The following is a 72,089-nucleotide window of genomic DNA, read 5'->3' on the forward strand; positions in this document are numbered from 1 at the left end:
TGTACCTTGTTTATTGTGTTTATGTATTTTGTTTTGTATTGTTCCCTTATCTTATGGACTTTCCTTGTCTGTATCAGTGCAAGTTCTACTGCCACCGGGTGAACACCAAATTGCAGTAAAATAATAATAATTCTTTTCTGCGTTAAATAAAAATTCCGTCGTGTACTCAATTACAAACAAATTTATAATAAAATAAAATAGAATATACACAAAGCCCGCAACAGGGACACACAGAAACTACAACAGCCGCAACAGGGTGCAATGACAGGTCATGAGAATGAACTAAACATTGCCGTGCATGAAAGGAGCACGGTTAACAAGTGCAGTGGTCCACCCAAAATGAAAATAACCTGATGATGGCCCATATAAGGCCGAAACATGTTGTAAAAAAGCCGAAAAAGACATGTAAAACTACAGACGTTTAAGAAATTCTGATAATCACTTTTAATGCATAAAATATACTTTTGATGTCCTATTGACATTTTAATGGTTTAACATCATAAAGTATCAAAATACAATTCTTAGTGGATGACATATTGTTGACGTCTTTTATATTGTTGCATTATTGACGTGTACTCTAATAATAAGGATAATGCCTCAATGCAACGGGATGGTGAAATATAATAATTAAAATAAGAGGTTTTGGGGAAACCCAATTCTCCATTCTGCATTGTGAAGGTACCACACACAAAAAATTACAAAATAAAGACTACACGGTTTAATGACTCATTCTGCGTATTATTTCAGCCAGTATACACATGCACGTAGTCTAATTTTGTCCAATGGGCCTATCACCTCGAAGAGACTGACACTGCTTCCACGTTCGTACATAATTCTTGACATACAAATCATATTTCATGAAGAATTTGCAAGTTTATACGGATTTCGCGCGGTAGACATATTTGTTTTACACTTGACGTAAAAGGTAAAGTAATGGTAAAGTTTTTCCTGTGCTTAACTAATTAAGCACTAAGCCATGAAGGTGTGTGGGGGAGTGGATGTATAGATCCACGTTAGAGACAAGCGGTCAGCTTCAAGCACCGGCCGCTTTACCCCCGGGGATAGAGCCCCCGTATACCCATTGGATAAGATGTTGGGTGGGCCCCAGAGCCGGTCTGGACGACGTGGAGAAAAGATTCTTGGCCCCACAGGGGCTTATGCAGCCCGTAGCAAGTCTCTATAACGACTACGCTACCCCCGCTCTTGACGTGATTAATCTTAAAGCAATTTACATCTTTTTGGAAGATACTGTAGCACAGACGATTAAGAACATGTCATCACAGAATATATTAAGCCATATTCACGAGCTTGTTCATTTAAATTCAAACTCTGTGCGATTAACAATAGGCTGACCATCTTCAACAAGTAACATCTTGCAACAATGACCAGACTGAGTTCACACTCTCTACGTAACTTGTTTACAGGTTCCTAAGCAAATAAGTTGTCTAAACTTTACGATACTAGACGCGTCCTCACAATCCAGACATGTTTAAACAGTCTTACTATAAAAGGCAATATTACACAAATATACAACACAGGTTTCGAGATCTTTCCACCGATAATGGACACCTTTCAAGAAAATGACAACAGATGACAGACACACAGACTACTGTTGGCAGGCCTACTTACCGGGAGACCGCCTCTGTGGTCTAGTAGTCAGAGTTCCTGGCTACAATTCCACAGGTCCGGGTTCGATTCCCGGCGCTACCACATATTTTCTGAGAAGTAGTGGGTCTAGAACGGGGTCCACTCTATCCGCTTTGGTTGGCACTAACTTCGCCGACAGGCCGCGCCATAGCTCAAGCGGTTAGTGGCTGGCTTCCCAACGCGGCAGCCCGGGTTCGATCCCGGGTCTGGTCAAGTGGAATTTGTGGTGGACAAAGTGGGCGCTGGGGCAGGTTTTCTCCGAGTACTTCGGTTTCACCTGCCAATCTTCACTCCAACAATTGCTCCACAATCACCCTCACCTATCATCTGGGGCTGGTACAATAGGCCAGAAGTGGCCGCAATACAAGGGGCTTAGTCCCAACCCACTAGCAATAAAAAAAATCCTGGAAATTCCGTAAAAAAACTGAGGCAAACCACAAAAAAAAAACTGTAAAGTTTGACTGGCCGTCAACCTAGATTCCAACCGATCACTTCCCGAATACGTGTCTAGAGCCATACCGCTATGCCAGGCCGCCGCGTGGTCCCCATTACAGAGGTTCTAGAGGCGGTGACGAAGACTCGAGCCTGAATCAAACTCCCGATCGTTTGGTTGCCCGGCCAGTAGCCTTAGACCCACACTTGTCTATTTTAATAATATACACGACACACAGATCATACATACAAACATGGAGTCGTGACAGACGCCCCAACAAAAATACGTGAATAAACGCGGGGGCTTAATTATTAGTCTCGAATCTACTTGTAGAAAGTAGAACTGACTGCAAAAGTAGATCGGGCCAGTGACTGGACATTGAGGATACGTTCATACCAGTTCCAGGCACGAGGACTGCCAGGATTTCTCTTCTGAGAAGGGGCAAACCTGTTTTCCGTGAGGTGGGGGGTCCAGAAAATTCTACGGAGACACTCTGCAGACACTTGCCAGTCCCCACCCCTTTCTGTAGCGTTTTTCTTAAACAACACAAACTTAAGGTTAGGTTAGGCTTCGGGTCGCGTTTGTTTTAAATTAACTTTTAGTTTCGGTTGCCGGGGCAGACCCTGTTTTCTTAGTATCTCCGCAAAATATAATTTCACCAAAATTTTCTTACAAAATTTACGTTTTGAGACTATTTTTTACCGATTGCCCTATTGTATTCCAGGTAGACTTACTTACTCATGGAGCTCAACCCTTCTGGAAGAGCCGTCAATTCTGCACCTAGTGAAGAATTTCAAGCATTTTATGGAACCCGAAGGTTCATTACTGTGTTCACAAGAGCCCTCTACGGGTCCCTATCCTGAGCCAGATCAACCCAATCCATATCGTCCAATCCTATCTCTCTAAGATCCATATGCCCTTCCCACCTCATAGTCCTTGACTTGATCACTCTAATTACACTTGGAGAAGAGTACAAGTTATGAAGCTCCTCATTATGCAGTTCTCTCCAACCTCCTGTCACTTCATCTCTCTTTCCTTTCACAAATACGTCTGTTAATATCAGTATCACGTGTATTTCCCTCTTTCGGCCAATTTGTAATCCCTCCCCCACCCCAAAAAAATCCTTGGGTAGAGATATATCTACCTTGCTTCCCCCCGTCTGCAGGCGCCTATCGTCATAAAACTTGTGAATGAGAGGGCTGTGTGCACGCACGAGGCAGGTAGCCCTAGCGACGTCCATTAACACTGGGCGTGGTTCACAATTGTCGAGTACCAGGTCTTCGAAAGGCTTTATTTAGTAATACATTACGGTAATAAAACACGATGCCACTTATCTTTATCCTTCGCAAGGGTTCCATTTCACATTATCCAGACACTAACAGCAACCCATTCAAAAACTTGGTCTTAAAGACTGCAGCACACACGAACACTCACATACCTGAACCAGATGAAAATCAGTCGTGTTTCAGTCAGTGAAGACAGCGACCGGCTTCCAGCCACGAGGATCCGTGGATATATCCGCCTAGGTCCGGGAATGTTGATGTTGCTTCCACAGCTCTGGAGCGTTATTGATTACGTAGCAGCGTCGGCGTCGGTAGCATCACGGCTATCTCACTCCAACAACCCGCCCCATACATGTCACTCGATTACTCTCAAGTAATGTAACGGCAGCGCCCGAATAAGAACCATGATACAGGCACAACGCAAACGTAACAAAACAACAAACCTAACCTCACAACTTCACTCAACAGACTGACGGCTGAAAGAACAGACTACGCGCCACACGCTAGCGGCAGCCCGCCCCAGTCGACGTTGCCATGTCGACAGCTAACTCATCTCGAACTTCCGTTTTTTTATTCTTCTTCCCCTTCTCATGACATTTTTTTCCCTCCCCTGGCACCAACACAAATATCATCCACGGTTACAATACAAATCGTCAAACGTGACCAATTCTCAGCCATGTAGCCACTTACTAAGACATGGTATGGCAAAGTTGTGACGATTTCGTAGTGAAAAGGACAACTGAATAGCATACTTTTTGTTAAGTGTGTCACTGGTCATAATACACACAAAGAGACCAGGTCAGAAACTCCGATGGAAATGGTTAAGTCGTTTGAGATGCGAGTGTGTTCTGCATGAATTCTTTAGTTGTGCCCCTAACAGTGAACAGATAAAACGGGTCCTGATGGCTAACCTTGATACCAGATTAAAGGGGAAGATCAAGTCTAGAAGTCACTGTCTGATGGGTAGCATTCTTACTTTGTATTCAGGAAGTCTCTGGTTCAAATCTCAGCCTACTTTGACTATCCTGTATGAGGTGTTTCGTGGTCATCCTCGGTTCATCACAGCAAATGGTGGAACAGTATCTCAGATTAGGCCAAACCCGTTTCCTTCCACATATTTTTTTATTGCTAGTGGGGTGGGACTAAGTCCCTTGTACTGCGGCCACTTCTGGCCTACTGTAGCAGCCCCAGATAATAGGTGAGGGTAATTGTGGAGCAATTGGTGGAATGAAGATTGGCAGGGGAAACCGAAGTACTCGGAGAAAACCTGCCCCAGCGCCACTTTGTCCACCACAAATCCCACTTGACCAGACCCGGGATCGAACCCGGGCTGCCGCGGTGGGAAGCCAGCGACTAACCGCTTGAGCTATGGCGCGGCCCTTCCTTCCATAAAACTTCATTATTGATCTTATAATTAGATACTACACAGTCCCAGCTATTTGCAGTGTAATAAAATGAGCCTTAATTAAGTTTTAAAAATCGGTAAAAATACACTGAATATACTTTTTGTATATGCGGTTCGGCCGCTAGAGAGCGTGTCTCTCTTGAAGATACCACCCACGCAGTTTTATTTAGGGAATGGCGTCTGCAAGTTACTGACAGTGAGTCAAAACAGTTTGAGCATTTTTCGAGAAGATTGCAATTTTGCGTGTGAGACCCCCTTGCTCTGGGCCCCAGTCTTTTCGAGATGCAATACCCATATTCACAGGACACCGACTTAACAATGGATAAAGTCTTAAAACACCGAATGGGAATAAAACCCACCCAGCCGTGCAGGCGCTGAAGAGGGGCGCATGCAGATAAATGTTTCATTTCAAAATCCACTTTTTGATATTCAGTGGCTTCAAAAAAACAACTTGTAGATTCGTCAAGTTCGAGAACAATTCTTTCCACAGTCACATTGGTTTCTCATATGTGTATGAGAAGGCAAAAGAGCTTCACGCTCCGTCCGCATTGTTTGCCATATATAGTATCTACCCGTAATGTTGCTATATGGAGTGGAGATGGGTCAGTCGGTAGAGCGACGGGTCACTGGCTGAGAAGCCGGGATTCGATTCCAGGCAGTGACAAGATTTCTCTCTTCTTCACAGCGTTCAGAACGACTCTGGGGCTCACTCAGCCTCCTATACAATTCGTACCAGAAATTTATATGGAGTAAAGCGGGCGGGGCGTGAAGCTGGCCAATCATCTCCATCTAGTGTCGAAATCATGAATGGTGGGGCTATACCTCCACTCCCCAACATGTATTCATGCAGTGGACTTCAATTAATTAAGCACAGGGAAAACTTTACCTTTTTTATCTTTTTACTGTGGCCATGTACTAGAAGAACTATATTCATGTGAGGAGCAGGTAGGAACTGCACAGTTCCAGTAGTGATCACAAACTAAGCACACAGTTTGTATGTATGTATTATGAGAGGGGGTGGGTTTCCCCATGCACTTAGACCAGTTATTGGTCCATTGTGCGTCCCCCTTTTAATTTCTACTGTCGCCATACCCTACCGGTAACAGTGCGTGCCATCAGCCCCCGTAGAGCCAACGAGGTCGGTCCCCGGTACCTTGATGCTTCCCCCATCCACCAGAGACATTGGAGACTACTTGGGCGGGAAAGGGCCTGTAATTTAGCTCAGAGGTCTCCTAGAGACATGAGGTTCTTTTACGTGCCGTAAATCTACGACACGGGACACACGGCTTAAAGTCCCTGAATTTTTCCGCCCTTAAAAATTCCACGACCTCCGCCGGGTTTGAACCTGCGTACCTTGAGTCATGAGGTGGGAACGTTACCCCTAGACTACGGAGGTCGCTAAGCACACAGTAACTACAAGTTGTATGCCTGATGCCTAGTGACGTAAGCAACTTTCAAATGACGTAACTGAGCAGAAAGACCCGTTTCGAAACCCGTGACGAACGACACGCCGCAGACTGGCTTCCAACTCTACTAACGGACCGCGCTCTCGCTAGAACTTCATGATCCAGAATTATCCAGGGTTGTCACCAGCCGTCAACATTTATTCAAATTGTCTTCAGGTAGCTGAGCCCTTCTTGAGAAGCCGCCAGTTGTGCAACTACTGAAGAACTTCTCAACATTTTATGGAACCCGAAAGTTCATTGCCGCATTCACAAGAATGCTCCACTGGTGCCTATCCTGAGCCAGATCAATCCAGTCCATACAACGGTAAACCTATCCCTGTAACAGGCCGTGGAAGCCCGTAGGCTTGTGAGACTTCGAGGCTCCCACATATTCTAGATAGTAGGTTAAGAGATGGTGGTGAGGTTGTCAGCCTGACGCGCCAGCCAGAGCCGGTCTGGCCGACATGGAGAAGTGAAAATTCTTGACCCTACCGGGACTCGAGCTCCGAACCCTTGGTCGTCCAGCGCGTAGCCAGTCGCTATACCGACTGAGCTATTCCGGCTCTTAGGGAAAGTATTCCTCCTATTTCTGCCAGAGGAGTAAAGCTTACTGTTCACCTCTATCTAATTCACAGGTTAAAAATGCGTGGAGCTATACCTACACTCACCCATACGTCTTCATGGCGTAGTGCTTAATTAAGTACAGGGGTGACTTCAACATGGTGTCCCTAAACACGGAAGTCAACCAGCATGAATGCAGGTGACAGAGCTCTGACCCTGAACATGGAGGCGACATGTTCCTCCGAAACGTCGGCTGACTCTCAACGGACTACACGGTGTTATATCACAGCAGACAGAACCCATTTTAGGGAGGTCCCGATTTGTGGAATTTTCATTAAATTCTTCTGTGGACTCGAAGTGATACAACTGCCTCAAGTTCTCGCACGTTCATTACCAATTGAGGCCAAGAGGCAGGGGATGCGTCCTCCATTGAGTAAAGTTGTCTCTCTCCTTGACTAAATAAGCACTAGGTTATGAAGACGTATGATGGAAAGGAGGTATAGCTCCACCGATCTTGACCTCGGCACCAGATGGAGGTAAGTGGTCAGCTTTACGACCTAACCGATTTACCTCAGGGGAAATAGGCCTCGGCACCCATTGGGCTGGGTGGGCCTCAGAGACGGTGTGGATACTGTGCAGAAAAGAAAAACTCCTGCCCCTTTCCGGGTATCGAAACCCGTCCCTATATCGACTGAGCTATCCCGGTCCTTCCTTGAGTACAAATGCTCTGATAGCTGGCAGAAACGACAGGATGGTCCAACTTTGGACATCCCTTCATTCTCCACTCGTGCCCGTTGTAACGGAAAGGCGTAGCTAATTGAAAGCGATTTAGTTTCTTGGACACAGACAGCTGTGTGGCCCGGCGCCTGCGCAGAGCAGAGAGATGGCCCGATTGTTATATACATGCCCATTCGTCCTCATGCAGCAACTGGGCTCAAGATGAAGACGTTTTGAATGACATTTATTACATACTTACATATTTTTTCGCTTTGTAGTCCCTTAATATTCGTCTTTTACCTCCATCTATTCATTTACAGTTATCGTAAATCATTCTCCACATCTTCAAGCCATCCCAATTTGGGTATTCCGATTTTTCTGCCTTTTGACTTACTTCCAAGAATTTCTTAGTCCTTCTTGTTTGATCCATTCTAATCACTCTGTCCCTCCAAACAACTACTGGGATAGTGCCTCGAGAAAACCATGACCGATTCCTTCCTAATCCTTTGCAATTCATGAGGCATTCTACTATTCAATGTCAGTCTAACTACAGACGTCTTAAACCCCGCACAAAACCAGTTTCACCAGCCTTTTCTTTTTAGTATCTGCTATCAAATGAAGGGTTTTGTTCAAACTCCTCGACGTTTCGGAGGAATATGTCGCCTCAATTTTCAAGGTCAAAGTGTAAGGGCAGAAAGAAAGCCTGAAGCAGGTAGCAATCATGATGATTTATTTTTTGACATTGAATTTGGAGGTGATGAGTTACACCGAAACGTCGGTTGATTTCCAACGAGCTACATGGTGTTATATCCAAAAAGATAGAAGTCTATACCCAGACGGAAATTTACATATTGTTCTGATATATGTGGGAACGCGGTAGCGTAGGTGGTTCAGGCACTAAGCTACAAGCCGGAAAGTCGCGGGTTCGAGTCCCGATAAGAGGATTTTTTTTTTTAATTTACCTAATCCTTCCAGCAGCACTATGTCCCTAAGGTCGCGAATCAGCCTGTAACAGAAATGAGTACCAGGAATCTTCCTGTGGGTAAAGGGCGGCCGGCGCGTAAGGCTGACAACCTCACCGCCATCTCTGAGCCGATTGTCTAGAAAGCGTGGGAGCCTCGACGTCTCACACACATATGGGCCTTCGCGGCCTGTTACAGAGATAGCGTTACCTTTCATCTTCTACAACATCTGCCAATAAGAAGGTTGAATTCCTCCCTTCTTTGTCTCCTATTCCCTCATAATTTTCGCTATTTATTTTTATCCTGTATTAGCTTACTTTCTAAAGTAGGATTGCATGATCTCCTTCCTGTCTGTGTGTCTGTGTATCCCCCTATCTACTTTTGAATGCCTCAACCAATATTTATGAAGCTCGGTATGTATATCGAGCCACCTGAGCCCATCTCAACGGCCTACTTCATAAATCTCTCCCATCAGCCTGTCTGTACATGTATGTTGCTAGGTAACGGCTCGGTGAAAACGTCAACGAATGTACACACAACAGAAGAATTTCTTGACGCGTATGCGATTATTTTAGCTTGCTTTTCTTATTTAAAAATGAGAGTAGATTTATGAGATCAGCTTGTTCTGTGTCTGTTCGTGTATCCCTCTATCGTCACTAGGCAACGGCTCAGCCAATACTATCCCGTTGCAACGAATACACATGCAACTATATAAGAATGTTTTGACGCGTCGTATCAAAGGAAAGTAGGCCATTGGTTCTTACCCAATTTTTGTTTTTCTCTCTCTCTCTGTTACTTTCTCCCGCATAAATAGAGCTGATACTGCACACCCCTCCGCCGTGGACGCGCGACGAGAAGCAGAAAATTCAGGCGAACGTCCTCATTCCGTCGGTTCCATTCTCAATCCCAGGCGAGGGAAGTTCCGCGCAACTTAACCCAACCGTCTACGGATGAAATGGCTGTCCGCTAGCGGTCCCAGCGCCTCCCAAAAGCCATACCCGATCATGTCCTACAGCAGGCATGTCCAACGCGTCGATCATGGACGATTTTTGGTCGATCTCATAGGCCTATAAGGAAATTATACGTGAAAAGCATGTAAATTCAGTTGTAATATAATGTGATTATATTCAGATTTTGAAGGGGACATACGTGTTAAAGTAGTCTGTACCTTCAGTGTATATTGTTTTTACAACAAACATCATGTGTCGTGTTATTTTTACCAATATTCTTGCTTAAAGTGAGGTACGGCGATAGGAGGGGCTGGTAGATCACTGGCAATTTTGACACAACCTGTTTGAAGTTGGACATGCCTGTCCCACAGCATACCCCACTATCCCCCCGTTTTAATGCCCTTCCAGTCTCCCCCTTCTTTTTCTGTTGTGCACGACTCCAATATACGGCCATGAGTCTCGCGGCACTCACAACCAAGAACGATTCTGCTGGCGAGGACCAATAGGAATTTACCCGATTCGACCCGACCTCTTGTTTTTCGTTCCACAGCGTTTGCTTTCCTTATTAAAGGGGTTTCAGGCACGTTGATTGGAAACGACAGCGTAATAAGTAATTACACAACAGTCGTTACTAAGTAACGGCTCCGAAAACAAGCATATTTCCACGGTAACAATTGCACTGCAACAGAGGAACGGTGTCTTCTATGCGGTCCGTACAGAGATGTTATTAGCAGGATAATTTAGGAGCAGTGACTAAGTTAGAAAACTGCTAAGGTTTAGTTGTTGTCAGTTGTTACGGTTAGACGCTGGTAGCTGAGGCACGGGAGCAGTTCGGCAAACCAGAGGAAGGAGAATGTTCGCCATTGGAAGCCGCTACCAAGCAACGGCAATGAAGGCTTAACTGTGGACGCTAATGTGTGTGTGTGTAATAGTGAAATGTAAAGTATAGTCATGCGCTGTATCGAAGGGTCCAATAAATCCGGTCACAAATCCAAACCCCGTCTATAGTCACACTCATACACGTGACAATATTGTCTGTTTAAAACATCTTGAGGGTCAGTTTTACCTTGAGTTGGCAACCTTGCTGAAGAAAATTCCCGTTAGTGAGTGCGGTCTTGTGGAATGTAACGCCGTGTATTTCCGAGAAAAGTCGACTTCTGGGAGGAATATATCTCCTCCATTTTCACGCCATATTTTTTTGTTCGTTACTTGTGTGGCTCATTCTTAGACCTTGAAGATGGAAGTGATATATCCCTCCGAAACTTCGGTTGACTTTCAACGGACCGCACGCCGTTATGTCCCAGAAAATATAACACTTTATGAGAAATACTGATTCAAAAATACTGCAACAGAGAAACGGCAACACAGGCTGAACATGGCAAAACAGGGCTCAATAACCTCTGACGGTTAAAATGTTTCTAAATAAATTTTAAAGATGCATAATAATCAGACAGTGAAGTATATCATCATGACCGCCATGACAGAATCACTAGTTTCTATTTTCAGTATAAGGTTATACTGGACATCTCGTCGAGCACACAAGAACTCTTCTTCCGTAAAGTTGCCTGCTAGAAATGTGACATAACCTCAAAGACGATTGACACAAGATACATTACACAATTTGTGAGCTCGTAGAATGCGTAAGGACGCATTTTAATTCAGCCCTACTGTAATACACCCTAGAGGTGAAGATTATTGTTTTTCATGTCTAGCTTTCAAACAACTAAGCCCTCAGACGCATAAAAATCTACATCGCCCGTGGTTTTCTATGGCCAACGTACGTCATAACAAGGTACAAAAACACCCGCAGGTAGGTCTATTTGATTGCAAAGTCAATGGAAGCCATTNACCAGACTATACGGCGTCACACCTTAGAATATGTTTACTCTTCATAGTCGTCGTTTTGGGAAACTCGTGTCCAACAGACGTTTTTATTGTCCAACTTTTCTCCTGCACAATTGTATCTTGAGACATTCTGAAAGCACAAATGTAAAAGCCAGCTGAAAATGAAAGGGAATCATTTCCTTTGTATCTTCAACCTTCATTCCTTGACTTCCTTTCCTTTCGCTCCCCCCTCCCCAACCCTCACCCCTTCTCCTTCTAAAGCAGCGAATTACATTACATCTCTGTCCTTAAGGTAACACAGTTTGTAACTTGTGGTTTGATTCTGAGTAAGACTGAAAACTACCTCGGCGTGAGATGGAATAATACACGTACGTAAGTAGATAAACAGATACATAATTATGAATAGTCTCTTATTACACATGCTTCTTAGATTTGAAGACAGTCATCTAACATTTGAAGTTATAGTAAATGTACCTGAAGAGCTGTATCATCTTGGATACTAGTATATTAAAATGCCGTGCTATCTGGTAAAATTCAACAGATTTCTGAGGAACATATCAACTCCTTCCCCTGAAGATGGAGGTAATATTTTGCTCCGAAACATAAGTTGACTATATGGGTTTCATAGCTTTACATCCCTGAAGGTATTACTACTTGTAGTGACCACTGTGAAACCCTCAAACCGAACAAAATTTTATTTGATTAAATTATTATTATATTATGCCTAACTTTAACAAAGGTAACAAAGTTTTCGTGATTAGTTATGGATAAGATGTAAGGTAAAGGGGAGTGTATGGCGAGTGGATATATAGATACACATTTTCTTGACCTCGGCACTAGTTGGAGATGAGTGATCAGCTTCACGCTCCGACCGCTTTATACCCGGGGAAAGAGCTCCGGTAATAATTGAATAGAAGGTTTAGTGGACCCTAGAGTCGATCTGGACAACGTGGAGAAGAGAAAATTCTTGACCCTATCGGGACACGAACTCCGAACCCTCGGTCGTCCAGCCCGTAGCCAGTCGTTATACCGACTGAGCTATCCGAGCTCTGATTATAGATCTATTAGAATTTTGAACATTTTTTACGGAAAATATATCAGTGTTTTCTTTTCTTTTTTCAAAGAAAGCTACTTCCGCCTCAGAATTATTTCATAAAATCAGAATCTATTGTAACCGTTTTGATTATTTACACAAACTCGGTTCCATTTCCTGTTTGTTCACAACCGTAGGTTGCTTCCGTTCCTTTTGGCCCCAGAGAACCCTTTCATCAGGTCTCCCACGTTTATCTGTTGCATAAACTTCGTTTTTCTTTTTTATTTTTTATTTTCACTTTCAAAACATCAATTTACCTAGTTCCAAAGTTATTTTTCATTCAAATTTTCCATTGTTCCCATTCTAGGGATGTTTGCTTGCCCTTTCCCCGTGCTCTCAGGGCTGCCACGCGGCTACCCGCTGGGACCTTCATTGTTCAATACATTCGCTAATCATTTATGTGACAATATTCACTTTTTCGAAAAGGGAACCCGATGCCTGGAGGTATAACTGGGCCACCCTGTCACTGAGAAACATAAATATAGGGAACTGATCCTCCAGGTTGGGGGGTTGGTCGCAGGGTTGAAATCCTTGTGTGAAAAAATTACTGTTGCAAAATCCAGAGAAGTGAAAACCGGATGTAATCTGGGAGCATCTTCTTAGGATACAGCTCAAAATAGGGCCGTTTTCCCGACGATGATGATGATTACGTACAAATATTCCGTGTCATAAATTCTCCTGAAGACCTAAGTTTTCGAAATCCGATACTGAATCAGGGGAAATAAGACGAAAATTAACGCCCTTGAAACCCATGTAGTTCCCTCTACTCGTACAACTGCCAGCACGCTTGTTAAAGCGGCAGGAGCGTGAAGCTGACGACTAACCTCCATCTAGTGATGAGGTAAAGAATGCCTGGCGCTATGCCTCCAATCCCCCTTATTTCTTCATCATGCTTTGCTTAATTAATCACAGGAACAAATTCACATTATTATTATTATTATTAAGTAAAGTCATAACCGATATATCATCTTTTAAAAGCCCTAACGGCAACAATCTGTCGTTGAACAGGTGACAAAAGATTGATACAATCAACTATGACGTCACAGAATTCTTGGTGTCTAGTGACTATTAATCAAATGTAGCGAATTGCTTATATCTGAAGTAAATACATTTTAACGTCAGCTATTACAATGGAATCCTCACGCGACAGTATAGCGATGTCTTTTATTACAACATGTCCATAAATCACTCTGACTGTTCGAATAAAATCCAGACAATTCAGTGAGCAGTTGCATTACAATCAGCACCTTCACTAACAGATACTTTGATGGACTGTTTATAATCAGGCAGGTCACACTACAGGAAGTTTAACATTCAGCATCATGAACTTTTACACTGGAGAGTTTTGCTAAATTATATGGACGCAATCTAATTCTTTATATAATGGGGCAAAAATAGACCGCCCCTGTGGCCTAGTCGTCATAGTTCCTGGCTACAGATCCAGAGGTCCTGGGTTCGATTCCAGGCTCTACCAGATTTTCTGAGAAGTAGTGGGTCTGGAACGGGGTTCACTCTGCCTCGTGATGATAATTGAGGAGCTACCGTATTTACGCATGTATAGGCCGCACATTTTTTGCCAAAAATTCAAGAGGAAAACTGGGGTGCGGCTTATATTCGAAATATTCGAAATCACACTTCATTTAAAAAAAATTATATTCATAATTAGTAATACAGGGTGTAATACTCCTGAAATAATATTCCAAGAAAATTATTTTTTCTATAATTTCTGTCTGAAAATTGTGCTGCGGCCTATACACGCACGCGGCCTATACATGCGTAAATACGGTATTTGAAGAAAATAGCGGCTCCGGTCTAGAAAACCGAGATTAACGGCCATGGGGAACCGTTGAGCTGACCACTTGACACCCTCTATCAGCAAAAGCTGGCACTAAAATTCGCTTAGTGGGGGGTGGAGTCACTCTGGGTCCACTCGGCACGGCGGCCACTGATTGGCCTATTGTACCTTGTTACGGGTGATTATTATGATGGAGAATTTGGTGGAATGAAGATTGGCAGGGGTAACCGAAGTACTCGGAGAAAACACGCATCAGCGCCAATTTGTCCACCACAAATCCCACTTGACCAGACCCGGGATCGAACACGGGCCACCGCGGTGGAAAGCGAGCGACTAACCGCCTGAGCTATGGCGCTGCCAAGTTTGCACTAACTCCGCTGACAAGTGGTGGTCGCTCGGTCGGTATAGTTGGCTTGAGGACCACAGGCCACGGAGTTATTTTTTTTGTTTTGTTGGGGGGGGAAACAGACATATTACACCCGTTTCTAAGCTGAACTCCTTAAACAAACATTTATCGGAGAGAAACAAGAAGTTCTGGGAAGAACTTATCACTTAATTTCATTTAATACGACATGCATCGCATAGAAAACGAAAAATTAGGGGGAATACAAAACAAACACACAGACAGCAAAGTGATTTCATAAGCTTGCTAACAAAAGCTAGACGGGGATACGCAGACAGACGGACACACAGACGGGTACACAGACAGACCATACACATGTAAGATTCGGGGTTTTCATGGAGGTGACAATGAAGAATTCCGTCTTTTGGAAACGGTGTCGTGTAGATTTTGTGTGAACCGACATTTAGGAGGAAAGTATCGCCTCCATCTTCAGGGTAGAAAAACCGAGAGCGTGGCTGCAGCTAACTGCTCACGCTGGTTCCTCGCCCGTGGATTTTTCTACCCTAAATATGGAGGAGATATGTTCCTCCGAAACGTCGGTTCACACAAAGTCTACACGGCGGCACATCCCAAAAGACGGCATTCTTTATACCATACATAGCCTACGTAACGAGTAAGTTCGGAAGAATAAACTGTAAAGGATATGCCAACATCCATGTTCAAGCATTCATTGCCATAAATTCAGATATTTTATGCACTTACTCAAGTCTCAGAATAACATTATGCTCTTACATAAAATTACGGCACAGTTGTCCTCGTGCTTAACTAATTAAGCACTGTGCCATGAAGGCGTATGAGGGAGTGAATGTTTTTCTCGATCTCGGTACTAGTTTCAGGTGAATGGTCAGCTTCATGGTCCTACCGTTTTACCCCCGGGGAAAGCGCCCCCGGTACCCACTGCTTAGGAGGCTGGGTGGTCCTCAGAGCCGGCTCGACCCTGTAAAGAAGAGAAAATTCTTGACTCTACCGGACTCGAAATCGAAACCTCGGCCTCACAGTCTGTAACTATTCGCTATACCGACTGAGATATCCAGGCTCCATTATGTAAAATTATATTTTAATAAAATACATTTATATAATATACTATTAATATTTTGTATATATGCTTCTTTTTCTTTTTTTTAAATGAATGTAGGAATTTTGTTTACGACGTAATAGACGTCTTGCACAAACATTTTTTCTTATTGCCTAAAGAGCTCTGTAACTGACTGTAACTGAAAGGACGCATGTCCCCCATCTTTGAACTTTCAGACTAGTCTTTAACAAGTAAGCCACCGTGGCCCACCGATATCTGCTGTTAATATCAATCATTACTACTAGAGTCACTACCGTCACTACATTCGCATGTTCCAGGTTATACAATCCTTGCACTACTTCAATACGCTAGCCAAATTACATGAATTGAAAAGAATATCAAATTAAACGTTTTAAGCACTATTCAAGGCAAATACAAATCCAGCTATGTTCCATATGCCGGCTCTTAATGATTAGTATTACATTACAGGCCGCTTATCTAAAGTATAATTTAATATTGATATAGACCTTTCGAGAGGAAGTCATCTTTCTATTGGCGATCCTGTCCACTGATTGAGGTTATGCTAGTTTCTGGAGAGATGGAATTGCTTGAAAATATAAACCCTAAACTGTACAGAAAATGCGAAAAAAGAGAAGTTACTCCAGAAGAAGAAGATGATAATGTGGTGGATCCTTTCGATTCCAGAGAAGTCTTTGGTATCCTTTGGCTACATTGTTTGGTTACTTTCAAGTGGAATAATTTGTTATGTTTTCAGCAACGTTAAATTTAGAGAATCTATTATGCGGACACTTGTTTTATCTAGGTATTTCATTATATCCGAACCCCATGGTGTTGTATCTAAACACTGTTAACTTACTTTACACTACAATGGTTTATTCATATGACATTGGCCATGAATGAAAACTTTACGGTTAAGGTAAACGTTTACCGGTTTGTTATCCGGATACTGCTTTGTCTTTGTTATCCGAGTTTTCTAAATTAGCGTAAAACTATTGTCCAAACTTTCTTGTGTCTGTTACACAGTCCTGATATTGTAAAAGTGTGGAAGAAAACCAAGACGTAAAAGAGGGCACTAATGAAGCCAAGAAAATCTGACAGCATGTAATTGAACCTGAAGATCATCTTTGATGTGACATAAGTTTGGTAGATACGTATCAGAAGCTTCTGTCTTCAGGGTAGAAGACTGAATGTGTGGGCAACAGCTTCCTCTGAAACATTGATACGTCACTGTTAAGCTGCAGTGTCACATCTTAGGAGACAGATATTCATGCTCACTCCTGTGAAGCCCTCAGATCTCATCTAACTTGAAATTACTTTTAATAAACAGAAAACTATCAAATTATTAAGCATTAGCATTCTCTACAAAGAAAAAGAAAAAACCTCATTTGGAGGCCATATTTGTCCATCTGTGACATAGAATTATTGTCTAAACTAGTGAATTGACTTTTGGTGTGGGAGAATTTAACCATAGCTATCAAGCAGTTAGTATAGTGACTGGTTATGGGCTGGACAACCAAGGGGTCACAGTCTGAGTTCTGGTGGGGGCAAGAATTTTCACATTTCATGTCATACAGACCAGCTCTGCGGCCCACTCAGCCTCCTATCCAGTGGGTACTGGGGACTCTTTCCTTGGATGTAAAGTGTCCAGGGCATGAAGCTGATCACTCACCTCAAACTAGTTCCAAGGCCAAGAAAACATGGGTCTGCACATCTACTCCCACATATGTCTTTATGGCAGTGCTTAATTAGTTAAGCACAGGGACAACTTTACCTTTTACCTTTACCCCACAAAGAAATGCACACACAAAAGAGTTGACTTGAACTGACAAGGGTCAGACAGCATTCAAATAAAGTGTCCAGCTAGCAAACTATTATGTTATTGGCAGTATCCCAGTTTCAGGTTATCCTCAGTTTCTGGGTGCTGAACAAGAGGTTTGTCAACATAAATTGTCATAGCTAATGTTGACACACCAAGGTTACGGCCATCAGCCAATATGCAATCTTCTATGTCCCACGGGCTTTTGGATTCAAGGCCCAGCATGTAATATGTTTTCACCAGTCATTGGTTGGATCACCACTTAGTAAATTACATGTTTTGTCCACATGGCCATCATTAGGTATGCATGATATGCATTGTAGTATAGTATTATATGGCCCATGAGGGCTGTACGTCTAAAATCTTAATATGTTGTCCATATTCCACTGCTGGCAAGGAAGCCATTTCCTGTACAGCACATCTTAATGACGTAAACTTCAAGATGCAGTTGATTTTCAACTACTGTTGCATCCATTGTACAGAGGGAGACACAGAAGAATTATAGTTTGGGCTGAACTCACACAATTCATAATGCCGAGGTTCTCACAGCAACAACTATGAAGATTATTGTATTTCGGGACATAATACTGCATAGTCTGGTACATTTCAGAGGAACGTGCAGCTTCCATCTTCTGCCCTGTAGACAGATAGCAGATACCTCTCAAATGCCATCACATCGCAGAAGATAGCAATTTTTTCTGTTTAGCCCTTTAGCCCCTTGACTGCCAGCCTCCACCAAAAAGCTGCTAGAAATGTGAAGGCTGCATGGGGGTAAACACATGTTCGTCGTCATCCTTTAGCTCCCACTGGAGCATAGGGCATTAACAAAGTGTCGCCATTTCATATGATTCTTGCTGAGTTGTTTAATTTCTCCACACGTCTCCCCAACAGCCAAGGCTTCCTCTTGTTCTGTTCTCTGCTAACTCGTATTTTCCTTTGTCCTCGCGGGTCCCACTCCTTAGCCTCCTCCTCCATTGCATTCTCCTTTCTCCTTTCCATTTATTCTAGTTATCTCTTCAGTTATTTTTATTTCATTTGTCTGTTTCCATAGTTCATCATTTGTTATTATAACTGGTCTCCTCACCTTTGGAGTAAATGCAGTTCTACAGAAATAGAGTTCATTCATAAATGACTCTTGAACAACCACAGGTAAAGGACACGACAGAGCCTGTTCTCTAAATACTGATACACGTATATCACATTTTGTGCCCTCTATTGACAGAAATACTGTACCAATTAATGAGCCGATCTCTTTGGCTGTGGTAGGTTTAACACAAGTTAGATCAACTTGGTGCATGTACATGATTAAACTATACATCACATTTGAATTTAAATGTAAATATCCTTAACAGCGCCATTAGATATGATAAGAAGTATTCATGATCCTGAACACCCTTTAACATTGGAAGAACTGAATGTTGTGGAACAAAATCTTATCGAGGTAACTAGAGACAAGTAATGACCCTGAAGTAATACACAATTACATGCTCAGTAAAGCTGTAGATGATCAGGGGTGTCGCAAGTTTTCTCTTTACTGCCACATGTACACTGCTCTGAAGGCAACCGAGCCTTCGCTCCCCAGGCCATGCCTTAGGCGATGCAATCGAAGCAGAAAGCTGACCAGCCATATCTTTTTACCTCTTGCGGGGGTCAGAATGCTCAAGGTTGATTTTGTTCTCTTTGTATACATGAAATGTTTCAAAGCTTCACTTCTGACTTTTGTTGCCTTCAGTTAGTGAAGTAATTTCCGATTAAGATTATGGTCTTTTTGAATGTGACAGTTTATAGTACAGAAGAGAGGAGACACCTGCTACCTCAGAGTCTGCTATACAAGGTAGCATACAAAATTACATGGCGTCACATCAAGTAACAGTCATCTTAACACGCAGTGTTATAGACCTCAAACCAGAATTAATTATTTCTTTCAGGTGGACAATGAGAACAGTGAAATAAATGTCCAATTTACTCCGACCATTCCACACTGCAGCATGGCTACGCTGATTGGCTTGTCAATCCGAGTGCAACTGTTGCGATCGCTTCCTTCAAGATTCAAAGTCAGTGTAGCGATTACTCCTGGGACACACAGTTCTGAAGAAGCCGTGAATAAACAGCTCGCAGACAAAGAGCGTGTTGCAGCTGCAACTGAAAACTCTCATCTCATTGAAGTTATAAATGAATGTATTGCTATGAAATGATTTGTACATTATGTAATTCTTTAGTTGTATATACAACTATGTATGAATTAGATACAGTAACATAATTTGCAATAACCAGGTTCCTTGTTAGGAGGGCATGGATACATTCTGTTTTTAAGACACACAGAAAACAATATTCCCTCCTGCAGGTGTCCCCAGTAACTAGTCAGTGATCACAGCAACATATGACACCAAACTGTACTCTTGTCTATCCATCTCTCTTCTTGGCAGCAACTGTATCCTTCCCAATGCTGCTCACTTGCCTTGGTTTGGTGGGGTCATACTTATAGGTCTTTTGAACTGGACCTCTTCCTGCTCTTTGGAATCGCAGCTCATCAAATCTCTGTCTTTCTTCCAGTTCCTTGGAGATTTTCATATTTGTCCAAGCTGAGAAACAGGAAATATAAATTTCATACAATGAACTATAAAAAGTGAAACTATGAAAATTTAATGAAGGAGAAGTGACAGGAGCTTGGAGAAAACTGCATAATGAGGAGCTTCATAACGTGTACTCTTCTCCAAGTATAATTAGAATGATCAAGTCAAGGAGGATGAGATGGGAGCAGCATGGGGGAGACTGGAAATATATACAGGATATTGGTGGGAAAGCCAGAAGGACGTCTATCAATACCAAAATATAAGTAAAAGTAAGGTAATATTGTCCCTGTGTTTAACTAATTAAGCACTACACTATGTAGGCATATGGAGGAGTGGCTGTATAGATCCACATCTTGACCTCTGCACTAGTTGGAGGTGTAGGTGGGTGGTTAATATTAAAATGGATTGGGTGGTACAGACTGGGTTCAGCTGACTCAGGATAGGGACCAGTGGAGGGCTCTTGTGAACAGAGTAATGAACTTTAGGGTTCCATAAAATTCTGGGAAGTTCTTGAGTGGCTGCACAACTGGTGGCTTCTCAAAAGGGCTCAGCTCCATGCAGTCAGTTGTTTATGAAAATTTAACAGCTGAGAAAGTTACATATAGAGGAGGAGGAGGCGGCAGGAGAACCTTGTTCATGGGTGTACAGCTCATTGCAGTCATATGTTTATGAAAATTTAACAGCTGAGAAAGTTACATATAGAGGAGGAGGAGGCGGCAGGAGAACCTTGTTCATGGGTGTACAGCTCATATATAAACTTGTGTAAGGATTAAGACAGACCACTATGAAAATTTCATCCCATAACGAAACAATGAAATCGCTGCAACAGTCTGTCCAGATTTCGCTTAAGTTTCATTATTACACTAAGGGATATGTCGATTTTTTCATTTAGTTTCACACTTTATTAATTTTTACATTTTCATTTACCTCGCTGTAGGAACATGTAAATTAGCAGCAGGACTAACCTCCTCCTTGAGAAGCTGCCAATTCTGCAGCTACTCAAGAATTTCCCAGCATCTGATGCAACCCGAAGGTTCATTACAGTGTTCACAAGAGCCCTCCACTGGTCCCTATCCTGAGCCAGATCAATCCAATCCATACCATCCCTCTAAGATCCATTTTAATATTGTCCACCCACCTATGCCTTGGTCTTCCCAGTGGTCTCTTTCCATCTGGCTTTCCCACAAATATCCTATATACATTCTTCTTCTTCCCCATTCGTGCTACATGCCCTGCTCATCTCACCCTCCTAGACTTGATCATTCTAATTATACAGTTCTCATTATGCAGTTTTCTCCAACCTCCTGTCACTTCATCTCTCTTCGATCCAAATATTCTCCTCAACACCCTCAGTCTATGTTCCTCTCTTAATGTCAGAGACTGAGTTTCATACCCATACAGAACCACAGCTAAATTATAGTTTTGTATATTTTATTGTTTATATATTTTCAGAAGACATGTTCGCTAACAAAAGAAAAGGAGAAAAATGTCGCTGATTGACTGGAGCTACTACTGACTACTTACATTCTTTCAGTCCTTTAACGAAGCCTTTTGGCTTGACAGGCAGCGCATCCGGAGAGTGCGTCACTGTCTTGTCAATCTTGAAGAATTCCCTGACAGCAGGAATTCTTAGGAAACCCACTTGCATGAGTGATATGAAGTTTGTGGACACCCAATACACTAGTATTACCTACAAAGTGACAAAGCATGAAAGTCACTTACACATGTGCACCCAATGCTCCCTTTGGTAGAGTGAGACAAGAGTGAAGCTGAAGGTAATGAAACTTGTTGGTTGATGGAATGCTAAGCTTATGGTTATGGACACCAATTCAATGCAAATCAAAACAAATTAATTTAAAACTAATATAACACACTGTTCAGTAGTGACATTTCAACAAATGAATGAATGAATTAAAAATTACAATGGACTGTCTAGAACTGGTAAAGGCACATACATTAATGTATCATCTAATGAGCTCAATTTGGATCAACAGTACCACCTAGTGGAGCCCTAATGGAAATGCATTATACCTAATATATTTTTTTCCCTAGGAGCTTCTCATGAACATGTTTTAAGTGACATATGTAACCACATGAAGCAATGTGCAACTTGCTTACTCTGTGTTCTAAATGCTGCATATAATGTTGTAAGTGAATAAAATATCTTTTCTTGTAATGTTAGTAGTGTGACTATGTTCAAGGGCAGCTTATATTCAGACAAATATGATATTCTGGCAAAAGCCAATAGTCAGCCTTCTTTCCAACGAATCGACAGTGGCACATATGAAACCATAAGTCAGCTGGAAGCTTTCATATCCGATGCAGCAGGAATGACATAAGAAATTGCCATCTTGCCATGAGAGACTGATATTGCTCCATCAGATGATTCACTTACACCAGGAAAGTTGACTGTGAATGGCAGGATGCAGACTGGCATGGCACGAAGTACGTATTTCATAGTCTGCAAATTTCCCGAAGACACTTTCATTGCATCCGTTCCAACTTCAATTGTGATCCACATCGTGAAACTGGTGAGGAGAGGCATCAGGTAGTACTGGTCTGGCACTGTCAGATCTGAGAACCAGAAGAGGCCTCCTGTCCTCATGCTTTCCACCGGCACGTTTGCCATGCCTCTCAAACCCATGAAGAATGAGATAAACAGGGGTGCCTGAGGAAAATGAATGACATTGTAACAAAGCAAATACAACTATTTTTCAATTGAGTGAATAGGTTTTCTGGCATCAACTTAAGTATAGCAAAAACAATTTATTATTTTTCCATATGTAGTTAAATTTAATTTAGTGTGACTGATGCTGAACTAATGACTGATATTTGAATTTTCTGTTTCCCCCGAAACTGTTACGGCAAAACCATAATCTCTGCAGACCGACAGTACATACTGAGCCCAGACTGAAGCCATCACAGTCGCTCACATTCCTGAGTGACATGCTTTCAGTATTCATTTTGTGTCATTAATTAATCTAGAAATTAATGTGATTCTGCATAGAAATAATTTAACTTAATGCCCAAGCTAAAAGTCAGTATAGCGATTGGCTAAGGGCTGGAGTTCAAGTCCTGGTACAAACAAAAATCTTCTCTTCTCCACGTCGTCCAGACTGGCTCTGGAGCCCACCCATCCTCATATCCAAGGGGTACTGGGGGCTCTTTCCGCTGAATGTGAAGCTGACCACTCACCTCCAACCAGTGCCGAGGTCAAGAAAACACCCACTCCCCCATACATCTTCATGGCGTAGTGCTTAATTAGTTAAGTACAGGGACAACTTTACATTAATAATTCCCACACACAAAAGCATGTGCCGATAGTCAGTAGCTGAAACATGACCGCATCACCATCCTACAGCCATAGAATTCTCACACTGGGTATCTCTCAATGTTCAGTGTACTGAGATATTATTACACCCCTGTTTAACCACAGTGAAATCAATTGAGCTGTGTAATCTATGAATGCATTACTCATGATATCCCAAACAATCAAGGTTAGTAACACCACTTGTTACTGTAATCTGTGATTAGTACACACATGCAAGATTGGAAAGTGGTACAGCTTTACAGGCAACTCCCAGCAACGTCATGTCCCTTACATTTCAATTTTATGCATAGTCTGTCGACACACTGTCATACAAGCCGAAAGGTTGCAGGTTCAAGTTCCAGGGAGGTGGATTTTTTTCAATTTTCCTAATCCTAGCAGCCCTGCGGTTCACTCAGCCTCTTAACATTAATGAAGATCAGGAATCTTCCTGGGAGTAAAGGGCGGCCAGCGCGTAAGGCTGATAAACTTACATGTGTGAGCCAACTGTCTTAGAGGAAATATGGGAGCCTCGACATTTCACAACCCTATAGGCCTTCAGAGCTTGTTACAGGGATAGCTTTACCTTATATATATATAGGGATAATTATATACAGTAAGTCTTATAAGATGATGAACAGTTTATTCATGTAATTTTGTATAACCCTCATTTGGTAAAAACCTCAGTTTGGTGTAGGAAAACCCACTCCACCACAGAGTAATTAAATAATGATATCAATGCCCAGTCTTCACTTCTGATTCTGCATTTTACGGTAAACCCTCACTAATCCGGACTGAATGAGGGAGGCGGAAGTACTCCAGATTAGTGAGGCAAAACATAGAACCAAAAGAAAAAACTTCGAACACAAATAAATAGAAAATTTAATGATACAAGCAGTGCTCATAAAAACTAAATAAAAAGATATAACTTTAAAGCCTTTATTTAAAAACTATAAAAAAAAATACATTTATTCATAGATAGAAGACTTGGAAGTTGTACTTGTTTTTGAACGTAATAATGGGCATTTGAAGAAACTGTCAAAGTTTTGTCTCAACAGACAAGTGACTCATCTGCCTTCCTAAATGCCATGTGTCTTTTAAAGTATGTACTCTACTGTGAACAGCATTTTTCTTTTCATGTTTCATATTTTGCTCCGGATTAGCTGCAACCAGATTGGCAAGGGTTTACCATAATTCACTTGGGTGAACATTAAAAAGTTATAAAGACTGAAACTCGCTTCACATAAATTTGTCCAGTCTCTTTAAAATTCTTATTGCATAGTTAAGTCTGTGTAAAAACAAATAACACTGACAACTGTTGATGGATAATACCTGTACTGTGATAGCACATGTGCATGTTACTTATTTTATGCCATCATCAGTGACTAAACTATACAGCATCAAACAGCAGCACAACTGACAGACTAGAAAAAAGTGGTCATGGCCCAATCAAGGTATTACCCTGGCATACTTACAGGGACTGAGGAAAACTATAAAAAACCTAAGTCAGGACAGCTGGTATCCCAACCAAGATTCATACCAGGCATTTCAGGAATGTGAGTCAAGATCTCTACCACTAAAACAACCAGCTCAGTGTCTGGCAGTGTAAGTTAAACATAACAAAAACCGAATATCAGCGTGCCTCAAGATGATATCTCCAATACAACACTGAAAGCAGTGGCCTCTTCGACTAAAAATTGAATCATTTCCTTCCCAGTTAACCAAATCAACACAAAAGTTGCATTATTTGGTGCGCAAGAATCTCATACATGCAGAGGTAACAGCTGTTTTCCATTTCACATGACTTGTGTACGTTAAGAGATGACATAAACACGCAAAATATTTGACTTTTAACATTCATACTTCTTATATTGTTACTACTTCAGGTTTAAATAATGGGGGTGGGGCAGCATACTAAGTCTTGCATCACGTACTGCATTAATCATGTCAGTTACAGGTGGGTGGGGGGGTTAAAACTTAAACACTCACACTTACACCATACAGACCTGTGCAAGGGGAACCACCATATTCTTCAGCGGACTGAGCTCCTTCTCATTCATGAACGTGACCAGTTCTTGAGCATAACGTGCCGCTGGAAAGAACATTGGAATTTATTATATAACAATTCTGTTTCTATGACAGAAAGTACTGAGTTATTAACTGCAGAGCCTAAGAAAGCATAAGCAGACATATTAACCAACAACATGGAGCTGAGCCCTTCTCGAGAAACCACCAACTGTGCAGCTACTCAAGAACTTCCCAAAATTTTATGGAACCTGACGATTCATTACCACATTCACAATAGCCCTCCACTGGTTCCTATCCTGAGCTAATCGATCCAGTCCATACCACCCCATTCTAGCTCCCTAATATTATATTTTATTACAATTTATATTTTAGCATTTCCATGGCATTGAGGCATCATCCTTATTATAAAAGTATCCGTCAATAATGCAACAATTTTAAAGACATTAGGAAATATGTTCCACACTAAAAATGTATTTCAGTACTTTTTGATGATGTTAAGATCATTACATGTCAATAGGACATTAAAAGCATATTCTACACATTAAAAGTGATTATCCAATGTTTGTAAAATGTCTTTAGTCATATATTTCTTCCAGTTTTACGACACGTTTCAGCCACATGAGCCATTATCAGATAATTTCCTTTCTTTTTGGGAGACTGCTGCACTGTATACTTGTCCACTGTGCTTCCAAGCATGTCAATATTTTGTTTATATTTTTAGTGTGAAACATATTTCCAAATGTCTTTTAAACTGTTGCATTATTGACAGATACTTTGATAATAAGGATGCTATCTCCCTAAGATCCATTTAAATACTATCCACTCACCTATGTCTTGGTCTTCCTGGTTGTCTCTTTCCTTCTAGCTTTCCCACAAACATCCTATATGCATTCCTCTTCTCCCCCTTCATGCTACATGCACTGCCAATCTCATCCTCTTTGACTTGATTGTTCTAATTATACTTGGAGAAGAGTACAAGTTACGAAGCTCCTCATTATGCAGTTTTCTCCAACCTCCTGTCACCCTGTTCCCTCTTCGGTCCAAATATTCACTGACCCCAGGTTGGTAGTACTGAATAGGAATGTCATCTGAATTGAATATTTACACTACTACATATGCTAACTGAATTAAACCCAGTTGATTATAACAAATACACACACAAACGCTAAACATTCTTCAGCAGTTGTTATCATATGCAAGGCATCCACCTGCACAATCCAATCAGTCAACCCAGCTTGTATATATCTCCCATCTGGACTCCCATCATCAGAGAAGAAGAAAAAAACTACAACTCTGTACAGTGTACACTGAGTGGAAAATTTTGTTTTTCTTGTGTTTGTACCATACAGACAATTTCATCTCTCCAGTGATGATTTATATCTTGACAGTTCCCTGATGCAAGGCCTTCCTTATATGTATGTGTGAAGTTTTTAATATTTTAATGTTTTGTCTTTGCTCTCACAGATGGTTTGTGCTGTGCTTTGTTTGTATACCCTATCTGCACATACCTGGAGATAGAGACCAGATCTATTGATTGGGCTGAATGGGTATATTTTACCTGAAGATGGAGCCAGAATCCAGTCTCTGAAATGTTATGTATTTAAATATAAACAGGACGATGTATAATGTCCAGAAACATAATACTTGTACTACTACGGAAGGAAGAAGGGCCCGTCTTCTGGGATGTGGCACTGTGAATATCTTGTCTTAACCGACGTATCGGAGGAACATACCACCTCCATCTTCAGGGTAGAAAAATCTGCAAGCTAGAAACTAGCATGGGCAGGTGGCTGGAGTGATATATTCCTCTGAACTGTCAGTTAAAACAAGATCTACACGGCGCCACATCCCAGAAGACTGCATTCTTCATAGTCACCGCTGTGAAAACCTCAAATACTGCAGAATGTTTGGTGCATGGCATACAATTGAATCCATGTTGCACAAACACAATACGGAGGACGGTTTGCTGTGTGTTTACACACGTACAGTCCTGTTCATTCTGAGACCGAAAGATATTAGAGACAAGAATAATTTACCTTCCAACTGGTTTCCTGTCTGTCTAGCTTCAGTCATTTTCATTTGAAGAGTCTGTATTTGGGGGAGGTTGTTACTCATTTTTGCCGCATTTCTCTGAGCCATAATAACTAACGGAAATATCAAAATTCTTACTACGGCTGTCCCTGAAAATCAAAAACAAAATTTAATTAAATAATGTATTCTCCAGTCATAAAATTTAAGAGAAAATGGGGAAACAAAATAAAATAATTAAACTGCTATTCTGTAACACAGACACTTAGGTAACAGTGAAAGGATTTACTTAGTTTAAAACAACCAGCTAAAGTACAGACATGATTAAGTTAGACAGTATGTCCGTTATGTCTCCATCTCAAATTGAACCAGTGGTCATGTATGGAAACCACTAAGTTTGCTGTACAGAAAAAACTGTGAAATGGGGAAGATTCTGACAAAATACTTGCCTCCACTTGCCCATCTTACTTACTTAGTATCACTGGGTTTCTCAACTTTGTCCACTATCTAGTATTCTGAATAGAACATGAAATGGATCCAATTTCTGAAACGCTCTGTTTGAAATATTGGTGGATATAGTCCAGAAAACCTGAAGGGTGATATACCAACCTCAGAACCATTTCAAAACTGGTTTACTGATTTCAGCCTTAGTAAAACACACTGCCCTAAAGTTATACAGGTGGAAAATGAAAATTTCTACATTATAACTGTCACATTTATGAAATTTTACTTTATACTTTTAGCCTTGATGATAAAATAGAAATCCTAAAGAGAAACCACCATACACAGAATATTCAAATTACAGTTATTATAATATTCTCTCCATGATGTACAAAACCTGAAGATGTACAAAGGTGATCATGTCTATTCATCCACGTCTGAATTAAAGAACTAACTGATAGAGTTTGATTAAATGTGATATTACAGGTCCTAACTAAAGTTTATGAGTCAGTATAGCTCAGCTGGTATAGTGACTAGGCTACAAGCTTGATAGCCAAGGAATTTGGGTTAAATTTACAGAAGGGGCAAGAGATTTTTTCTTCTCCACAGCATACAGGCTGCCTCTGGGGACTACCCAGCCTCGTACTCAACGGGTGCCGGGGGCTCTTTCTCAAGTAGTCAAGTGGCCGGAGTATGAAGGTGGCCACTCACCTTCACACAGAGTCAAGGTTAAGCAAGCATAGAGTTATACCTCCACTGATTATGCACAGTGACAACTTTACCCTTACCTGCCGTACGTTATAAGGTAGATTCAATTTTCATAGATTTCCGCCATAAATATGCCCTTTCATAAGGAAGTATTACACAAAGAACATATTGGGAAATTCTGTGAACTCCAATCTGGGCTGCAACTTCCCAGTCTTGTTTTCAAAAGCTTACACTTTAACAAACTGGGGGTGACAAACAAGACTGCTACCTCCATACCTGTGTTCAACACAACAAACACACTGACCTTCCTTCCACAGAAGAAGTTATTCACTTGTTTTTGTCAAATACTGAAATTTACAGATTATTTTTTGTACTCAGAATCACAGATACTTAACCAGCAAAGAACAGACCTCATTCCAATTGTCTGCATTACCTATCATGACTGAGAACCACCAGGGAAGATCACAACCAATGTGCAGATACTCCATACAATTCTGCACAATCCCAACAGGCGACCAGCCTCCCAGACCAAGACTAGCAAATGTTGGCTCCCCTGACAATGGCAAAGTTTCAACCAGTTCTTCTACTGATGGTGGTATAGCAGGTGGCTCTGGTATGTCACCCAGTGTGGGCACTATCTCACTGACTGGTGATGAGGCTACAGCTTCTGTTGGTACTGGAGGTGTTTTTGGTACACCTTCTGTTGAGGCTTCTTCAGGACCAACGACAGAACTTGGGGCAACATCTGTACTTATCACAGGTCCTGATGTAGGCCCATCACTTACTACTGACCTGGAACTGGACCCACCACCTTCCGGGACCTTCGAAGCATGGCCATGGTCCTCATGCACCACAATCGTGCTTACTGATCGCGCAAGTGCAATTCCTAGCACACCCCTCTGATTGCCTCTGCTGCATGCGATGAAACTTTTATGTTGCATTTGTTTAACATAGTTCCTGCATGAATGTGAGGCAACATGGTGGTATCTTATGGGCTCACACTTCACAATGCTTTCACACTGAAAACAAGTTAAACCAAGTGCAAATTACTAAACAACACACATGAAAATCTCATGCATCACTAAGAGACCAAGATGTTGGTCAGTTACAAACTTGGAGGAAAAGTAAAATGTAAATATTATCTTATATCGTGAAAAATGGATCCTTTAACTTCGTTTATTCATCACGCTGTTTCCTGTTAGGTCATGTGAAATGCATAGTTACCATATATTTACTTTTCATCAATTGTGCAAGCTCACTTCTTATTCTCAGTTTACATTATATTGGGATAACCTAACTTAACCATATGCTGGGTCATATTTGATTTCGTTATCAAGATATAGTTCACATACTCGAAACATAAAAATAGATGTGATGTTTTGCGAGCAGTTCCTAATGTGAGTGTAACATTCTGGATGGAGGTGCAAACACAAGTTGTGCGCTGAAGATTCCGGCTGCTGAGAGCCGGAAGGGAAAGGGAAGTGAAGTGGCCTCCCGAATTTACAGTTTTGCAGAACGGGTGATCCACTGCTAATATAAACTAAGCACCGCAAAGGGAGGTTCAAAATGAACACGTGATGTGTCCCGGCGATGAATAGTTACAGTATGCGAAAGTATATGTAACAGCAGCCTCCGCACCCTTCATCTATATTTAAAAGTCACATAATGATCAAATGTGAGAAAATAATGACCTGCTATAAAATGGGCGATAATAATATTTTGCATTGTAATGAGAGGAAAATGTAATGCAGCCTGATTAACATCCGTCATATTTACTACTACATCTACTCATCAATGGCAGACTTGTGACGTGATGTTTACAACTTATGCACTCAATACCAGAAACTTTATTACCTTCACGTAACTCAGAATATTAGTAATATTCTTAATTCTTAACTTAGATGCACCGCATTTACAAACTACCACCGTCGCCATCGTCGCCATACCTTGGTTGGATCACTTAACGCATGCGCACAAGAACACAAGAACGTAATGTTTGTCGTGAAGGGGGGGGGCGGTATGTCTTTAGGTGCTTTAGGTATTTGTTATTGTACTCCGTTGTACTCCATGCGACGATTTAGTGATATAACACCCAATTCGATGTTTTGAACCGAAAATAATTTCGTCATATCTGCTCTTTCCGTACTCTTCACATATATCCACTGAAACTGATTGTACACTTTTATAAATGGTTCATGGAATTTTTGCCATAGGATAGTCAAAGGACACAACAAATGACATTTTTGCCCAACCAATTCAAAATATTGGTGACAAAGGTAAACGCATTTTTGACCTCGGCACTGGTTGAAGGTGAGTGATTAGCTTCACGTCCTGGCTGCTTTACACCCAGAGAAAGAGCCCCCAGTAACCACTGGTTAGGCAGATGGGTGGCGCCCAGAACTGGTCAGGATGAATTGGAGGGGAGAAAATTATCAGGACTCGAAAGTCGGCCCCTCGGCCGTCCAGCCCATAGCCAGTTGCTATATAGATTGCGCTATCCCTGTTCCCCAATGGCAACAGACACTGAAATTTCTTAGGTGCAGATTAAATAAAAAAACATATTTGTTTCTTTTATGCCACAGTACACATATATTCATTTTTTTACTTAATATTTTCTAATACCTAATTTAATACTTAGTAATTAATTTTCAGTCCATGTACCAAAATATTCTGAGGCGTGAAGCTGAACACTTAGCTCCAGCTAGTGCCGAGGTCAAGAAAATGTGGATCTACAATACATCCACTCTTCCATATGTCTTCATGGCGTAGTGCTTAATTCCATGAGCACAGGGATAGTTTTACCTTACCTATGTACCAAAATATTAAGGAATGAGGGAACTAAATCCCTAAGGTTCAATTCATCATTTTCTGGTCTTATAACATGCACTGGGGATATCAAAGCAACTATGGAGCTTCTTCCTGGGGTCTTCTCTGATAACAATACTCATGACAAAAATCTTTACAAACTTATTCCTTTGGCATAAAATAATAATGACCTAATTAACAGATGAACTTCTCAGGTTTCAGGGTCATCACCTAGGAAATGTGCAGTTAGAATGCTTCACAGTCTTGAGTCTGATTTTCCAATGAGGCAGTGGCAGATGCTATCAAGGAGTTTCAAGATTACGGTGAGCGTAAATTGCTTGATGAAGGAAAGCAAACAATAAGTATTGCAGCAGCAATTGAGTGTAAAGCACTGACAAATGTAAAATAGTCCATAAAATATGTGTCACAGACTTTAATAATGCAGACTCAACAGCTGCAAGTGTAGCTCTTGCAACCTAAAGAGTAATGAGAAGCAGCTCAAACGTCATGATAACTGTTACTTTGGTGTGTGGGAAGCTGGACTGGAGAAAGTGCCAACACAAAACTTTGCTTGTTCACTAACGTATACTTGAGCAAATATAACAGCAATAATATTTTCTCAAATTGCTGTAATATTCTCTGCAGATCAGGAGTAACTGTAGAAGTAAACAAACAAAAAAAGACCACTTTACTCAACAAACATTTCCCATCATAAACTGGATGAATATCCTTCGTATTGTGTCCTTTGGCCCATGAGAAATGCACATCAGAACGCTGCTCTTCGGTAATATACTCACCAAGCATGGTCACCATTTTGGCTATTAGAACTAGCCTCAGAACATGGGAATGCACATGATACCTAGACTGGCATGAAGTTGGGCTGTGCGGCTACCTAGTGATACACATAGAAAACATATCCATTGCAGCAGTTTTACTTCCTTTTGTGACTTATTTACTGACTCTCCCTCATACATCAAACAGGCCACAAATGCTTCCTTCCAATTTCATCATTCATTTTTCATGACACTTCATAATCTCAGTACTGAAAGTGTCATTAAGTAACCCATGAACAAAACAAAGGAGCTTCTTGCACAGTGGCTGCTGTTTGGGACATTGCACCTCTTCAGTTGCCTGCAGACATTCAAACACTGATGCCATTTTGTATGAACATGCCAGGCTGCTCAGCACAGAGTCCAATGATATTGTTACAGCTATTGATTGTAAAAACGTTCTGATGGAAAAAATAGGCTACACACAAAAGCCAGTCTTGGCTGACACTTTAATTTGTTCAAAGAATTTTTGTCCTTGGGTTGTGATTGACATGAGGATCTAAATGAAAGGTATGAAACATGCCATGTACTTGGCTGCTACAAGCGTTTACACCACCACAGGTTCATGGCTGATGCACACACTGGTCTGTCTGTCTCTGTCTGTGTGTGTAATGTATGGTGCTAGCTTATCAGAGCTACTGATGAGCTGACTGGACATCTGGATGCATCACATATAAAAAAAAAGGATAGAGTAAGGAATATAAATATTTTCTGTCAATTTCTGTCACAGTTTCAATAGCAGACACTGAATTTCAAGAACTTCTACTGTTTATTCAGAACAATATTTTGGCACTTATTTTCTGTCTGAAGGCCATAAATAACATTTCACAATTTTGTCTTAAGTTCACTGTGCTTCAATCAGCATAATATTACATTTTCTCTATAATTTAATCAGTTGTCTTAGTTGTCTTATAACTACTCATATGAAATTGGTATATACCAGAGATGTCTGAAGTGCTTTGAATCTTGGAGGAATGGGCTAGTTAACTCGGGGACACAGCCTTCATTACTCCATTCCTAAATTAATTATACAAGTGCAAAGATAATACAAGGTTGAACAAGATGGGAACAAGTTCAGGAGAGTGGGCAGAGAAGGGTTTCAAAGGTGGCAGTTCTTTATTTTTACAGTACTGCCCTAACAGTCACCTGGATAAACAAAGGACAATTAGGATAAACTCTGTCAGGGAATATGCATATATAGTATTTCATCTACACAACACACATCTGTATTTCTAGATATGTTTCATAACAACATGTTTCGATCTTTTAGTCATCATTGCACTGAGTTACATTTATCATTTGTAAGCTAATACAATTTTCTGACAATGGCCAATGTCTAGAAGAAAATTTCTGCCTATCCCGATGGTTAGAACTATTGTAATAAAATTAATGTATTAAATTATCACAACAACTGTGTTCCAGTTGTCATCAATTCTTTATAAATCCTCTATAAAATACGTTAAACTGATATGCCACCAGGATCATATTAATTAATGGTAACTAGATCTAGATAATATTATTCAGATGACAAACCCCCTATATTAGGGTGGTACAGTGTATACTGTAAAGATATTCATGAGAATTAGATGTAAACTGACAATTTCCCTATCCAAATGGTTGTAATACCTGTATGTATGGACTGTTGAACGATAATAAAATGAAATAAAATGAAATAATGTAAAGCTCGACATTAATACTGTTATGATAAAATCATTGTAGTTATGTTGCACTTGGGGTACAGAACAATGCATTAATTCTGTCTATGGTGTAACTCAGCCTTATGACCTTAAGGTCAAAACATATCACTGTTAAAAAAATGTATGCCTAGATGGAATATTATACATACACATTGCCCCAAAATACACAGCATGATGCTCAGATACAATATTGCGAACTCTGCAGGATAGATCCCTGCCCAAAATTCAAGTCATGTTCAACCAAAATACAAGTTAATGTCACTGAAGTCTGTAACACTAACTCCAAATTGATGTGAAGAAACCAGCCCTTGTTCTTACTTCTGACATCCCTGGACAATACTGCTAAAACAATAACCTAATGCTCACTATTTCCTTAATTCTATACTTTAAATGCAGAACCATTTTCATTGTATGATTAAAAGTGTTTTATTTAAATAAAGTCTCTTTATAAGGAACTTCTCAGTGAAAAATTTGTGAGGCTCTGTAAGGGCTTGTTCATCCAAGGGGTTTTTTGCACCTTTTACAGTGGCCAAGCATTCTTGTGCATAATTATAACTTCGTCTCTTCCCATCAGGTCCACTTCATACACCCTGTGGTTAAAAATTTTCATGTATATATTGTTTTGAACTGAAACGTCAGTTGCAATTCACAGGCTTATCTCCTGTACCTATTTTAATCAAGCATTATACTATAGGCTGCGCCATAGCTCAAGTCGTTAGTCGCTGGCTTCCCACAGCTGCGGCCTGAGTTCGATCCTGGGTCTGATCAAGTGGGATTTGTGGTGGACAAAATGGCACTGGGATGGGTTTTCTCCAAGTACTTCGGTTTCCCCTGCCAATTTTCACTCCACCAATTCTCCATCATCATAATCACCCAGGGCAGGTACAATAGGCCAATCAGTGGCCGCTGTGCCGTGTGGACCCAGCTGAATTCCACCCCCCACTATGTGAATTAAAATTAAAATTAAGCATTACACTATAAAGATGAAATGGGGAGGGGGTGGAGTTATGGTCACCACACATTCTTAACTTCAGCATTAGCTGGTCAGCTTCAGGCCATGGCCACTTTATCCCAATAGAAAGAACCCCCAGTACCCACTGGATAGAGGACTAAGTGGGTCCCACAGCTAGTCTGAATGTAGTGACAAAGATAAAAGTCCCTGTGAGATTTGAGGCTTTCATAGGGGTAACTATCTTCTGCAATTTGAAGCAATGTAGCCTGGTAAATGTTTACCAAAATTTTGGAAGAATGAACTGTCCTTCTTCAGAGCAAAAAGTAGGTTGAACAGCAAGCAGTATACTCTGTTTGCTGCTTGCTTGACTTACTGTCTGACTGTGACACGCGTGACAGTAGATTCTTTGAAATGTGAAAATTGCCATGACTGTATAATTTATCATTTTCACATCTCATCTTATGCATTCACAACTTTTAATTAAGTCCTCTATTTCTAGACCCTTACAGCTGCAGCCTCACAAATCAGATACTGGAAGCAATATGCAGTACAATACTCTGAACATTATGTAAATCGATGAACATGAGATTTTATGCTGAGATACATATCAGGATCATTCAAACCATTCTGAATACAGACAAGTGTGCTCACATGTTTCATTGATCTAAATGAAAACAGCTAACGGTTCTGGCCAGGAAAGTTCACGTAGCCAATGGGTCATCTGAGATTCAGTATGGTGCTCTGTAATATTGGAATGGGGCCCAAATCCTGGACACTTGGCCTTACATTGATTAACATTACAAAATATGTCATGAATGGAGTAACAAGATTCCTTGTCCCTCTCTACTACATAGCAAAATTACAGCCAAGGGAATGGGCTTGGAAAGATCAGCAAGGAAACATGATCCTGCTGAGCCTGCATGTAATTTGTCATTATAAGGAGACATGTTAATTTCTTGAATTAACTGTCATTAATTTTTGTACATAAAAACAAATATTAAAATTTCAACAGTAGATCTCTCAATACATTATCACATCCCATGCTGGACTTAACCACAATCAAATCAGACAAACCACATTTGCAAGAGAGATACATAACCTCTAAAGTAACAATATTGGTGTGGTGAAACATTTCCATGTACTTAGAGGAAAAGTAAGATTTATAAAGGACATTATGCAGTATAACACCGTGGCCTTCATAACCTACCTATGACAATGTAACCCAGAAGATGCAGTATAAACCTCCAATGTGAGAACCTCAAATATTATTATAAAGTACCAAGAAATTTGTAAATCCATTTTATGTTTGGTTTAGACTGTAAAATTTCAAACCCATGAGTTTACGTCTTCTATAACTCATTCTGTGCAGTTTTAAAATCAACAAGAATCTGAATTGCCATTTACTGTATCTCTCATGACAAATAAATTCAGTAATAAAATTAGAAATAATTAATTCCTAAATATAAAGGTAACATTTCAAGTCATTGCCATGTTAATGCCTTCATACCACACTAAAATATTTCATACATAATTTACAGACATGTTCATAACCTTTTACAAATCCAGTTTTACATGCCAAGCTTCTATTGTTCACTCTTTGTACTAGAAAGGCATGTAAATGAATATACTCATACAAATATCATAGTATTTTCAAATTCTCATAAAACTGACATAAAGAAGATTTGCACAGAGTATATTTTAAAGATATATGACTGTACAAAACTTTAGGAGCTTACATCATGCGACATAAACATTACTTTCAATTTAAAAGTTCATACACTTGGCATGTTAACATCAACAGGAAGAAGAGATATTGAAAATATGGCTGTCAATGGCATAAAGTTCCAAAGAGATTTCACAGCAATCAACCAACTGATTCAAAATTTATTCATGGCTGAATATACACCTCAACATAAAAATGACAATTTTGGAATAGTTTTAGGGAAACATCTACACCAAACAATATGGAACTTCCAGCAGCAACAGCATTAAATGTTGTGGTAAGGGCCTCTATTTCATATATGTGAGGTTCTGGGTTCAAATGTTAGCCTGGAGACAGACTATCCTGACTGAAGGTTTTCCTTAATCCCTACAGCAAATTCCAAGATGGTATATCAGGTTAGGCCTTGACCATTTCCTTTGACATTCTGTCCAATTCATCATTCACTTATCATCCCACAACTTGATGCTCTGAACTACTGGGAGTGTCATTAAATAAAGTAAAAATAAATAAAAATAAATAGTAATGGCATATGTGAAGGAGAGACACACTTGGCTTTCTTTGAATGGTCCTCTTTTCCTGAATATGCAGTCTATAACTCTATAACTCACTGGCCAACAATTCTACAATACAAGAATCCTAGCACTCTTATTTCATAGTTGATAAATGCTTTTTATAAGTACAGAACAAAGTTTCACATAGCTTATATTCTTGAGTATGCCTATATCAGCAAGAGAAGAACATTTCTTGATAACGGTTCCTTTTAAAGATAATTGAAAGTTTTATCAAGGGATGAGTAATATTTCCTTGCATATTAAATTATGTCTTAGAGTTCTGGGCATATAATGTAATTACAGCCAACTCCTTATTCAAGGCAGTGGGGGGAGCAGCATACATAAGACTGAAGCAATCTTCGTGATTGTATGCGATGAAGTTTGGTCAGGTGATCAGTCAAATGAAAATGACACCTAGACAAGAACATCAGATTCTGAAATGTGTAGATAAAAAATGGATAAACATATCGCTCATTAAATGATTTCCTGAAGATGGAGAGAGTGCCTCTGAATAAGTGAGATACTAAATCCATTTTCTCATGAGGGACTTCCCCATCAAAATTGAACTGTAGAGTTAGAAACAACAAAGAAATGAGGACTTCGATTTTTGGACAACCTTACTGTAGAAACATAACTATTCTGATATTGTAGTGTCACTATAGGCATCATTTATCTTGCTCGTGAGCATCTATGCACGATTGCATAAACAGTCTTTTTCTAATGGAATGAATTACAACATTACTGAATCTTGTTGCACATGATCATTGCTAACTAATTAAAATATTATAAATATACTTCGTAAGTTCAATACTGGAGTAATTTTTTTAATTACATATTATAATAATTATTTTGTGAGATTGAAGCTTGTGCAGTGGTGACTATGAAGATTACTGTCTTTTGGGATATCAGACCCTGAAGCTGGAGGCAGCAGGTTCCCCCCAAATGCTGGTATCTATCTACCAAAAACAAAGTTTCACATCCCAGAAGACAATATCTCTGTTGAAGAAAGCAGTCTTCTGGGATTTGGCACCGTGTATATGTGGTGTTAACCGACGTTTCGGAGGAACGTATCGCCTCCATCTTCAGGGTAGAAGAAAAAATATAAGAAATCTACAAGCGAAGAGATGTGGGAACCGGTAAAAGCAGACTGGAGGTTCTCACGGTCTCTCTGCTTGCAGATTTCTTATATTTTTTCTTCTACCCTGAAGATGTAGGCGATACACTCCTCCGAAACGTCGGTTAACACCACATATACACGGTGCCAAATCCCAGAAGACTGCTTTCTTCATAGTCACCGCCGTGAAAGCCTCAAATCTTACATAATATCTGTTCTTTAATTTGTCCAAGCTTGTTATTTCTAACATGAGACACATGCTTGCAAATAACCGAGAGTTGACTGCATATACCATTATTTGCTATCACAATAGGCTTACCCGTCCCTGCTTTATATTAAAGGAAGATATTACTGCTTTTACTTTCACCTATTCAATCTTAAGTGAGGCAACTGCATGGCAAATTCTCAGTTTTCAAAAGAGAAGACTACTAGCACATGGACATGAACATGCTGAATCAGCAACCATAGCTGGCTGACAAAGGGTGGTCCCTAGTGTGGAGAATTAGGCATAAGGCTGACAACCCCTCATCATGGAAGTTTAGAATATTACGAGCTGAATCCACCTTGGAACCGGATAGAGACTTTGGCACATCTAAGCAATATAGTTGAATACATGTTGAAATAGACAAGGAAATACATGGCAGAGGTGTAACTGAGTCTAAACTAACTTGTGACAGGGTCAAATGGCAGTGATGAACATTCAGGTTCCATAACAAAAAATTTCTTGAAAAGCTGAGTACCTATGTCTGCACAAAGAACATCCTGCACCATGGAGCTGAGTTATGAAATATCTGCAGCTTACTACAATCTGCTTTCATCACAAATTTTGTATCCAGGAACTTTCTCTTTGAGAATGTAATATTCACTATGCATGACTGTACCTGCAGACATATTATAGCTGAGGAACTGGACAAGATTTCTAACAACTTCACTACATTAAAAATACTGTATATATCCGTTTTAACTACAGAAGTCATAAAACTAATTCCTTCTTTTTTTTGTAAGTCCATATTGGTCATCCATTTTGTCACCACTGATCCCATATATTGTGACCTCTATCCTAGAATTAAAGATGGAAGAGGAATGGCGTGCTGGGAGGGGGGGGGGAATTACTTGAGCGTATACGGAAATGTAAATGACTGTCATGTATGAGTATATAATGTGTTACACAGTTCCCATCTTTAAGCAGGTAATTCTTGTCTTGGATATGTTGTTATATTGCCAATGATAGAGTTGAGTACAATTTTTCACGATGTGTTCATCAACTTGCTTTGGGTCTCTGCTCAAACTTTCACGTTTGTACTCTCAAATGCAATCAACTGAGTAATCTATTTTGATGCACATAATTGACTAGATGAGACCAGAACATCACAAAGTTGTGGTAATACTTCCTGTAGCTTTATTGAAGCTAGTCGCTGGTTCATGACTAGCTGACTGCTGTAGCTATGTTTGCGACTGAATCGGGGAGATGCTAGTGGACTCGGTGATCGTTGCAGGAACTGGGATATCCAATGAATCATAGAGGGGATATTCACAACACAGAAGAAATTTCAAAAACCTTGGAACCTCCACATAAAAGGATGGAGGTATTGGGATTAGAGGAGATGTAGATGCTTTGTAGTAACGATATTCCGCATTGCTGAAACAAACATCATATAGTAAGCATGACTTCAAAAACAGAGGTCAGTAAGAGAAATTGCTTCCTAAATACACGGTAATACACTTGATGGAGGCGCAAAATTAACGGTTATAAATCGTACACTAATTTTACCAATAAAAATGAAACTTTGGGAGTATGTACCTTGAAAGACGTGGAGATCATTGGGTTGCAGAAGACATTGAAATTGGTGTCCCTCCACCTGAAGACAGAGGCTGATATGATGTTGAAGCCAGCATGACACAAAGGACTGCAGCACATTATGACTATCTCCAGGTAGAGGGAAACCAGTTTCAGCATCTTCTGTAATCACATTTACCAAGATATGGACTCATCATCAAATTTAATTTTACAGAACTGTTAGGCTTATTTTGGACTCTATCAATCGTCCGGGATATAGAAGACAAAAAACCACAACATTTTGGAGACTGGATCTATCTCTGTCCTCAGGTGGGTGGAGCTGTTAGAAAGAGCTAGTCTCAATCACTGGAGGTCAGTAGAGAACAGCCTATAAACACCTGACAACAGGTTCCATCAGTGGGAGATAAGAATAAAATCACAATAAAAGACAAGATAGTTTTTATCAGCAAATTGTATGTATGTATTTATATACAAGGGGTGGGTCATAAAATCCAGCCCTTGCACTGCGACCTTCAATGATCTGTTTCATCAGCAAATTACTGCAAAACTTATTATTATTATTATTAATTCAGTAAGTCACGTGTATGTTAGATCTGAGGCTCTCACAACAGCACAAAGATTACGGTTACTGCAACACCATGTAGTCTGATGATGGGCTCCAACATTTCAGAAGGACCTGCTGACACAATCTTCTACGTGTCAGTCCTGAAGATGGAAGAATCATGTTTCTTCAAAATGCCTACCAAGCACTGTAGCACTGCATCCCACAAGACTGTAATCTTCAGATTAAATATGTCTGCTATTGTAATCTTCATGTCATGATTAACTTCTAAGCATAGTGGCTACTGTATTTACTGCTATTATTAACATTAAAACACTCTGCATTTTGCCTAGAATATATTGTCACGTGTAGGGGGGTAAGAGTGACTGATATTATGAGTTCTAGATTCGATTACTTGGATTTATTAGGCGTCTCTATTACAATTTAATTCTGAATTGTTTTTAATTTAATTCGATTAAAACAGTTGTAACATTTGACTCCTTCTGGATAACGAATCTCTCATTGTCGACTGGATCTTGCACTAGCCTCTAGCCTTCTCTTCTTTATCCTTCCGCACTCTTCGGTCGTACTGTGTTCTCTTTTGGTCAATTCTCTCCCTGAGGTAGGTTCAGGTCGAACCGTCAGGAGATCACCTCCTTGAAGTGTTCTCGTTTTGTGTCTCTGATGTAACTGCCTGTTTCTGTATCTGTTGCCTAGGAGACATCTTCAATAGTTCCTCTGCTGTCGTCATAATTGAGACCTCTGCTATTAAGAAACCAAAGTTCCACTGTTGCCTGCATTACACCGGTTTTTCTGGTTCAATATCTTAAGGCTTTGAGCAACCTGTCACAATATTTATGTATTTTGTATGATTCTCAAAATAAACAGAGTTAATTTCCTAAACAGCATGTGCTCCCTGCGAGGTAAGAACTGAATTTGAATTTTTAAATATTATTTGAATAAATATCGGCTGAGAAAAAAAGTAGATTGATTACTTTGTTTGTAAGACATAACAGCTGTAAATTAAGTAATAGGGGAATAAAAATATTGTACAGAATTATTAGCATTAATATGATAATCAGGGGGCAACAAGTGGCATTTTCTACCTCTGTGATCATGTTTCTGGTGGGCTCAGGTTTGTAATGAAATACTTACTTATGGAGCTGAGCCCTTCTTGAGGAGAATCCAATTCTGCAGCTACTCAAGAACTTCCCAGCATTTTATGGAACCCGAAGGTTCATTACCATGCTCACAAAAGCCCTCCACTGGTCCCTGTCTGGAGTCAGATCAATCCAATCCATACCATCCCATCCTATCTCTCTAAGATCCATTTTAATATTGTCCACCCACCTATGCCTTGGTCTTCCCAGTGGTCTCTTTCCTTCTGGCTTTCCCACCAATATCCTATATGCATTCCTCATCTCCCCATTCATGATACATTCCCTGCCCATCTCATTGTAATGAAATACTTACTCTCGATATTTGTCGTCTGATGATTTCTCCAAAAGAGGCATTCCTGAGAGGAAGAGGATGATGAGTGTCGTGAAGATCGGAGAGAGAATGGCAAACCATTCCAGCCCTTCAAGAACATTCAGTGAAATGATAAAGATCCCCCACCACAGCACTATCTCCCCAAAGTAGTTCGGATGGCGAGATAATCTCCACAAGCCTGAAAGGCAAAACTTGTTGGCTTCATCATTTCAGCACATCTCTCATGCATCACACAATTTGTTCCCATACTCCTTCATGGTACTGTCTCAAATTTTCATTACTTCTCAGGTTATAAACACAATTAGTTACACAGGGCAAAAGAGCTGTATGCCCCATCATTAAACTGAGAGAAATCACAATATGAATTAGAAAAGAAACATGCTTTTGTTCTACCTGCTATGTTCAACTATTCATGTTTCAAACATTGTATCTGTGTTTTCTTTATTTCATCGAGACCTCATATTGTAATTGACTGTAATAAAATAACAGACAATACAATGGATTATAATGATGCACAACTCAAACTTAAAACAATATATATTACACACCATCATTGCACCATTTGCCAATATTAGCAGGATCTTGGCGGAACTGGAATTTCTGGAGATCTGCATATGTTTCTGCCAAAAGGCCAATAACAAATAGTCCTGTGCCAGCAGAATCCAGTGTTGTCATTGTCCGGGGAGCTGGAGGAATTGAATTGTGGGGGGAGTTAATGAACATCACTGGAAGACTCACTATATACACCCAAATAGCCTGAAACAGGAGCAAAGGATTGTGAGGGACATGCACATCTGCTACAGAGACAGAACATTAACATTAGCATGGAGTTTAGTTTTAGTTTTAGTGGATATTATGAAGGGGAGACCCTGTAGGTTTTAATACCACTTGTACGGATAACAGACATGTTTATAACTTGCCATGACACAAATTATACAAGCCAAGTTTTGGAGTGCCTGGTAGTCTCTGGGAATGGTACTGGATTTTCAGTCAGAGCATTCTGAATTTGATCCCTGATCAGATCACTGTAAGACCCTTCTGCTCCCAGACTGAAGCCATCCCCTCTACCAAAGTCAAAACTTTGAAGATGTGAAGAAGAATTCCAAGTTCCTCTTATGGTTTGAAGGCCACATTAAGCTGTAGTACCCTCTGCTGGCCACCATTTTCATAATAACTCTATTGTTTGGGGTAACAGAATACACCTTATGGATGCTTCCACCTCATAAATTCATTCCATTCTCATGCCTAAGTGTGCAAAAATCAGTAAAGGTCAAACAGACCATGTCTGGAGGCACTAAGATCCAGCCAACCAGCTACTGTCCATACACAATATCATTATTTTGTATTTCTCAAAAATAACTTCATAATTTCCAAAGAATTATCACCATACAGCATTACAAAAATACTCAGTGAATGCTACTAATGAATTTCCCAAATAATATCTTCAAAAGATCTTCATATTCATACACTGATGCATTGTAGTTGATAGGAGGAATGTACAAAGTCATGTGATTGACAGCTGGGAGGGAGAATACGGACCGACCCAGTGGGAGGATGGTTATATTGTCTTGCTGCAGCTTGATACTGCCATCATGGTCTTACACAGAACAACATATTGTGACGGGATTTGCTAGGCAGCACTTCAGAAATCTCATACCCACTGTGACAATGAGTCATTGCTAGGTAGCAAGTCACTAAACAAAGATATTCCCATGATAACTGAAGGACAATTAACTGTTCGACATGGTGACTTATATTGTGGTTACTGGAAAGTTATAAAAGAGTCGTAATTCATTCATAGGAGTGAGTCATCAGACAGATGTCGTTCAAGGCAGTTCAGTGTGTGAGTAGTCATTCATCACAGTGGAAGAGAAGATGCTTGTAGCCCAGTAAAGAATAGAGCAAATCATAGTCAATCATTGACTGTGAGCTGTCATAACTGACTGCAATTTTAAAAAAATGCCAATAAATCCAATCAGCTGATTTAGAACCCATTATTATTAGTCACGCTAACTCCTCAAATGTGATGATACATTATATTATTGGTGCTACTATAACAGTATGAGCTTCACAGAGGGTTACATGAGTGCCAGTCAGCTATAATACTGATACCTGGGAAGGGTAAATGGGAGGCAACATGCAGCTTTTTTCTTTTTTATATTGCTAGTGGGTAGGACCAAGTCCCTTGTACTGCGGCCACTTCTGGCCTATTGTACCAGCCCCAGATGATGGGTGAGGGTGAATATGGACCAATTGGTGCAATGAAGATTGGCAGGGGAAACCGAAGCACTCAGAGAAAACCTACCCCAGCGCCACTTTGTCCACCACAAATCCCACTTGACCAGACCCGGGATCGAACCCGGGCCGCCGCGATGGGAAGCCAGTGACTAACTGCTTGAGCTATGGCGCAGCCTAATATGCAGCTTAGTAGAGTTTCTAAGGTGATCAGAGCTTCAGAACTGTAGAAAGAAGGGATATCAGAAAAATAAACAACTTATTATGAGACACTTACCTGAAAGGTCCAGAAGACAGCAAATCGAATCACATTACTTCGTTTATCATCAAAGCGTTTGTCACGGCCTATCTTCAGAATACGATAAAGCAGGTATCCTGATAAACGAATCCCCCATAGACAGATGAACGCAGTGACCATTAATTGCCGATTATCATAAGTCTGGAATTTGAAAGAGAAAATGTTCATGTGAGAAGTAAATGTGCATACATGGACGGACACACACACACACACACAAATATTTCTCAACCAGTCTGCCATCTCAAGTTTAATATTATCTTCAGATCTACAAGTAAGTCTTTCAAATGGTTTCTTTTGTCGCAGTGTTCAGTCATTCTTTTTGGTGAAGTTCTTTCTCCCAGTGTGTGATGAATTTTCAAAGCACTGCATATATCTACATTTTCAATTATTCCACACCAAAAGTATATGATATACAGACATTATTTGAATCCAAATATGTTTGCCCTACAACTCAAAATACATTAAAGCATAAAAAAGTGTGGAGAAAAGTTGTGTACAAATATCTTGCAGTAATCATGTTAAGTCTTGCAGCCTAATGCCCAATGACAAACCAGCGGTGTAAGAGACCAGAATTTCGTACGTCACCTGCGCCAGAAATAGGGTAAGCAGAGCCAGTATAATGAAATTGGTGCCGCCAGCAAAGTCTGTCAGCTTGTCTAACTGAAAGGTGGCGGCTATGGTGAAGAATATGAACTGCACGGTCACGGTCACAATGGCGCAGATTGCCAAGTGGTGATCATCTAGAATCTGGACCGCCATCACAGGCCTCTGCAACCTGAAATGAATCACATATCCATCGTATTTTGTGTCATAACAGCAGACCCAAGCCACGATAGCTAGAAATCCTTAATGGTAGCGATTTAAGGATGGTTAGATGTCTAATGCCTTAATATGGCATATGAAAGACTGATATTAGTTGTATAAAGCACCCACCATATCCTGAAAAATACTTCCAAAAGACTTTCAGCCACTTAAATGGTCTCATACAATGCTGAAAACTTGTTAAATTGGCATCCAGGTGTAAAATTTTCATGAATTTTGGTATGCAGATTACAAAACACTCACTCATGGAGCTGGGCCCTTCTTGAGAAGCCGCCAATTCTGCTGAAACTCAAGATATTCTCAGCGTCTTATGGAACTTGAAGGTTCAGTACCGTGTTCACAAGAGCCCTCAACTGGTCCCTATCATGAGCCACATTGATCCAGTCCATACCATCCCATCTTATCTCTCTGAGATCCATTTTAATATTGTCCACCCTCCTGCATCTTGGGGGGGGGGCACGCGGTTGGTTGAGTTGGTTGAGGCTCTATGCTAGAAGCCGGAAGGTCGCGGGTTCAAGTCCCGATGAGGTCACTGGATATTTTCAATTGACCTCATTCTTCCAGCAGCACTATGGCCCTGGGGTCGACTCAGCCTCTAACAGAAATGAGTACCAGGAATCTTCCTGGGGGTAAAGGGCGGCCGGCGCGTAAGGCTGACAACCTGACAGTTTAACAATATCCCCCCCCCCCTTAATGTGTCAGTTACCCATTTATGAACGTCACGGCTGATGACGTGAACGGAATCACGCTTTCTCAGCAGCTGACTGCGTGGCCCCATTTGAGATGGGCGCCAGGCTGGCGACTGCACACCTTCCGTCCCGACCGAGCTCCCAGTACGTATGTTATTTGTGTACAGTCTTGGTGGATGACTTGAGTTCTGACAAGGTGCCAAGCTCGGCCCGATAGTCCCGATAGTCCCGACAGAGATGACTGGAACAGCTGCGCTTTGATGGCCAACACGGCCCACCTTTTGTCTTTCTCGTTGCAGGTCAACTCTGACTCGTGGAGCCGACCATTAACTTTCACTAGGAGCCGGGATTTGAGAACGCATACAAATCTACAGAGACACGCGGTAGCGCAGCTGTTTGAGGCACTATGCTACAAGCCGGAAGGTCGCGAGTTCGATTCCCGATAAGGTCACTGGATTTTTCAATTAAGCTAATCCTTCCAGCCGTACTATGGCCCTGGGGTCGACTGAGCCTCTAACAGAAATGAGTACCAGGAATCTTCTTGGGGGTAAGGGGCGGACCGCGCGTAAGGCTGACAACCTTACCGCCATCTGTGAGCCGATTGTCTAGAAAATGTGGCAGCCTCAACGTCTCACAACCCTATGGACCTTCACCGACGGTTACAGGGATAGCTTTACCTTTTTTTTTCTTTTTTTTTCCGATGGGTACTAAGAGGGTATGGGATCGGCCGGAACATATACATGTCAATTCCTGTCCTCAGGCTGCACGTCTGTGTGCAGGAGACCCACATCTGAAGTAACGCAAACTTCCCGTCGCCTTGCTTGAAAGGTAACAATTAATTGTTAGGGCATGCAGGGCCTAATTTCTGCAAGGAAAACTGACACGGTAAAATTATAAAGTTTGAAAAGTTGTCCCTGTACCTAGCCATGAAGACGTATGACGGATTGGAGGTAAATTTTCGCCATTCTTGACCTCGGCACTAGATGTGAGTGGTCAGCTTGACGCCCCAGCCGCTTTATACCAAGGTACCCATTCGATAGGAAGCTGGATGGGCCTTGATGTTATTGAGTAGAGAACAATTTCTTGACGCCGCAAGGAATCGAACCCAGGCTGTCCAACCCGTATTCCGTCTCTATACCGACTGAGAAATCCTGGCTCCACTCCAAAAACACGTAAGGGGGAGTAACGGTATAGCTGCATTCTTTCTCAAATTTGGGCACGAGAGGGGGGCCAGTCATCGGTCATCAGGTTCGGTCTTCGAACGCTTTGTACCGCCGGTCTTGGGCACGGTGGCGGAAAGACCCCCCGCCCTCCAGCTGGGAATCGAACGCTGGCTCTCTGTTCGTTTAGTCTTTAGGATACTGACTGAACTAAGTCCACTCTGGATATGAAGTTGTCCCTGTGCTTAATTAAGCACATCATGAAGAAATTCGGTGTTAAATGCAAGAGGGCCAAGGTTGGTGTACGATAAACCAGCTAATTTGTGACACCTTGAATTGTGAGCCACTGAAATTTGTAACCTCACGCAGACTTAACTTTCAGTTGGTTAGCGAAACCTCCATAAAACACTGCAGCAGCGTCTGAAAGAAACCGGAATAAAACTTGTCACCTGTTATTCCCTGTCATGGTAGTAATCTGCGTCACCTTCAGACAATGACGTATCCTGTTACGTCATCATTTGAGAGTTCCTGCATTCTACATATTGTGACGTGTATGACCATGGCAAAGGCTCGGTAAACTCATTCCCGAAACATACGCTCTCAACAACAGGACATCCATTGTTAGATAACGGACCAATAAACACGCATTCTTGACAATAGATGGTGTTTTCCGTTGGGTCCGTGCCGAGTAGTTATAAGAGGGCATAGTCAGGGCGTGGAGGCGGGGTCGAATACCTCCACCGTGACCCTGCGAGTCGTAAGAGGCGATGAAAAGGGAAGTCTCAAATCCAAGTCCAAAGGGACTCGGACCCGATAAAGACTGCGCTGCCAAGGGCCAGCAGTATATACAAAAGATAGACCCGTCCTCTCGTCAGAGATGGCCCTCCACAGAAACAAGACCGCAACTGTCAAACAGTAATAAATATCTGGTCATGAGCCCCAGATGGGGCTCGACACCAAGACTTACTGACTGTTCGTCAATAGCGATGTGACCTTGACTTTGAGAATTGAAGGAGTACGAGGGAGTACAAAGGATTATGAAGGAGTACAACGGAGTTCAGTTGGAAGTCAGAATAGTTCCCGTGGAGTGTCCAGTCGGAAGAAGATGACAGTGTGTCAGATTGGTATGTGAACTGTTGTAACCAGTTGTATAAAGGTCCAATAAATTCGATCATCAAATCCAAAACCCATCTTATTAGTCACGGAAACCCCGGAAACGTGACAATATTTTCAACTTAAAAGAATTCTGAAGTATTCTTGTTTGGTCCATTCCAATCACGCACACGAAGCATTTTAATTTTAGTTTTTTTGTTTCTGCTGACAGCAATCAGATCAGGAGTTTATACAATTACTCCAAACAGTGAAATACAAATACATCTCACTGCCTCTATCGCCTCTTCCTTGTCGTTTCCCTGAATTATCCATCTGACATTCATGGTTAGGTATCTTAACACATATTGTTTTCGGAGATGAGGTGTTTGGCCCAACGCTCAACCTCCAACATGGAAGACCAGAAGCTACGTGTCGACACGTCCAGTTTGGGCGGCCCTACTAGGAGCTCGCGCCCCTGCAAACAAGTTCTTGAGGTGATTCAATGAACGCAAACCTTGTCGCCATGTTAACGTTGCAACCGGGGGGGGGGGCGGTAACAATACTGGTACGAAAATTTAAAACCGATTATGTGGATGGGGCATGTAATTACATGTAGACGAGGCAGAAAATGATATAGAATTTTGATTGGGAAATGTCTTGGTAAGGGGACACTGAAAGCTGTAGTTCAACAGACGTGTCAGAGGAACTTGCTGCGTCCATCTGAAGATTGAGGTAGCAGATTCCTCTGAAACGTCGTTAAATATCCACCAGACCATACGGTGACACATCCCAGAAGGCGGTAATCTTTATAGTTACATCGTGAGAAGCTCAGTTCTAGTATTATTACGTGATAGTGTGACGTTAGACGGGGTTTGGATTGGTAATCGGATTTATTGGACACTTTAACACAACTTGTGACTACTCTTTACAAATCACTGTCACACACAGACTACTGTTCTCAGTCTGTTAAAGTCTCCACTAGCCGTTGCTTGGTAGCGGTTTCCAACGGCGGACGTTCCACTTCCTCTGGATTCCCGAACTATCCCCGGCCTCAGCTATCAGCTTCTCAGAGCAACAGCTTACAACGACTGAACTCAGCAATTTTCTAACTCACCAACCAACTTCTCACTTGCTTATAGGATCTCGGCACGGATAACTCAGAAAACGCCGCTCTTCTGTTGCAATGCAATGTTTTCTGTGACAACATACTTGTTTACGGAGCCGTTATTTAACAGATGCTGTTGTACAGTTGCTTATTTCGCGGTCGTTGCCTAGCAACGGGTCTACATGCTGCAGTATCTTAACACACAGACAGATGCAATGACAATGAAACTTTATTTAATTTTTGGATCTTCAAAATACACCATTTAGGGAATCAGTTGTATTTCCTTCATCAGGTGACAAGGTAAAGTATCATAACCCGTTGGGTCCCATGGCAGAACTAATCTCAAACCGTGGAAAATTCCGGAAGGAGGCCAAACCAAGGATTCCTCACTTCCTGTAATATGATGAAGGAAAATGAGCCATTTTCTTTACAACGGACGTATCCAAAATTATCAGTCAAAAAAAAAAGGACTGTCATACAAAATTGTCATAAACCTTCAAGAGATGTCAAATTACGGTGTGGGGTTGCGAACTGTATGTAACCTAGAAGCAGTTTTACGAGGGTATCACGTGGCTGTAGCCGGCGAGGGCTTGCAGATCAATACAACGACGAGGCTGCTCACCCATCTGGAACAGTCTATCCTTGTCGCTTGCCCCAGTTCTGTTCCAGTTCAGCCAACGTAACGAGAGTTCCTACCCAACTGCGGATGGGGAGGGGGGGACGATGCAGCCTGAGAACTCATCAATGACCTGCTTGCTGCATGGCTTGGGTCACGGAGATGAGCAGTTCCCAAAAGCAGCATGTCCCTATATTTTTATCCGCGTCAAAGCTTCCTGCCTCAAAAAATGCCGACGGTACAACAAATCAGAACAGAAATTGACAATTATAAGGTTAAATGGAAAATTCACCCTTATGGTAAGTTAAAAAGGTAAAGCCGTGGAGGCCCATTGGGTTGTGATACGTTGAGGTTCCCACATTTTTAGACAATGGGCTCACAGATGGCGGCAAGGTTGTGAGCCCTACGTGCCGGCCGCCCTGTACCCCCAAGAATATTCCTGGTACTCATTTCTGTTAGATGCTGAGTCGACCATAGGGCCATAGTGCGGCTGGAAGGATTAGGTAAATTGAAAAAAAAAATCCACCACATCGGGATTCGATCCCGCGACCTTCCGGCTTGTAGCACAGTGCCGCAACCAAATTGACCCGTGTGGTCATATCTGAAATGACGTTTAGTTTACGTATCATATCGGTGTAATGTCTAGGCATATCGGGAGTTTGGGCAACGCTTCTGATGGTGCACATGCACTGTGGAAAGTGCACCCGTCCCCGTGCTTAATGCATAACGCCATGAAGATGTATGGTGGAAAAAATGGCTGGTTCTAGGGCCCATGCAGCCTCCTATCCAATGGGTTCAGGGGGCTCTTGCCAAGAGCGGTAAGGCGGCCAAGGAATGAAAGTGACCACTCACCTTCATCTATTAATGGGGTCAAAAATGTTGGAGCTATAACTCCACTGCCCCATACGCCTTCATGTCCTGGTACTTAATTAAAGTCCAGGGATAACTTTCGGGGCCCGAGGTAGCGTAGTTGGTTGAGGTACTATGCTACAAGCTGGAAGGTCGCGGGCTCGACTCCCGATGAGGTCACTCGGTATATTTTTCAGCTTATCTAATCCTTCCAGCTACACTATGGCCCTGGGATCGACTCACCCTCTAAGAGAAATGAGCACCAGGAATATTCCTGGGGGTAAAGGGCGGCCGGCGCGTAAGGCTGACAACCTCACCATCATCTGTGAGCCGACTGTCTAGAAAATGTGGGAGCCTCGACGTATCACATCCCTACGGGCCTCCACGGCCTGTGACAGGGTTAACTTTAACTGCTCCCCTAATTACGGTGGTATGACGAGGTACTAGCAGTGCCAGAAACATTCACCATGACACTGAGCAGGCTTGCGTTGTAACTCTTTTAGTAGCTGCTATATCTTAGATGGCCAAGGAGTGTAAAGCAAAGAGCTTTTAATTTTAGAATAACCGTCTGGGAACATCACGTGCAGTTGGCATTCATTTTGGTGGGGGGCGGGGGGGGGGTGGCGGAAAAGTTAGCGTAGTTGGTTGGGGAGTCCCGACGTCTCATAAACCCATGATCCTCCGCGGCCTGTTATAGGAATAGCTTTACCTTTTTACCTTCCTACTAACAAAATAGGTTTCTGTTTCAAGAAATACCTCCAACAGTCTGATTAAATGTCGCCATATGGCACTGAAAAACGTCGCGCATTTCCCAAATACCCCCATCCTAAAGCTATTTGACGTGAAGGCTTCAGATTCTGCAGTACATCAGGATTCGCCCATTACAGCCACGGTTCACAGTAAAAACCGTAAATCCTTCACGTAAGCTCACGTCATGTACTTCAGGTTTTATAGAGGTGCATAATCTTTTAAAATGGGAGCAGCATTTTGTAATACGTGTAACAACCACCAGGAACCGAGAGTTCAAGAATTCATAGAGGCCATAAATCCGCAAGAAATATAGATATTGCCACGTGTTCGAGTGACATAGGACGGGTTTTGGATTCGTAATAGGACTTACTGAACACTTACAGCTCGTAAATAAAAATAACCACGACAGCGTCACTGAGTTACACATTGTAACTATAGCACACATAAAGTCTTCTCAGTCTTCATTAACCGTTGCTTTGTAGCGGTTTCCAACTGTGGACGTTCCGGAACTGTCCCCGGTCTCAGCTACCAGCTTCTCACTTATCGCAACTGCACCCCTCAACAGAGGCCAACCGGTTACTGTTGTTTGGGGAAACAGTCGCTGTTTATTGTGAGAACCATACGGAACACACTAATACACTGTGTGGGCGGAATGCAGGGACTTTATATACATGAATTCAGTTTCTACCTCACAGGAAACACATTACGTCACCATTGCAAAGCCCAACCGGTTAATGCTGTTTAGGGAAACAGCCGCTGTTTATTGTGAGAACCATACAGAACACACAAATACACTGTGTGGGCGGAATGCAGGGACTTTATATACATGAATTCAGTTTCTACCTCACAGGAAACACATTACGTCACCATTGCAAAGCCCAACCGGTTAATGCTGTTTAGGGAAACGGTCGCTGTTTATTGTGAGAACCATACGGAACACATAAATATATTGTGTGGGCAGAATGCGGAGTTTTAGTGTGTTACGAGTTAAATCCCGAGTGGCGGTGTGGTCGAATCCCTCCACCGTAGCCCTGCGAGTCGTAGGAGGCGACGAAAAGGGAACCCAGTGCCTGGGGTTATAACCAGGCCTCTCTGTTCCTGGAGGATATAAATGCGGGGACCTGGCCCTCCAGGTTCAGGAAATTTCGAATCTGAAACAGTAGTATATAGTCATGAGTACTGCGGGACTCGGACCTGAGAATGACTGCGCTGGCGAGAACCAGCAGCAATTGTAAACGACAGATCCATCCTCTCGTCAGAGAGGATGTTACATAAGGATTATTACCGCAAGTGTTCAGTTGAAAATGGAATTACTGGCCGTGAGTCTCAAGGGGTTGTCACCAAGACGAATTGACTGGCGGTATACCGCCAGTCGTAAACTAATTGACTCTGACTAAACAGTTTAAGAAGATGCTAACGTCGAACAAGTTAAATAGCGGTAACGCTTAACCGACGTTTCGGAGCCAGCATGCAATCGGCAGCGAGACGCTTGCTGCCTGCTTCATGGTGGTTACTTGCTTGGCCTACTCTTCAATTCTGAAGATTAAGGCGACATGTTCCTCCGAAACGTCGGTTTTACTGCAATGGATTACAGGGCGTTATATGCCTGAAGACAGAATTCTGCATGACCACTGCTCTAAGAACCTCAAAATCTTCACCGTTGAAATCGTTTATTTCTTGTCGTTAATAATACCAATATGGCGGGGCGTGCCGACGTCAGACGTGGAAACGCAATTTCTCTCAGATCTCTGAGAAATCTGCGGCAATGAAACTCTTGCTGCGGTAATTGTTTGAATGCAAAACAACACGGCGATCCCGCGAGATCTATTCAGCAATTTCTTGCAACTGATGGTTTTACAAACAGCGTCAGTTGGCTTTATGTGTTTATGCGATTTCTAACTTTCGTACACCCAGAGAAGGCCGGTGGCTCCCGTACAAGAAGGTCTGCATTTGCTGGGGCAAGACCACCACAACCGTTAACAGTAGACGCACGGTCTAAGGGCGCGTCCACATTACTCGTGCTCGTGCTCGTGTGACTCGCTATGCTCGCGAGTAATGTGGACGATTTGACAAGTCACGAAACAAGCAAATTTAAAATTTAAAAACTATAGCCAGTAAATCAAAATACTACTACAGCCTATACACACTACGAGTTAATATACGGATCCTCACGCGCCGAAGCCTGGCGAGCAACTGAAGTAGTGTGGACGAAGATTTACGAGCACAAGTAAAAGCCAGACGAGTCTCCCGACGAGCACAAGCCTGGCGAGCACGAGCACGAGTAATGTGGACGCCCCTTTAGATAGGCCTCACACCGGCATGCGTCAGGACATGTAACAGTCAAGACACGATGTCTGCGACGTGACGCAAAGAAAGGAGCACAGTTGAAACTAACGAGATTATGAAAACCGCCACACACCGGTCGGAGTCATGATGCTGACGTCAGCTCATGCTGACGAATCACGAATGAAGCAAGACTGCGTATTTTGTCTCATGTCTTAATGCTTATCTTGAAGCAGTTGGTGTACGGCCGCCCTAAGACATGAACTGTCTTCGCCCGCTCGAACACTGGAGCCGTGGGTTTGGATCCTACTCGAGGCATGGATGTCTGCCTGCGTTTATACTGCGTTTGTGCTGTCCTGTGTGTAGGTTGCGGCCCTACGATGGGCTGATCCCCCGTCCAAGGAGTAATACCGACTGTGTACAAAAATAAAACAAAGATAAAAGTATCCCTGTAGAAGGCCGTGGAGGCCCATAGGGTTGTGAGATGTCGAGGCTGCCACATTTTCTAGACAAACGACTCACAGATGGCGGCGACGTTGTCAGCCTTACGCGCCGGCCGCGTTTTACGGGAAGATTCCTGGTACTCATTTCTGTCAGAGGCTGAGTCGACGACAAGGCAATGAGATTAGACGGGTGTACAGGATTAGGAAACTGAAAATAAAACGGTCAGGGGCCAATACAGAGCTGTAGAGCCACTGAGGAATGAATGAAGTCTACAACGACACGCAAAACCAGCTACCTACTTTCCGGTTTACAACTGCGGTGCGTCTTTTTGTGGTACCCGTTTACATTACATCTCACTTATTTTTCAACGTGTTATTACATATACATTTTGTGTTTAATAAACGAACGGGGTAACTTGGCAGCCTCTCTGACATCCACATTTCTGTAAGATTATGGCCTTGCCAACAGCGCACATTTCCGAGAATATAAACCTCGAGTCTGGGGAGGACCTGTTACATTTAGCTCTTGATTTGATGGCGATGAGTCACGAACACGTCACAGATTATTCATGAGGCTACATTTTACATGCCAGCAACTGCAGACTTGATGACTGTGCCGAACTGTTAATCTGTAGTTCTTGCAATCCTCGCCATGAGGGCCATAGCTTCGCCTACTGAATTTTAAGGGAAGCGCGTGTTATAATTTACTCCCACAGCCTCATAAAGCCGCAATTTCGGAATTTAAAAATCAATTAAACGAATATCTGAAGTGCTAATCAAAGAAATATTTATATGCTGAACTTTCCGGCAAACCGAAATGTGACAAACATTCTCCTCTTGTTAGAGGCTGGCGGTTTTCACGTAACATCATACCACGAACACTTTATTCGTAATGTCGGAACGTACAAGGCTCATCTAAAACATTTTTGAAAACCATGCTGTCTGTGTGTCTGTATATATCCCCCCCCCTTATCAAATTGAAATATGTATATCATGGCACCTGAACCCCTCTCAACAGCTTACTTCATAAATCCCTCCTATTAATCTGCATGTGTACTCCCTGTAGTTGCTAGGCAACGTCTCGGTAAAAATCCCTCTATCTCTGCTCGGTAAAAACGTTACCGACGCAACGAATACACATCTAACAATAGAAAAATTCTTGGGCGCGTCATTTTTTGTACGGTCAGTGTCGTGTCAAGGGAAGTAAGCGATTAGTTCTTACAAGAACTTCTTGTTTTCTCAGTAATGCCCCTAACCGACGACCCGTAGTTCCATACCGATACCTCGTTAAACACCCAGGACTTTCTTCCCGTAGTGTATGATGCGTCCTTTTCCAACTGTATACCCCGCGGTAGCATAGTTAGTTGAGGCACTATGTTACAAGATGGAAGGTCGCGGGTTCGAGTCCCAATAAGGTGGGTATTTTCTATTAATCTAATTCTTCCAGCCTCACCAGACAACCAGACAGCCATCTGTGAGCCGACTGTCTAGAAAATGTGGGAGTCTCGACGTCTCACAAACCTGTGGGCCTCCACGGCCTGTTACAGGGACAGCTTTTCCTTTTATTGCATATATTCTAAAATATTGACTAGCCTAACTGCCATTAAACCATGAATACACACACAAATCTAAATTGCAGCAGTGCATCGTCTGTGTTATGTTGTTCTCTGATTTAACTCTAAAATTATATTCGTGGACAATAAATTAGTCACCGTAAGGTTGCTGTTATTCTGTGTGAGAGCGCGCGAACTCACTTCAAAAACAATCGGTGAACCACAACGGATCAGGCATCCACGGTTTGGAATCTGCAGCCATTGAGGAATGTCGAGAATCACAATAAATGGATCAAGAGACTTTAATTCCTTCCGTCTGTCAGCAGAAACATGATTAATTTAGCTCATACAGTTGCTGGAACGCTCTGAAAGTCTTTGACGATAGTACATTAATACAAATGTAATGTTTCTGGACATTATCCATCGTCCTGTTTTATATTTCAAACACAACGTTTCGGAGACTGAATTCTATCTCTGTCTTCAGGTAAAACCTACTCAGCTGGGCCCATTCGATAGAGCTAATGTCTGTCTCCGGACGACTGATATTGTCCAAAAACATATTATTTGTAAATAACGAATAATTAAACATCAGGAAGTTTTAATTTAATTGTGGTTCCCTTTGTTCTTTGATTACTAAGATTGTTTACTGTGATTCTGATGGAGGAGGAGATAGTCGAGTAAACTATTTATAATTGTCGAGAATCGCTTTGCTGACCTAATCACCTGCCTGGGCAACCCTTCCGATTTTTACCTGAGTCTTTGGCCGTCACATTTCAACAAACATCAGCATGGAACATCTTAATTTTTAACCGGCACCGTTTCTTTCACGATCTTGGGTTTGTGTGTTACATCTGAGAATTGTGTTCCATAATTTTACTGGCACATTATTTCATTAACAACAGCGACAGTGGCATGAAACGGCAGACATAGTGGCAACTGATAATTCTTAGAGATACTTACCGAAACGACAAGTTTAAAATAGTATCATTGTTGAAGTTTCCTCATTCATAACCGCCGTTTCTGTCAGCATCCCGGTATCTGAATTGATCTCCATATGGTGTAGAACACCCACAGAGTTACAATACGAACATGTTTCGATAATGTTATTCAGTGTATGTCTGTACAGACTAGTAAAAAGCACATTATAAATAACAACACCCGACCACGAACCTTAGAGCCTTAGAGCACAGCGGCTCGACGTAAACTGACATGATCTGCGCCGATCTGCGCGGATCTGCGCGAATCGGTGAGGTCGGGGAGGGGCTGATCGGTTGATCACAGAAATCACAGAACCACCCACGAACGAGCCCACAATTCCCATCGTTCTTGGTCCAGAGCCGTACCGCTAGAGGCGCTTTAGTTCAAATGGCGTAGGGCGGTGCACGGCGTAGGTTAAAAAATTAAGGAAAATGGGAAATCTCGTACGCGACAGTTACTCAAAAACATGCTAACATAGCACTGTGTTCATCCGTAATGACTTGTCAAGGTGTACCAGATTTGGTATGTAACAAGCCGGGCAGCTAGCAGGTTTACAGGAAATAGATTTAGGTGTGTAAGAAGGAAGATGAAAACGAAAATTACATCGGGGATTCTGATTTTCTGAATTCTCACTTTTCGAGGTAGGTGCTAGCTCATACCAATCGTTTTAAAATTGCACAAAACAGCAGCTTTATGGGTGCCGATTTTCTATATTGTCACATGATTGATTATAGAATGGGTTTGGATTGATGATTGGCTATATTCAACACTTCCAACTCGTAACTACAAATAACTATAGCGCTATCGCTAATTCGGACACTTTGCAAATCACTATAGCACGTACTAAGTCTTCTCAGCCTGCTGTTTCTTCACCAGTTTTCTGGTAAGGCTTCCAACCGCGGACGTTCCCTTTCCTCTGGGTTCCCGAACTGTCGACGGCCTCAGCTACCAGCTTCTCACAGCAAAAGTTTACGAGGACTAACCCGCAGCAGTCCTCTAACTCACTCACCAACCAGCTCATCCCACTGTACTGACCAACTCACAGGCTGGCAGCCCCATCTCACACTTGTGAAGACAACATCGCACGCTGCTAGAAAGAACAACGCACAAGCAAGGGGCAAAACTACAGATTGCAGACGTAACACAATAACGGATTTACGAACAGAAAAACAGGCTGCCGCAATAAAATATCTTAAGAAAAGAATAAAAATCGAAACAAGTGGCCGTCACCCCTTGTGAGGCGTAATAAGAATTTTACAAATTTAAGAAAATTTTAATAGATTTTATTTGATTTAGACTAAGTGAACTCTAGTGTGTGCTGTTTTAGTGCGTATAAATTTATTACGATTATGACGTTTTACATCATGAAGCGTGCAGTCGCATGTGTGACGAATGGAGAATATTAGTGCAGTGTAGCAGTTTTAACATAATAAGACACCTGAAGCTGGCCATTTAGGGCGGAATCATGTTGTGTCGAAAGTGAAAGTCAAAGAAAGAAGGAACAATTTGTTGTATTGTTGAAGGACTGTGTAGTACATAAACAGTTTTAGATAAAATAGAATAGAGACTGATTTTATGAAAATTGCTCGCTACTGATATTCACTAAAACAGTCACAGTAAATCCCAGAAGACTGCTTTCTTCATAGTCACCGCCGTGAAAGCCTCAAATCTTACATAGTGCTGGATTGGTTTGTATGCATTCAGCTCAGTAGGCAAATACGGGCCCGTTTCTTAGTTTTTCTTGAAATATCAACCGAATGCATCTGAATTATGTTTTAAAAAGTTTCTGTTTCTAAACTTACACATTCTTGTATTTCTCAATACTCAGCAATACTGGAAAAGGTGATTTCAGTGAAACGTTATGCTTTTTACTCATCTACAGTGATCACTGTTTAGAATGTTTAGAACGTGATGAAAACAAACAAACCAGGAACCACTGAAAACGACGCTATAGCTTGTTTGGGGGTGTGTGAAACGAAATTAAACATGTACAAGAAAAAATGTACATCGCTCCCTCTACCAGAGCCAAGATGGCCAAGATAGTAAGAGCAATGAGCAGTGCAATCGGTGCATATAGTTAACCGTGGTGTATATATATCTCATTCGGCGTATTAACTAATTTTAGCGGTTTTACGGTAAGGCAGTGGTTGATTAAGTTTAACTTAAAGGTTCTTTAACCGTTGATATTTTCCGTTGCGTGAAGGAGTATATTGATTTTATTAAGTGGCTTTAGCATGTCTTACGTATATCCATTAAATGCGTTGTGAACAGTCAAATCGTCCTGATAGGAGGCGCCTTGGGAACGAATTAGAGGTCTGTGTTCATAAATTGATAGTGAGGTTATGTAACGTTTTGCCTCCTGTTTAGATTAGTTATGAGAATTAGTTAGCAGAATTAGCATTTCAAATGAAATAACCAGTTATAATATAATTTTTACATGCATCTGTTGGACCAGATAAACCACTACAATAGCTCGGATGAAATTAATTGATGGGATTTAGAACAGTATGAATGCTGAAATGTTAACAAAGAGCTAGAAAGAAAAGACGAGGGACAATCAGAACATTCTCATGGTTCTAGGTAATTGTATTTCGTGTGTGCAAGAGTCCTTGCCCAACAGGAGGTAGTCGAATGTTTTGTCATGCAATGAATTTATTTTTAGGTGCTGTTAAGAACTTGGTTCTAAAATCGTTGGAAATTGGTTTCCCATCCAGACAGAAAACATGATATACACGGATTCATTGAAGAGAGCCTTCTGCAGAATCAGAGTACTAAGAGCAGTGACTTATAGAAATGGCATATTAATTGGACATCCAGGCATCCTCTGTCTGGCAAGAAGAAAATTCGGTCGAATTTCTTTCTCACAAAAGACAGAAGAAAGATACAAGTCTATGGATAAAGTACCTCTTGAATATGAGCTAATATACAGAGCACCGATGATATCATATATGAAGATAGCACAAGTGACTTCAAGCTTCAGTGTTTTAGCGTTATGTGTTGTTGGCGCATATAAGTATATTACTGATCCCATAAATATCTTCCCTTTGACATTCAAGTTAAATGAATACAACGAACTTGGGGACATTGAACTTGGTGATAATCTGTTTCCTGTAGTCAGTGTTTTCATAATTTTCAATGTTGGTATTAGTGCTGTGACACTGAGGTATCCACTCAGGATATACCACCATGAAGAAGCTAATTCTTATATCTGTGTGAAGAATAGATTCTTACCCTTAACCACAAAGAAAATTACTTTCCATGCAGGTGATGTTCAGAGGCATGTTCCACGCTTGTCTTTTTTGTTACCGTGGAGGAATGCTTTGTTCAAGGTTCAAAAAAGAACCATGTTCATCATGGAAAACAACTTTCGAACACCAGCTGATTTTAATACAATGCTGAAAATCCAGTAATTTATTTTGTAATATAATGACAACTTAGTAATTTGTTTTAATAAACTTTCAGTAGGAAATTCATCATTGTGCATTAGTCTTCTCAATTATAGTGAAATCCTATAGCTAAACTGGCTGAATAATTATCACAGGTGGCGGGGATAAGTTGCAACAAGAGGACGGAGCCTGTTCCCCCACCCTCACTATTCTAGCTTGCCCGCTGGTGCCCCACACCTAATGCTTTGTGATGAGTAATCCAGTGGAAGATGGGAGCAGAGTAAGAGTTGGGGGGGGGAAACCATGAGGATTGTCTGGAAAAACCATCACAAAATAGTTTCAAATTTAACACATGGCACACTTTTGGGATGAGGTGTCTATGTTACAGTCTGATATCACAATCCAAACATTTGACGCCACTAACATCAAACCACAATTGCCCATGATCCAGTGCCAGTTCAATCCTGTTTACATCCTCTTGACATCTCTGTTTTTTTCAGGTTTAAAATCCCAGAATTCTGTATAAAATTTACTTAAAAAAGGTAGAGCTATCCCTGTAACAGGCTGTGGAGGACTATAGGATTGCGAGATGTCAAGGCTCCCATATTTTCTAGACAGTCAACTCACAGATGACTGTCATGTTGTCAGCCTTATGCACCGGCTGCCCTTTATGCCCAGGAAGATTCCTGGTACTCATTTCTGTTAGGGGGTGAGTTGACCCCAGGGCCATAGTATGGCTTGAAGGATTAGGTCAACTGAAAAATCCAGTGACATCGATGGGAATCAAACTCGTGACTGTCTGGCTTGTAGCATAGTGCCTCAACTGACTGCACTACAGCATGTCCACCTGCAAACCAGTCATAACATCCAGTATTAAAAGAAAAACAAATTACAGCTTTAAATAACTCCTAAATAAGCATCTTTCATGAAAATTACAGCTGATGATTGAGGGATTGCTGCTGGCTCATTAACCTACTGGCAGAATTTGTAGTGCCTGCAACCCATGTATGCAGCACAGTGTTACCACACACAGTCACAGCAATGCCTTATTTTATTGATACTGAAATACGCCTTAATGGAAAGAGACGGCGAAGAAAGACCAATAACAGAAAATGCGGGGAAAATGGTCGGTACCATTTACTGTGCAGTTAACCCCTCCCATGTTATTAACAAGATTTCTTGAATGAGGCCTGGTTACTTCTGCTCCCAATAATTTTGATATCTAACAGTAATAATCGGAATATAGTTCTCCTACCATCTGTTAGTATTTCAAGGTAACTACTAACGCATTTCACCAATGAAAATTATATATTTCCATGGAAAAACACAAGGAAGGCATTTACCATATTTACGCATGTATAGGCCGCACATTTTTTGCCAAAAATTCAAGAGGAAAACTGGGGTGCGGCTTATATTCGAAATCACACTTCATTTAAAAAAAATTATATTCATAATTAGTAATACTCCTGAAATAATATTCCAAGAAAATTATTTTTTCTATAATTTCTGTCTGAAAATTGTGCTGCGGCCTATACATGCGTAAATACGGTATGTTCCAGTCTTCAGTGGATGTGTTTTAATCATCCAAATGAAACTTTTTTTATTCTTGCCTTCTATCCTACATACACTGCTACAAAATGTTTCTACCCCATATGGCCATCCTTGGGCAAAGTCACTCTTACTAAAATTGTTATACTGTTATTTCAGTTTAGTAACATGTTGAATGCGTTGTTACTTTCAATAAAAACCCTCTAAAATCTGTAAAATGCTAGTATCTTCTGATTGCCAACAGGCTTACTGTGGACAGTTAAAAACAGCTCTTGCAAGACTGTTCCAACAATACTCAGTGTAATATGTGCTAATCATAATTGTAGCTAGCAGACTGTCTTTTTCATTATTTTGTCTGAAATACATACCTACAAAAATCTGTAACCTTATTACAACTTGGTGAATCATATCAAATTATGGGATGGGAATATCAAATTCAAGCTGTTATCTTTCAATGGAAACTTAGAAAGACTGATATATAAAAATTATCATCACATTAGAGTTTCAGGTTTAACAGTTAGGTTTAAACTAGAATGTAAGGTTTCAATATGGAATTCTGCTGTAATATATTTAGACAAATTATAATAACTGTAAAACATTCAAATTTCTACTCATCATGGTAGCAGAACGTGACACGTCTCTCTTCTACACTACTTGATACTGTCACATGTAGGGGACACGAGTGATGAAATTAATGGATTCTAGATCGGATGATTGGATTTATTGTCACTTCGGTTACAATCTTTCTTAATTACAATTAATACAGCACTATTGCTGATTTACACAATTTACAGTTCACCATTGCACGCATGCACTAGGGCTGTCAGCCTTCACTAGTCGTATCCTGGCAACGGATTTCAACACAGAAACTAGCACTTCAAATCGCTAGAAATCTTACCATTTCTTGTTCAATTCCCCTGGAACCTCAGAACTCAACCAAAATTCCCTCAGCTGCAAGCAGACTCATGTTATATAGCTGTGGCATGGGCAACACAGAAAACACAGTTCTATTGTTGCATAGCGCAGACCACACAGAAAACAAGTCACATGATAGCTATGTACTTTTGGAGTGTGATGTCACTGCGCTTGCTTGGAAATGTGTTTATCAAGCCATTGCCTAGAAGCGGGTTGTATAATTTCACTGTTCCATTGTTGGTGTGTGTATTACTTAGAAACGGGTGTTTCTGTGGTTCAACCGTTCGTGCATGGTCTAAATATGCCATAATATATTATCCTCATCAGACTTCTTTCTTTGAATAACATTGCTGACATCTGTACAAGAAAGATTTTTGACAAAGGTCGATCTTATGCCTGTCATTTAAAACTCCAGTTGAATGCAAAAAGTAAGTACAAAACAAGTTTCTAGAGGTGTAATACAAAAATACAATAACTGAAATATGAGGCTGCTATATGAAACAAGGCTACAAATACGTTCTTGTGCTATATTCTTTACAATGTAACATTAACACAAGAGTACACAACAATAAACACATTAAATACCACAGCTGAGTGAAGAATCTTTGGATACAACTTCCCAACTACAATATATCAACATATGTCAGATAATAAATGCTATCCTTCTTCATAAAGTTATACCTGTATACAGGGTGTCCCAGGAGGCATGTGCCAAACTTCGGGAGGGTGTTCCTTATGTTAAAGTATGCCGATATAACCCAAAACACCTATGTCCAAAGTTGAACGGTTACGGAGATAATGGCCCAAGAAAAGTGTGGTCTTCTGGCAGGTCCAAGCACTGTACCTCGCTGTACCTCTCAGCTGAGAGCCCTTATCTATGTTTGTCCTTGAGTGCGATGATACTCCCTAGCCGTGCTTATGTAGTTGGCTCATACCAGAACGCGCAGTCAGCACGTTACGTCATCGCTCGCCAGTCATGTGTTATGTATACTGCTTGGAAACCTAAGGACAATTATGACATGGCGAGCGAGTATTTTGTACTTCAATTTTATGGCTTTCCGTCACTCACAAGTTGGTTTGATGTTACGTACATTATTAACATTACAGAATCCACATATTCCTGCCAGTTTTAATATGTATTTTGTAATCAACAAGTGTGTAACCCCGGTCAAAGTTTGACACTTCTCGGGCCATTATCTCCGTAACCGTTCAACTTTGGACATAGGTGTTTTGGGTTATATCGGCATACTTTAACATAAGGAACACCCTCCCGAAGTTTGGCACATTCCTCCTGGGACACCCTGTATATCTAAATTGGAGTAACAAACATTGGGATGCACCCATATATATATATTTTCTAAAATACTCTATCAAATGCTTTAGAGCAGTGATGAGCAACCTGTGGCCCATCAGACTTCCTAGTGCAGACCCCAATTGAATTCTGTTAACATAGAAATAACCGCCGATGCTGGATTTGACATTCCCACACTATGAACAGTACGATCTTCTGATAGAAGTATGGTAGAAGTTAACTGATGTTTCAAAGGAATGTACTGTCTCTGTCTTCAGGGTCAGAGAGTAAGTTAAAGAAAGCTCTGCTCTGCTTCGTGCCCATGCATGGCAAATGACAAGCCTTTTTGGAAGCGAGTGTTTGTTAATGATTTCCTTAAAAAAGGAAGTGGCAATGAGTAAATCAACACATTGACTCAGGGATGAAAGACTGGAAAGTTGCCTCAGTTGCTGTTTAATACACATGAGCAGATACTCAGAACTTGGGTGGCAAAATTCTTACTGACATTCTTCAACCCTTCAATATAAAACCAAGTCCCCCCCTCAAAATATATTCATATTTTCCACTGCATTAAAACTAAAATTCTACCGAAAAAACAAGATTTTCATTGTTTTCACTTGGTGTTGCCTGCACAAGGTTTTCGTGTTTTTAAATTGGCCTTCAAACAAAAAAAGGTTGCCCATCACTGCTTTAGAGAGTGGAATTTTATCAAAGTGACTGCTTCCTCAAGGGCACATTTTTCTCCAAGAGATATGTAAAAAACTCTGAAGAGGCACATAAAATCCAACGAAGAATCTATACTAAAATATTCATAATAAACCTTGCACAAAAGAGACTCACGTTGATCTAATGATATGTTCTGTTCATGGCCTCCTATGGTGTTCCAGACCTAAGTTATTTATTAGGTGTCATATGAAATAAACTGGGGGGGGGGAGGAATTACACAGAATATTTAGTAACAACTTTTTCATAAAGATATTAACACATATCTTAGGAAGAGAAGGATATTTTCATGGTTGCAGCCTGTGTTCTGCCAGCTGCACAAGACTGATCTATCTTGTATGAGACATACAATGAAATACAGCAATATCTCACATAGTCCGGTTTGAAAATTTCAAAAAGCACTAAATTTTAATTGAGTAAAATAAAAATAAATTAAAAAAAATTAGTACACAAAATTATTTTTAATACATAAATGATCAGTTTTTTTCCCTTTATACAGTCAAGTCTCCTTTTGTACAGTTTATTTTTATGTGGTTTTAAAGTTATGCGATACGATACATATTTCAATTTTTTCTGGGGTTCCCCGCTGTATATCTATGTACCTGTGCTCGGGTCATTCGTTCTTGAGCTCTAACAGCTATCGCTGGAGGGGGTGGGGAGAGCACTGATAAATCATGCTCCGCGTTGACTTTTATCTAGCTTTGGTAACAGCACCTACAACTGTTGAAGCTCAAGGTCTTAATCATGAAGCGTGTGAAAGACGCCACTCTGATTTCAGTTCAGTGTGATCACAACTGCTGTCCTTAATGTGTAAGCTACGTAGCACGATAAGCAGTGGATGTTTGTGAACTTTAATGTTGAATTAACTTCTGTCTATCAGTTTTCGATACGCAAATCTACAGTAAAGTCCATTTGTGACAATTAAATTTTAATACCCATTTAAAATAATAATAATAATAATAATAATGAGTGCAAAAAGAAAAATGTGCAGACATCAATATTGCACTTTTTAGAGAATAAAAAATGAACTGCAAAAAACATGAATTTTTTAAAATTATTTCTAATAAGGACATTTGAATTTACTAATCACGTTTTATTTACTGAAAAACAGAATTTTTTTTTGGAACCAATTATCGTTTTTTTGTATGTATTTAGTTCCTTGATTAGTCCAGTTTCAAACAGTCCAGGATACTGGCAGAACCGATTACCCGGACTATGCGAGGTATTGCTGTACTTCATTACAGCTTCAGAAAGTCAAAAATATGCTACAGTGAAACCTCAAATTTACTCTTCTGAATAAACAGAGATTCTAAGAAAGTGTAAAATCATGAAAACAAGAATGATGCAACATAAGGGAAAATGTTGGTTGCTTTATACCACAATTTTGGCAAGACTTTAACATATGCATATTTGATCACAATGACAATATAAATGCAAATACATTAACCTACATACCATGTTATTTCTTTAACTAGTCAAACAGTGTCATTTTTTTCTTTTTTTCCTTGAGCTGTCAGTCTTGTATAACTCTCTATTCTGAGGATGAAATAAAAATCATATGCAAAGTGCAAACCTTGAACATGAATGAAATGGTGACAGTATTTCTTTGAATTTTCGAAAATGCATCATTTTAATCATATAATCAGGTAAATTTCCATTGTCACGACTCAAAAAATGAAGTTAAAATTCAGGGACAATATAAGTTTGAGTAAACAAAAGATGTATTAAAATCTGACATTGTTCTTATGGGTATTTCTCTGGGATCAAATGAAAAGTGCATAAAATCAAGACACATATAAAATCCAAGAGCACAAAATCAAAGTTTCACTGTGTACTGGAGGCAGACCACAACTTGGGTCAGCCTGCTGAGTCTCAAAAGAAAACTGTTAAATATCACAAAGAATTGTTATTTAACTCACTGGTATACTGCCAGTAGCAATTTTAGACATTGTCCTCCTTCAGTGATGCAGCCTATTCTCATGACCAATTTAAAAGAAATTTCACATTATCTCTACAAGTGATGAGGTTACATAGGTATTATAGAAATTAATTGCTAAGCTGTTAATCCAAAAAATGACAGCTGAATTTAAAATAGCCACAGAAACTGCACGAGCGCCCAATCCAGAGAATGACAGCTGAACCTAATATGGCCATAGAAACTGCAGATGAGCTCCCAATCCAGAGAATAACAGCTGAACCTAATATGGCCATAGAAACTGCAGATGAACTCTTAATCCAGAGAATAACAGCTGAACTTAATATGGCCATAGAAACTGCAGATGAACTCTTAATCTGAAGAGTGACAGCTCAAGTGTTAAAAGAAATTCAAGGGTCCCCATCTAAGCAAATTAATGCAGTATGCCGAATGGATGAGCACAAACTAGGAACAAGATGTCACCACCTACAGATACATACTATAATCAAGGTGTACTGTGAGTATCATGACACATAATATGTATCCAGATTCAAGAAAATGAAAAGGGGGACTAATCACTGTATTAATAAAATATGCAAAACCTTTATACTGAGCAAATGTTTTTTACCTTTTCTCTTCCTGGAGCAAGTACTGAGAACACCAATATAATAAGGCCACCACAGTGATACTCCAGCTTAGGAACATTTAAAAAATTATATCAGTTCATATCTTGCATTCAACATTTTCTCCAAACAAAATACAGTAGCAGTAATAGTAGGATATCATTAGAAAATATTTAACTGTTCTTTACAAAAGCCCACATTACACCAATATAAATTTAAAATATAGTTCTTTGCTTATGGGCACTGCACCATTCAGGTTTTTCTTAACAGTTCAAGTCAACACCTAATGCAGGGGTAGAAAAACCAGAGGCCAGACATGAACTTGACAAACAAGTGAACCTGAAAGCCACCTCTTCAGGGAACTTTACCCTTTCTGCCAATGAACCTTTAAAGCTGATAAAGATTTTGCTAGGCCTGGCTTGATGCAATCTGTCTGATGCTTAGTGATGCTTATAATGTAATTCATTTAAAAAAAGGCACAACCATGCAAAATACTTGATTTTCAACAGTTTCTGATCATCTCAAGCACAAAGGTTTGTTTTTGTGTTTTCAAATTCTATGAAACAGCTTTCGCATAGATAGTAACAATAGGTTTGGCAGTAACTTTGTACTGTGGACATCTTATGGTCCAATTATGGTTTGCTTGTTCACCCCTGTTCTAATGATTCAGAATGCTTCCAAAGGTAAAGACAGAAAGACAGCATCATATATAATCCTATTTATACAACTATGTTAGAAGGTATATTTTCTATAATCCTAGCTACCATTTTTTGTCAAGTCTCTAAACTTTTTAATGTCGTACATATGTAGGGGGTGAGGAAAGACAGAAATAGTCTCCATTTTGTCATCTTTGACAGACATACAATTCTAAGCTTCAACATATTACAGAGACTGCACACTCAAAGAACACTTTAATTTACTGCAGTTACTGATGATATCAATGTACAATTTGAGGTTCTCACAATGATGAATATTAAGACTGTGGTCTTCTGCCATGAAGATGGAGGCAGCAGGTTCCTCCAAAATGTTGGTAGCTGTCTACCAGATTACATGTCACATCCCAGAACATGCACACGTCAAGGTATCCATATTTTCAATATTTTACAGCCAATATGTCTGAAAGATCTTAACCTATAAAAGAAATGTATGTATCATGGAGTACATCTCATAGAGATCTCTAACTCCATGTGAAAACATTCTAGTCTGGCAAACTCCTCACAAAATGTTTAATTAATTACACAATTATCTTAATGCCTAAATTGTAATTTATTTAAAAACATTCAGTGTAGAATTCTGTCAATACTGAAGACTTCTGGGACATGACACCATAGAACATCCTGGAAAACAGCAGTCTTTGGTCAATGAAGTGAGAATCTCAAATTCAATATCTGTCAATACTGTTAAACAGGAGTGAGAATGATATGCTTTTAAAGATACACAGGGCAAATTTGCTTCCTTCTGAAACACAGATGTAGTTTCCCTTTCTGTAACACTTGGGTTAACTATGTCTGGTAATTTCTCCAGCCAAAATAAGAGCACCAGTTCACCCTTTCCCCAACCTGTTCATGTGGTTGCTATATCAGTCATTAATTTGACTTGCTTCATCCTGGTCCGTCACACTAACAAGAGTATAAAAGATTGTTAATGCCATCCAGTGTGACTGATATATTTTTTTTAATCTTTCATCCTTTACATGTTTTGGTCGAAGTGACCATCTTCAGAAGGAAATATCAATACATTCAGAAACAGTAATGTTTGTATTTACTGCTAATTACCAGGGCCTGGATTTTGATGACATGTCATCTTTTTTCCTTGTATCCTATGCGATGCTCTTAAATATATAAATCTCGGATATGAGCTGCTGGTTACAGAAATGTAAATTTTTGTCATTTTTTGGTTTAAGGTAATTTTTTGGACTTTTAAGGGTATTTCTTGTAATTTTTGGACATTTTAGGGAATTTTTCTTCATATGTTTTCTGAAATGTGAATAACATGGAAGTGAAGTGTTCTTTCTTTTCTCCTTCAGGTCATTTTTCTGGATCTTTTCGGCCATTTTCTTAATATTTTCAGGTCATCAAAATCCGGGTCCTGCATATTACATTTTTGGGTCATATTTTAGTAATTTTTCTGGATTTTTTCGGTCATTTTTAAAATATTTTCAGGTCATCAAAATCCAGGCCCTGATAATGACCAATGGCATTGTAAATTTGAACATAAATTGAAAAACTTTCTTATAGAAAACCTTTTTATTCTGTTGAAGATATCTTGATAGGAATAATAAATTTGATCTTAGGGCATCCCAGTAATTATAACTTTGTATTTTAGTTTGCATTCATTGGTTTCTTATATATATTTTAACTGTTGTTTATTTTATGTTAAGACAATTTTATGTAATATATCAATGTAATCTACTGATAATTTCTATATCCAATGGTTAGGTACTTGAATGGATCAATGAATGATAATAAAATAAATAAATAAATGTATTGATTTGTCCTTCTGAAGATGGTCACCTTGACCGAAAACAAGTAAAGGATAAAAGATTAAAAAAAGAAGAAAAAACATATCAATCACACTGTACAGCGTTAATAATCTTTTACACTATCAGTCATTATGATGAGATTATATGGAAGTTACAATCTTATGGCAGACATTACTTTAAATATGGAATACAAATACAGCCTACATATAAATCATTCACATTCTGATACTCAGTACTGTTTCAAACTTTACTGTCACTAGAGTTATACATCTAACTGTAATACATCTTTGAATTATCTTTGCTAGAAGGCTATCTTCAGACCTGGTAATGAATATTAAAAGGAGAATAATGGAGCGGTTGTGGTATGTGATAAGTAACTATACTTAAATATACAGATAAACAAGTAAAGCTATCCCTGTAACAGGCTGTAAAGGCCCATAGGGTTGTGAGACGTTGAGGGTCCAACATTTTCTAGGCAATGGGCTCATAGATGGCGGTAAGGTTGTCAGCCTTACACGCCGGCTGCGCTTTACTCCCCAGGAAAGTTATTTAATTAATTCCTGGTACTCATTTCTGTTAGAGGCTGAGTCGACCCCAGGGCCATAGTGTGGCTGGAAGGATTAGGTCAATTGAAAAAAAAATCCATTGACTTCATCGGGACTTGAAACCGTGATTTTCGGCTTGTAGCACAGCCCCTCTACCAACTACACTACCGCGTGCTCCCTAAATATACAGATATACCCATAAAAATAAAAGATATGGTGCAGTCGCATTTTATGACTGAAAGCTTTTGTGAAGACCTCCAGTAATTCAATAAAAGTTTTCTCATAGTTCTGAAACATATGTGATTGTTGCCGAATGTTTTTTTGGGGGGGGGGATTCACATTAGTTCAAACTTTGTGCATAAAGTGAGACTTTAACTTTTCTATCGCACTATTTCAAATTCATATAAAATGTGACCGCATTGTATTTAACAATATCAATACCTATACTGTCTGTCTGTGTAAGAGAACTGACTCAACCCTGCAGCATAAAAGCCCACTGAGCTTGCATAGAGCCACTCTATCATAAGACTAATAAGTATTTACTAATTCTAGTTTTCACTTAGTTACTTCAGTACTAGCACAATTAAATAATGATTAGTATGGGAAAATGTTTTTATGATGGCATTTAGAAAGATATAAAGGTGACAAGATCAAGTAAATTCTCTATTCAGACAAACAACAGATATTATGATATGTTTTTTGATATGTCTGGCTTCTGAATATTCTTTCATGGGTGAAAGAAAATATATGCATACAGTTTCAACAGCTACTGCTTTCTTTTTGACAACAGACAGAAATTATTTCCTAACAGAATAAATTATAAATATTTATAACATATATTTTAAAAGACTATAAAAGATTATAGACTCTTAACCTTACTTTAAGCAATAATACTATCTTAAACTATAAACACAAAAACTGTAGAAGCTAAATGACAAGTGAAACAGTTTGACAATTCTTAAAAAAATTCTCCACCATCAAATTTCATGAAAATTTACTTAGTGACTCTCAATCTGTTTCATATACAGACAGACGGAGAGACAGGCTGAGAAAAATTAATAGGTGCATGACTGAGCCACAAGCTGGATATTCAGCACACATCTAATTGAGAGTATACTGCTCACAGATGAGAAAATCAGAATTTGAACAGAACATAGAGACTTCCCTTCATCAGACTAAAATAAGAATAATTTCAATTTTAAGGTCATGAGAGAGCTCAATACACGTTTCCAGTTAAATCTGTAGGGCAGTGAACGGTTAATAATAATAAAATATATAAATATAAAACAGAAAACACAAATAAAACATATATAAAAATTGAGCCCCAAAAGTAAAGCTGTGATTGTTCTCTCAATTTTAAGTGGAAAATGAGGCTCATAAGAGGTAAAAGGCACATGTAAAAAGTTGTCTCTAATGTATTAATTAAAATATTCAAATTATATCACATGTAACCAATAGATACACACAACACAAAACATTAAAACTGTTCTTTACATCAATGTTTTTGGTAACTACATTACTTCCTGCCTAGCTAGCATGCATGTGAGAAACAAGAAATGCATAGAGATTTCTGATCAGAAATACTGAAAGGAAGAGAGCTGTAAGAAGACTTAGTTACAGTTGGGAAGATAAGAAATAGGGTGGGGAGGGTGTGGGCAAGATTAATCTGGTTCATGATAGGGGCCAGGGGTGGGCTCTTTTGAAGAAACAACCTACAAATTCAGTAAAAGGTGGTGAATTTCTTGACTAGCTGAGCAATGATTAGCTTCTCCAGAAAGACTGGTCCATGGAGTTAGTTCTAAGCTGTGTG

General features: G+C 40.5%; 5 protein-coding genes across 8 annotated transcripts in view; 1 reads left to right on the forward strand and 4 right to left on the reverse strand.

Annotated features, from left to right (window-relative positions):
• The window catches only part of LOC111866230 (UDP-GalNAc:beta-1,3-N-acetylgalactosaminyltransferase 1), a 76,002-nt gene extending 72,101 nt beyond the window's left edge, over positions 1–3,901 (reverse strand). The window contains exon 1 of the mRNA XM_023854988.2: positions 3,519–3,901. The gene's annotated coding sequence lies outside the window, so the exon portion shown is untranslated. The remainder of the gene's footprint in view (positions 1–3,518) is intronic.
• Positions 3,902–11,538: 7,637 nt separating this feature from the next.
• Positions 11,539–19,638, forward strand: LOC111866228 (MIP18 family protein galla-2). 2 transcript variants are annotated; one of them, XM_033752174.1, is made up of 5 exons: positions 11,587–11,620; positions 15,370–15,375; positions 16,080–16,270; positions 18,753–18,832; positions 19,320–19,638. In XM_033752174.1, exons 3-5 carry the CDS (start codon positions 16,135–16,137, stop codon positions 19,584–19,586), a joined length of 483 nt encoding a protein of 160 aa, XP_033608065.1. In that variant the 5' UTR covers positions 11,587–11,620; positions 15,370–15,375; positions 16,080–16,134; the 3' UTR covers positions 19,587–19,638. The 2 variants fall into 2 exon arrangements, with proteins under 2 accessions (XP_023710753.1, XP_033608065.1); XM_023854985.1 differs by lacking the exon at positions 15,370–15,375 and having other exon boundaries at positions 11,539–11,620.
• On the reverse strand, positions 19,584–30,445 carry LOC111866227 (mitochondrial inner membrane protein OXA1L). Its single transcript, XM_023854984.2, has 7 exons — positions 30,331–30,445; positions 28,910–29,495; positions 27,336–27,479; positions 25,278–25,363; positions 22,360–22,632; positions 21,489–21,654; positions 19,584–19,973 (listed from the first exon to the last, which is right to left on the reverse strand). Exons 1-7 carry the CDS (start codon positions 30,418–30,420, stop codon positions 19,795–19,797), a joined length of 1,524 nt encoding a protein of 507 aa, XP_023710752.1. The 5' UTR covers positions 30,421–30,445; the 3' UTR covers positions 19,584–19,794.
• A 7,916-nt stretch (positions 30,446–38,361) lies between these two features.
• Positions 38,362–57,103, reverse strand: LOC111866233. 2 transcript variants are annotated; one of them, XM_023854993.2, is made up of 6 exons: positions 56,834–57,103; positions 45,097–45,286; positions 44,491–44,652; positions 42,527–42,734; positions 41,961–42,156; positions 38,362–39,787 (listed from the first exon to the last, which is right to left on the reverse strand). In XM_023854993.2, the coding sequence occupies exons 2-6, from the start codon at positions 45,268–45,270 to the stop codon at positions 39,592–39,594; spliced, it is 936 nt and encodes a 311-aa protein (XP_023710761.1). In that variant the 5' UTR covers positions 45,271–45,286; positions 56,834–57,103; the 3' UTR covers positions 38,362–39,591. The 2 variants fall into 2 exon arrangements, with proteins under 2 accessions (XP_023710761.1, XP_023710762.1); XM_023854994.2 differs by lacking the exon at positions 56,834–57,103 and adding an exon at positions 45,577–45,655.
• A 13,324-nt stretch (positions 57,104–70,427) lies between these two features.
• The window catches only part of LOC111866231 (1-phosphatidylinositol 4,5-bisphosphate phosphodiesterase gamma-1), a 44,178-nt gene continuing 42,516 nt past the window's right edge, over positions 70,428–72,089 (reverse strand). For both annotated transcript variants that reach the window (XM_023854990.2, XM_023854989.2), the window contains exon 23: positions 70,428–72,089. This exon is cut by the window's right edge and continues 727 nt beyond it. The gene's annotated coding sequence lies outside the window, so the exon portion shown is untranslated.

The sequence above is a fragment of the Cryptotermes secundus genome, unplaced genomic scaffold, assembly GCF_002891405.2.
Source record: "Cryptotermes secundus unplaced genomic scaffold, Csec_1.0 scaffold834, whole genome shotgun sequence".
Lineage (NCBI taxonomy): Eukaryota > Metazoa > Arthropoda > Insecta > Blattodea > Kalotermitidae > Cryptotermes > Cryptotermes secundus.

What these genes read in the sequence shown, in the direction of transcription:
- LOC111866228 (XM_023854985.1), top strand. Translation starts at nt 16,135, where the DNA reads ATGCTAGTTTCTGGAGAGATGGAATTGCTTGAAAATATAAACCCTAAA. An exon ending in CGATTCCAGAGAAGTCTTTG is followed by an intron (nt 16,271 to 18,752) that starts GTATCCTTTGGC and finishes CAGCGCCATTAG; the next exon opens with ATATGATAAGAAGTATTCAT. An exon ending in TGGAACAAAATCTTATCGAG is followed by an intron (nt 18,833 to 19,319) that starts GTAACTAGAGAC and finishes TATTTCTTTCAG; the next exon opens with GTGGACAATGAGAACAGTGA.
- LOC111866227 (XM_023854984.2), bottom strand. Translation starts at nt 30,420, where the DNA reads ATGGCGACGATGGCGACGGTGGTAGTTTGTAAATGCGGTGCATCTAAG. An exon ending in ATATTCTGAGTTACGTGAAG is followed by an intron (nt 29,496 to 30,330) that starts GTAATAAAGTTT and finishes ACTTGTTTTCAG; the next exon opens with TGTGAAAGCATTGTGAAGTG. An exon ending in TGGTGGTTCCCCTTGCACAG is followed by an intron (nt 22,633 to 25,277) that starts GTCTGTATGGTG and finishes CATTTTCCTCAG; the next exon opens with GCACCCCTGTTTATCTCATT.
- LOC111866233 (XM_023854993.2), bottom strand. Translation starts at nt 45,270, where the DNA reads ATGGCGGTCCAGATTCTAGATGATCACCACTTGGCAATCTGCGCCATT. An exon ending in TGGCAAATGGTGCAATGATG is followed by an intron (nt 42,157 to 42,526) that starts GTGTGTAATATA and finishes TTTGCCTTTCAG; the next exon opens with GCTTGTGGAGATTATCTCGC. An exon ending in TCAGACGACAAATATCGAGA is followed by an intron (nt 39,788 to 41,960) that starts GTAAGTATTTCA and finishes TGTTTGTTTCAG; the next exon opens with CAATGCGGAATATCGTTACT.